The following is a 72,089-nucleotide window of genomic DNA, read 5'->3' on the forward strand; positions in this document are numbered from 1 at the left end:
CCTCTTTTTTTTTTTAAAGATTTTATTTTTTTCCTTTTTCTCCCCAAAGCCCCCGGTGCATAGTTGTATGTTCTTCATTGTGGGTCCTTCTAGTTGTGGCATGTGGGACGCTGCCTCAGTGTGGTTTGATGAGCAGTGCCATGTCCGCGCCCAGGATTTGAACCAACGAAACACTGGGCCGCCTGCAGCGGAGTGTGCGAACTTAACCACTCGGCCACGGGGCCAGCCCCCCTCCTCCTTTTTTTTGCCACAGCACAGCTGACAAGTGGTATAGGTCCATGCCCAGGATCCGAATCTGCAAACCTTGGGCCACCGAAGTGAAGTGTGCTGAACTTAACCACTATGGCATGGGACCAGCCCCCCTTTCCCAGTTTTTTGTTTTAAATTTTTCTTTCCAGTTTTCCCTCCACTGTTTAGAATATTATTTGCTTTATTTCATATCTTATAATGAATATCCTTGATACTGTACACTGCATACTTTAGTAACTTAATGTAATAATTTAATAGTGTATACTTAATGCCTGAAGTTAATCAACATCTTATAGCTTTTGTCGTGAAAAGTTCATGAATGATAAAACACTTAAATTCTGATCTCTCTATCCCAACTTACATGCTATTTCTGATCTCTATTTTAGTTATTTATCCAAAATACAATTTTATTTCAGTAGAGGGCCTTTCAGAGTATCCTGTCACAGGTAAGGAAGGAAGCAGAGATCTTCCTCCTTTGTTCTGCTGATCCAGTCTTTTGCTTTTGCATTGATGTTTCTGGACTCCAGGTTAACTCCTTGGTTGGGTGTTTTGTTCCAACTGCACCACAGCACTTCTGCCTTAGAAGTGCTTCTCTGTAGAGCTTTTGAAGAGATTCAGTAAATGAACCAAAGCATCAAACAATTGCTGTAGTCCTCTTCCTGAAATCTTCACTAGGTAAGGAGACTCCTGGATTCTTCTACAGGATAAGATGTACAACGAATGAAGGAACCACAGATGGAAGAGCCAGAGCCATCGTCTTACAGGAAATCCTGAGAATTTAGTTGCAATTATTTTCCTGTAAAATGGCCTTTTTGAAGCCTTGTCATACTCTGCCCAGAACATTACTAACATTTATACTCTATTTAAATGAAGATTTAGTTATTTTCTTCATGCCCTTTTGTATTGGATCTTGTTGCTTCAGCTACCCAACACTGCAGCTTCTGGAAGTCTTTATATAATCCTTACACTTGTTTTTTAGCTCCCAGTCTCCCCTGAAGAATCCCCATCCTCACAAATTACCATGAGTCTAGTCTGTGCTGATTGACTCCTTTTTTAGGATTTAAATTGCATTCCACCTTCCTCCTGCCTGAAACCTCCATGAGCATACACACACAAGAAAAACAACAGGAACTGCACATTATGGGATATCCTTACTTTTGCTGCCCTAACAACCATCCTTTGTTTCTTCTTATTAGGGATGATTTACAAAGGTTGGTATCTGAAGAGAGCTCAAGCCTTTTCCTTGCCTGCTCCTCAGGACTTCCCCAAGGAGGAATGAAGTTATTTCACTTCCAAGGAGACATCCTCAAGTTTAAGGACATTAGATTTTGCCAAAATACAGGTGAGTACATTGGTACAGCACCCATTTTTAGGATTTTAGTCTTTTCCTCTCCCAGAAAATAAATTAATGGGTCAGCCAGCCAACATCCCTAGAAATATAAGGTGAGAGAAAAGAATACATGTATATTTCTTTCAGGAGAGCCATTGTGGCCAGAAGAAACACTTTGGTCAGCTGAGGGAAATGTTGGAGGTAAAACAAAAAAATACTGGTGTGGAAGAGTACCAAATTATTAATCTGCGCAGCATATCATAATTTACTACTTCTCAGTACAGCTTTGGCTCTACAAAACCATCATGGGGCCCAATTAGCACTCATCTGCGTTGCCGTCATTCCTAGGAGCCTGGTGAGTCAAAATGATTTTTGGTAGGGGGCACATTACCTCACTGTCCTCACGCAAAGGAGTGATCTAGAGGCTCCTGCCCTTAACTGAGAAGACTGGAGCAAATGTTCCCTGCTGACTGTGCAGGATTCAGTGGGGCATTTTCACGTTCACTATTCTGTTGCTCAAAGGGAAGAACGCACCCTCTATTAGATCCATTACTTGAGTTGGGCTGTGGAGAAAAAGGCAGTAGTTTTTAGCCGGCTTTGGTTCTAGTACTTTGATGGTAACCCAATAAACAAAATTCTCCATGTGGTTCATCTGGTTCACTAGATTCCACTCAAGAGTCTGAGGCCTAAGTTCCACATAATAAAAATATATTTTGATTTATCTCTTTCCACTTATTTCTCTTGGAACTTTGGGGTAAAGAAGAGGCTGAATATTCCTTGGTTATTCCTAAACTAATGGTCAAATAATATTTTAATTTCATAATTTTATTAGCACACAATTTCATTTCCAACAATCTAGCAATTCTCCAAGTTGTTGATTTAGACTACCTTATAGCTTCCTCCAAATAATAGCTTTAAAATCCTATCTTTTTCTTCCTCAGAAACTTTTTAGTGTGGTATTCAAGACCACCAGGATTCAACAGTTCACGAAATTTGACAGGGGAGCCCTCCTGAATGGTAAGGACATCCTGAGCTCTAGCATCTCCCTATCTTCAGCTCCACTGCTTCTCGTTCATTCCAGGTTCTTGTTCTGGCCCTGCCGCTGAAAACTGTAGTTCTGTTTTTGTTCCGATTTAGGAGACAGCATGTCTCCGCAAGAACCTCAGAAAATACACTAATTTGCAAGAGACCAGAGATTTAGTGTCAGCATATGAAAATGTGCGAGGGGATCATCAATAAAATAACTATTTGATTTTCCAACAAACTGGATCTCTCTCTCAAACTTTCCCTTAGGTAGAACTCTATTGACAGATTTTCACTTATTGCAATAATGCAGACCAATCAGAGATTTAAAAGTCAATTTGTTCTGTTACCTCCAGAATTTCATGAACTTTGATAAATGGTATGAGCTAGGGGAAATTATCTTTTGAGGCTGACATTTCACCCAAGACAAACTGTGCTTAGACTTTACTCTCTGGTTGAGAAATGTCTGCGTATTTGGATAGTCTTCTGTAAACTCCAGGTTCAGATCTTACCTCAGCGTGCATATATCCCACCTGTGGCTCTAACCATGCCAAGCCTTCTCCAGTCTCATGGAAAACCACTCTCTACTCCCAGATCTTTTCGTGACTATGAATGCTCTTCAGAAGAATCAGGAACCTGAAGTCCTGGGAAGTGAATGGGTAAAACGGAAAGTCCCAGAAACCAGGGAACTTGGCTGCCAGTGTTACTTTTATTTATTTCATATGTGTGTATTTCCAGAAGGACAATGGTTGACTGGTATTAAAACCAAACCAGTCAATCAGAATATCATTACTGACCAAAATGAGAATTTCCTTGTTGAGCTATTAGGGCTGAGGCCTTGTCATCCCACCCAAATTCCCCTGGTGTACACTGCCACATAATGGATGGAGAAATAGAGAAGAAACCAGGCGCAGAAGATAGTTTCCCTTCTCATGCTTTAATCCCATACCCTGTGCTCCACTTATGCAGGACGGTTTCCCCAGTCCTTGCCACTCCCACGATCAGAGCAGGTGAGGTTCATAATTATTCAGCCTCATCTCCATGGAACCCTTATCAGGCAACAGAGATCCTTGGGCCATGAGATACTACTATTTAGTTCTTAATTACATGAAATCACGTAAGAAAAAGCAAACAACGCAAAAACATGAAAGCCATTTACTCCTGGTAAATTCTTGAGTGTCCCAGGTACTGGGGTTCATAATTTTCCCTGGTATCAGAGAACCGAGGCAGGGATGATGGGGCTTGGGTGTCAGGAGAATAGTCTTGATGGCCTTAGCCAGCAGCAACAGCTTTTCTTAATTTTTCCACAATTTGATCTCAGATCTTCTCCAGTTTTCTTCATAGAAATGAAGGGACCTGGTCAATCATGATTCTGTAATTATTATAGTGCCTTTGTAAGCTGACGGTGTTCCAAAATCCCCTCACAAACCCATGCAGAAGGTGCGGTAGGTGGGCTTGTACATACGTGAGGATGTAAATGATTTCAATATGCTTCACGGAATCCCTCGGCACCTAAATGCTCCAGCTCACTTGTAGAAGTGCTAGGGACAAAACCAAGAGACTGGCAGGACAGCAGAAGGGGAGGCATGAGTGTTCTAACAGGAAAAACCCACAGGGAACAGGCTTCTGACTAGGTCCTCCTTTCTAGCCGTGTCTGGCACCCGGTGTCATGTTGAGACTGGGGAGGGGAGCAGCCTGACAAGGTCCACAGGAAGCAGCCGTGAGGTTTTCACCCATCAAACACTTCTCCCCTCTCTCCCCAGTATCAAAGGAAAGTGCATGGTGAAGAAGTGAATCAGTGAGAGATTTGTACACTTATCCTGTGAATGTGCCGCAAAGCCATCAGGATGCAAATCTCCTGCCTTGAGTTCAGGGCTGTGTGCTTTAAGATTTGAGCCCAGTAAGGACAGAATCCTAAAGGCTGGTCCCTTGCCAAACCTAAGGTTTGTCCTGGGCCCCTTTAAACTTGGCTGTTAAGGAGTCTTTAGGATATGTAACAGGCTATTTTGGGGAAAATATAACAACCACAAGCTCTTAAGTCTTCTAATTCTCCTACTTCATACCCATGAGGTAGAGGCAGGAGCACTCCCATTAAGGAGAAGCCTCAATTCAGGTTGTACTTTGGGCAAAAAATCCCCTCAAGGAGCAGAAGAAGATTGAGAGGTTCTACCTGGGGGTTTGATTTAGTTGTGGGAAGAGGTTATGCAGATTGGGGCAAGTCAGGGAGACTCCCTAGAAAAGGTCTTCCCAGGCTGACGAGAGCGCTTCTCCTGGCCCGTCCACGGGTAAAGGCTGAATGCAGATCTCCTCACTTGGGGACCTAGCTAGGAGGTCTTTTCTGAGTGGGTCCTCTGATGCCTGATTAAGTGATAGCCTCTGCTGAAGCTTTTCCCACAGGTAGGGCACGTGAATGGCTTCTCGCCAGTGTGCGTTCTTTGATGCCTGACGAGGTGGTCCCTCCGACTGAAGCTTTTCCCACATTCATTGCATCGGCAGGGCCTCACCGAGGCATGTCCTCTCAGGTGCTTTGCAAATGCCGCGCTATGGTTGAAGCACCGCCCACACTCGCTGCAGAGATAGAGCTCCTCAGCGGCGTGTGTTTTCCGGTGTGCCAAGTATCGCCTGTGGTCACTGAAGTCCTCTCCACACTCTCCACACAAGTAGGGTTTGCCTCCAAGGTGGATTCTTTGGTGTGTTGTTAGCACAGATTTCTGGCTGAAGCTTTTGCCACAAATAGTACAGAAGAAGGGTTTTTCTCCTGTATGTGTCCTCTGATGCCTGACAAGGTCTGAAGTCCAACGGAAGTGTTTCCCACAATCCTCACATCTATAGGGTTTTTCAACAGGTGGAGTTCTCTCAGCCTGGACCCGAGGAGAGGTCTCATCCAAATTCTTCCGGTTTAGGGGAAATTTATAAGGAGTGCCCATTTTGTGCACCTTTTGGTGCCTGGCAAGATGTGAGCTCCGTGTGTAACTTTTCCCACACTCCATACATTTATAGGGTTTCTCTCCTGTGTGAGTTCTCAGGTGTCTAACAAGGTGCGAGTTACAAGTGAAACTTTTTCCACATACAGGACAGTCATGATGTCTCCCTAACAGGGGATGGATAGGCATTGTTTCCCGAAGATTTGTTAAACTATTAACTTGAGAAATATTTGTACCAAATCTTCTTTCATTAAGTCTACCTGGATCATCCTCAAAGACGATTTCCCAATCTGGAGTCTGATGAATTTCTGGATCTCCCAAAACAGACCTGTGCAGATCCTCCAAACTCAGCTCTTCTTGCTCAAGATAGTCTTCCTCATCTTCACTCCTGTCTCCTGTAGAGAGGGTGAGAGGAGAAAGGGGAAATTACAGAGATAACGGTGCCTTCTACACAAGGAGGGGATTTTTAAACAGTTTTGGGGGAGCAAGATCATATAGAGAAGCTCCTATTTCATAACTCTAGAGGTTGGGAAAGAAGGAAATAACCAGACAACTGAATGCATACCATGTGCCAGGCACTTTCTCATGTGATATCTCATGTCAACAAACCTCAGTATGGACAAGTATCCTCATTTCACAAATGTGGAGACTGAGGAGCAAGAGTTTAAGTGACCTGCTTAGTAAATGGTAGAGCTGCAATTCCAAAAGTTCTGTTTTTTTCCTTTCACCATTTTGCATCACATAGCCCTCAAACAAATGATGGGCGGGGTGAGAGAGAGGAAAAGCATAGAAGAATTTGGCATTCAGCGGAAGATAGCAGCACTGACTAGAGGAACTGGCAAGTAGGGGGGAAGATTCCTTGTGTCATTCCTCACCTGTGTAGGTAAAACTCAGGATTTCTGGCTCTTGAGACTCTTGAGGCTCTGGGATATCTGGGACCAAAGGCTCTTCTTCTCTAACATGGGAGATCTCATCTAGTCTGGGGATTGGAAATGCTGCTCAAGAGAAGGAAAACAGGACATTTCGATTGGCAATCAAGTAATAATTCCCTGCGTTAAGAGCAGATCTTTTCTGTTTGGTAGATTGTAGAACAAATATATAGCCAGGTCAGTTGATCAGATCTTGTCTCTTTAGCTTGAGCAGCTCTAACCAAGTACTGCATCTCTCTCACCTTTCATCTACAACTCAGTCATTATACAACTGTAAATGCTACCGTCTTTCCCCATATTCAAGTAAGTAGATTATCTCCAACTTTTATTGCTTATTTCAAAACTCATATGCTCACTTCAAATATACTAAAGCTGTAATATTACAACTTTATTTTCTTATTAGAAGTTTCCAACTACTTTCCAAGCATTTTATCTTCTCTTTAACTTGGAAGGATAACATCTTCCTTAGCTAATCCTTCGACCTCATTGGCAAAGTCAACATAAGAAAAGTGTACTGCATACAGTCTGAGGTCTAAGATCCCCATAATTTCCAACAGGAAAATGATGTCTGTGCTCAGAACACTCTGGAAACAGTTGAAATTCCTTACACAAGGAGACCACAATTCCACAGTCTTCCTCCAAGACATATTCTCCATAGAACTCTTTCTGTGTTGGATCCAGATCACTCCACTGGTCCTGAGAGAAGCACACAGCCACATCCTTGAAGGTTACCAACCCCTGAAACAACACAAAGATTCAATTAAAGTGTGATGCTTCACGGAGCCTCATCTTTTGTTCCTGCAATGAAAGTCACTGGTATAGGGAGAATCCACCCAGGAGACAAAAGGAACTCAAATGGGACACCTGGCTCCCTTTCAGGAAATCTGTGTTTCGCCCTCTGTCCCTGCTCCTCGACCTGCTACTTTTGCACTGGCCTCCTGCTGCTCCCTCCAGTCCCAATGCCTTCCCTCAGGACCAGCCTATGTTCTTCTCCTCCTTGAAGATATTGTTTAAAATATAAGACAAGTCTTCCAAGTCATCATTCAACTTCCTAGTTGATGCTTTAATATTACCTACATTTCTGTAAAAACTTCTCTTTTCTAGGAAGCTTTCCCTAACTGACCTTATCTAATCACCTATATCACTTACATAGTCTACAGAGCAGAAACAGGATTTTTTTCTTCAGCTAGACTACAATCTAAAAACACAGATGAAATCTCCAGCCACACAGCTCAGTTTCGGGGCTCTGACCATGATGAATGCATCATAAATGTCATGGCCAGACCCTGGAAGAGTACGCCACACAATTTCAGAAATTGTTTCTAAAGCACAGTCAGTCATTCTTACAAATGTCTATCAAGGTTATTCCTAAAAACAAAAACAAACTCTCATTCAAACATTCGAAATTGTAGTGCACTGTTACAAAGTAGCCCCATTTCATTAGTCCCTCTGGTCATTGGCACATAAGGAAGCTTTGGAGCCTGCAGATCCAACTGAGGCTGTTATAGTGCTCTCATTAGAGGCAACTCCTCCCCTCCAGACACATGCAGAACTGAGAACTGGACTGGCAAAAGGACAGTGGAAATCTGTGTCCTGTCTGACTCATTTCGTATATGGCTAATGCCCACTAGTTCTTCAGATTCTCTGTGGTACAGAGGGAAACTAGGGCGCACCTGTGACAGAGCAGTAAGAAGGGCAACCATCTCTTGGTTTCCATTGTTCCTCTCTTCAGGAAGGTCTGGGTCCTGCGGCAATGGAACTTCTAAGAAGAAAAGAAGGCAGAGATCAGTGATATGTAGTGCACCCCTGTAACTGGCAAAGAGCTGAGCATTCCCCATCATCTTTGGTGGGAAGGTAGGAATCAAGAAACCGGCCTAAGAACAGCTCAAGTCATCCCAATGCTACCACCTATAACACTACTGAAATGCCAAAAGAATAACCAAGAATATTACCACCTGAGCTTAGCCCTATTTGTGGGGGACTCTAGCTGGTACTGTTTCCTCTCAACTCCCTGGGTTCTGTAATTTATTCCCATTACAATCTACCCAGCCTTCTTGGTATAGGAGAAATATCCCCCTCCCCATACTCTGCCACCATCCCCCTTCCTGCTGAGGTTTCTCACCACTCTCCTGCAGGGGCTGGAACTCCAATTCATGGCATGGGCTCTGCTCTTCTGGTGGCTCCAGATCTGGGCTCTGTGTCATCTCTTCATGGGACTCCTCAGGGGTCGAGGTCTGCACAGGATCCTGCAGCTCCGTAGGTGACTCAGGCTCTACTCCCGGATGCACTGTTTCCTCTGAAAGGACTTCCTGGCCATGAACATGGACAGTCACCTGGGAATAATTCCAACTTCCAGTCACCATGGAGTCAGGAGGAAAATCTTGGTTGTCGTCAGGGCTTATTTTAGGAGACGTTGCCAAGAGAAAAACTCCCAAGGGGACTCAGATGAGGAGGGGAAACTTGAGTTCCAGTGAGGCATGCAAGGTGGAGTTGAAGGTTATCCTCACCAGGACAAGGCAGGGGACACTCAGATACCGCACTGCTTTCTCACTTCCCTCAACCATGCCCCTGGCACCCAGGGCTCTGAGGTACCCATCCTTCCCATCTCTACCTATCCCACCCGCAGCTCTCCCTGCTGTTTGCTTCCCTGTCTTGTTGTCCTGGGAGGGGGCTCTGTGACTGAGGGTCTATAAGAACCTTTGAGGAAGTTACCAAATTGTCCTTCCCAGGAAGAGGAGGTTCAACATCCAAAGGGAAAGCCAGAACCATATGACCCTTGGGTGCTGAGGCCCTTAAGACAGACTGCAGGCAGGTGTTTCAGAAACCAGGAAGTCACACTCACCACACACAAACGCGCACATACACACCTCTGCCCCGTGGAGCTTACGGATCTAGGGGCAATCTAAGGGCAGAGCCAGTTAAATTTAAATGGCAATTTATGGGGGCCCTGTAAGCCCTACCCCCAAATTCATCCTTCCAGCAAAAAGTCCCCCTCCACATCACACAGATCAGGACTCCCCCTCCTCACCCACCGCCTTGGTCTCCTGGGTTGTTTCTGCAAACCCTCCACCAGCGTCACTGCCTCCTCGCCACTCTCTGGTCGCTGGCCCCGCACCCAGCTCTGCAGTTCTCCAGGCAGGACGGTAAGGAACTGTTCTAGCACAAGCAGCTCTAGGATCTGCTCCTTGGTCCGCCTCTCTGGCCTCAGCCACTGATGACAAAGTTCTCGGAGTCGAATGAGAGCTTCTCGAGGGCTTGCTGCTTCCTGGTAGCGAAAGCATCGGAAGTTCTGGTGCGAGGTCTCCAGCACAGGGTCATCCCTCTGTAAGACAGACTCTGGCCTACAGGTGAAATCATCTTCCAATTTCACCATAAGTATTCCCTCTTCTTCCCAAAGATCCTGGTCCTCTGGTTCCAAGGCTGTAGCCATTTTCTGGTTCTGGGGTGGTCTCACACCATTTAGAGCTCACACTGTCATTAACCTCCAGTCTGAGCCTGGGGACCTCGAGGAATTTCTCCCAAGGGACCTGGGGTAGAAAAGTAGAGACAAACAACAGTATAAGCATGAAATTATACACAGGGATAACAGTTCTGAGTTCAATCATAATCCTGCACACATACTACTTCCTCAAACTATTAAATCTCCTTTCCCCTAATCTGCATAACTATATGTTATAAATAGATCTAGTTGGAATAGGAAGATGTATGTCTCAAGGTATGTTTTCCCACCTCTTTTCCTAGGCAAGGTTCACATCCCATAGAAAAATACTGCTTTTCTACTTCATGAAACCAGTGAACCTAAAAGGAATAGGCTAGGAGAAAGGACAATCACCTGCGGAAAAACGTGGTATTGACTACAAAAGCACCCCCACAAGCAACCTTCCTCTTGTTGATGTTTTTAATTAGACCTACAGACCCTCAAACCCAAGGTTCAAAATTGAATTCATTACTCTAACTCCCAAACCCACTCCTCTTCCCGGAGTCCTGTCTTGGCTGAGACCATCACTTGTTAAATAAACACTCAACTCTGTAATCCTTGGATTCAACTTTGATTCTTCCCCATGGCCTACAGCTCGTTAAGCCAATTCTACCTCTTAGGCCTCTAAATCCATCTCCTCATCGTCTTTCCCATAAACTGCTTTAGCTTGGGTCGTCATCTCTTGCCTGGACCACTGCCATACTCCCTAACTGCGATCCCTGCAGAACGCAACTATGAACACAGTCTAACGGAAGTACCTGTGGAGCTTTTGCAGAACACAGTATCACATATCATTCTGCATATTCTGATTGTCAACCTAGGCAACTGTGTCTTTAGAAAATCTGTGTGTTGTTCTGATGTGCATCCTGGTTGAAAAATACCTAGGGTGTGTAAGGTTGAAAGAGAGTCCTGAAGTCAGACTGCTAGGGTTTGAATCCTGGCTCTATTGTTCACTAGGTCTGGGGCCACGGGCAGTTCCTATTCTCCTTACACCTGTTTCTCCATTTACAGAATGGAGGTAATAATGGTATCCACCTAATGGGGTTACTATGAGGATCACATGCATCATTATCTGTGAAGTACTCAGAAGAGCGATAGCATCCCAATGTTAACTATTAACTTCCTAAATTATAGTTCCAACTGTTCCCTCAACATTTAAAAATAACTTTTTACTGTTGGAAATATATTCTCAAGCCTCATATCCTGCTTTTTCCTCTGTACTACCTGGCTATAAGGAACGCACTGCTGATCTCCCTACAATAGGGTGTCTTCAGGCCTCCTTGCCTGTATGAAGGCTTGCTCCTCTGCACGGAATACTCACTCCCCCACCCCCAATGCCGCATGGTATGTTCTCATTTCTTCTTAACAAGTCCCCTCTTCTTCATTCCCATGATTTACAATGTAGGCCCTTATCAGTTCTTGTCTGGATTTCTGCAACTGCCTCCAGATATGAGCCACTTGCCTCTAGATTTGTTACCTTCAAGCTACCATTCATAGTATCACAAGAGTGAGCGCTCTTGAGAAATCTGGTCATGTCCCTTTCCTGTTTAAGATCATCACTCCTCCCTGTCTTCTAAGTGAAAGACAAACTTCTAAGTACTATACAGTGGGTTGACCTTCACCTTGTTATTGCTTTTGCCCTCCTCCCCAATCCTTTCACACACACACACACAGTGTATGCATGTGAAGCACACAAAAGCCCTACGCTCTCTGGCTTTGGGACATGCTCTTCCTTCTGACTTGTCACCCTTCATTAGGTTAAACTTATCTTTCAAGATATAGCTCAGGCTTCGCGTCTTCTGAGATGTTTTCTTTGATCTCATTATGCCTACCCTTAGACATGGTTAGAAATCACTTTGCTTCCATAGCAACCTGGGCATATCTCCATCACCCATCTGTCATATCACATAGCTATTGTTTATCTTCCCTCTGAAACTCCTTGAAGTTAAGGACTGTGCTTTCCATCAATCTCCAATACCTATTAAAGTGCACAAAAAATGCATTTAAATGAATAAACCTCCACTTGGAAGTTTTCTTCCAACTATAATAGGAAGAAACAATCTTTTCCTCTATTATGTTTCTGCTCTTTTTTATTCACCAAATCTTACTCATTCTACCTTCTAAATGTTTTCCAAATTCATTTATCTCATCTCCACTGCCATTCCCCTAGTGGAGCCACTATGACCCACTAGAAGGTGTTAAAATAACCTTTAAAAAAAAAATGACGATATCCTCAGCCCCTACACTGCAACTGGCACATAACAGGCACGTACGCATTCAATGAAGGACACGGTTCAAGTTTCACCACTGGTATTCCTGGTCCTGCCTGCTCCAGACCACTCTTCACATGGAACCTGAGGGATTCTTCATTTTTCAATCTTTTGGTGCTTCACTGCAACTCTTCAGATCCACAGTCAAGGTTATCAATCCACTCCTAACAGCTGTGTCTAATATGCTGTTGCCCATCAAACGAGTTTAATTTCAATGACCATATTATTCGCTTTTATTATCCATATCTCAAATCACTTCATTCATGCTTATTTCATTTTTCCATTAACCTCAAGCATTTACTACATACTTTCAGTCTGTTTTAGATAGTTCCATAATTTCTACATTTTCATGTGCTAATTTTCCTATTTATTAAATCTGCTGACTCTACCCCACGGTGGTTTGTAATTTTTTTAATTTTATGCCCATCTTGACTGGGATTGTTTTTTCTTTGGGAGTCCCGAGAACGCTGTTATAAAAGAGAGGCCTTTGAAAAGAATTTCCTTTGCTTCTACCTAAGTACTAATGGTTTCAATGATGTTGGATCAGTTTTTATGTTAATTTCTCACGGTATTCCAGAATCATGCCGATAGCGTATTATTTGGGCCTATGCCTGTGAGTGATTTTTGTGTTACCCAAGGCTACTTCCTTGCCCATTTGCTTGACTGGCAGACAGATTTTCACAAAGGGGATAGCTCTTCAAGGCTCCAGGCTGGCAGATGGTTTAATTCCATATCCCTCCTCCATCCTCACCAGTTCCCCAATTCATATCTCCTTGTTGGAGCATAGGTATTAGAACCCCAAACTCCAGAAGTGTTATTCGGTTTGAAATCTCCTTGGGCTGTGGTGGACTCAGCTTGTACTTACTCCTTTAGCTTTTATTCCTGGAATCTATACATTTACCTTTAGTTTTGGAGGGGGCAGGCATTTAATAATGGGCAGGAGCCCCATCCACATGAGTTCCACCTGCAATATTGCAAGAAGGTCTGTGTGGTGAACTTTCTAACATACAAAATCAGCCACTGTCTTCACATTGTCCATAGTATAAAATTGAAACTCCTTATAATTTGATACTCAAGGCCCTTCAAGACCTGGCCCCTGCCTACTTCCTTTTCTCCTATGACTGCCACTCCCACTGAAAGTCACTGCTTGAATGGACTGTTCTCTCTTTTCTATGCTCTCATTGGGCTTTCCTGATGCTGTTCACTCTGCCTGAAATGCTCTTTTCTACCCTCTTTACTTAGTTCACTCTACTCACCCTTCAGATCTGTTTTCCAGGATGCTTTTCCTGATCCTCCAAGATTGTTTCCACAGGAATTTGTACCCCTCTCCCCATATCATACCACACACATATATCTATCTATTTTTTATGTGGCAAAAAGTGTTCATCTTGCTGTTTAACTTGCCAGACTAAGGCTCTGAGGGCAGCACATGCAGCACCCAGCACGCCGCCTGTCAGGCAACAGGTGCTCAAGCACAGAACACTTATTAAGTTTTTTAAAGTCTTTTTTTGGAAGGATAAATACCCTGTCTTATTCTTATTCATACAATTGTCCAGCAAACTGTGCCCTAGACAAATGAATAAATAAGGAAGAAACATTTACTTTTTGGCCTGTGAGTAAAACAGAATATGCTTAGTGGTTCCTAACATGATGAAACCACAACTCATCACAAACCATCTTCAGGTTGCCAATGTAAGCCACACAAAGCTGTGTGTTTGGAAAAAAATCATTTTCCTTTGAGGATCTGAATCAACTTTAATAAGCACAAAACCAGACAGCACATAATTTAATGCAACTACAATGATTACTTATCCAAAGCTTCCCAATCCCTCACCTTTCTATCCCTGGAAGAGAAGATGGAATTGGTACATAGCATCTTTAGGTTTAACGAAAGGATTTCCATTATCTTAAAAGTCTAAGAAGCCATGCCTAGTGAAGCAGACTAGGAACTCTCATCATTTTCATGTAGCACTAGCTCAAGAGACTCCCTACCATAGATTCATGACAGAGGATTCCTGTTCTCACAGAGCTTTGCACTCCAAAAAAAATATAACAGCACCACATAAAACCTGCCATTTTTCATAGCCCTTCAGCAATCATGAATTGCAATTTCCATTGCTTGTTTTGTATTTACTTTGGCAGCCTAGGAAGATGAGATGAAGGCAAACAGAGCAGCAACAGCGGAATGAAGGGAGGAAAAGGAGTCCTTGGTGGGGCAAGATGGGAAGGAACAGAAGGCAGATGGTGCTGTGGAAAAGCCCACAATTAGGTATCCAAAGATGTGCGTTCCAGCCCCAGATCCCCCAGTAACTGGAGTTGTTGAGGGTCTCATGAGATACGTACACAAGAGCCCTGGGAAACGGTAAAGCCCTCTGCAGATAACCATTCTCTTAACTCAGAGAATTAGCTGAGATCCATGAGAGCTTATGAACTAAAATGTGCTGTGCAAATGTCAGTTTATCAACATTAGACACAGAAAATGGACCTTGTGTTTTATCCTAAAATTCAGGGGATGCGCTGCACCGCAAGTCTGCTTTGCAATTTGTTGCCCTTGCTATTCTAATACCTTCCTTCGAGGTCTGTCCTTGGAAGGGTTCCAGTGAGAGAGAAAAACCGAACACCAGGATACTGTAGGGAGACTGTGAAGCCAGGCCAGGAAGAGTGAAAGACCTGGTTCCAGAAAGCTCTCAAACAATGTGTGCAGAGACACTTCCCAAGCCTAGGCCTGGACAAGCCCCATGACCTAGTCTCTTCAGTGTATGTTTCTAACATATGGGGCAGGACTGGGGAGATGTGGGAAAGGTAAGACTTTTCTCCAATCTTTGGTCCAGCTGTCTCTGGCCCTTATCTGAATGTGTCACATGCCAGTGAAGGCCCTAACTCAATTCTACTGACAAGAACAGAAAACTGCAGGCAATGAAAGGATATCTGGTTCTCTACCTTAAAATGTTACTACTTGGGGTGATCTTTCTGAACCCTAAATGACACGTTTTGTACTCATAATTTAATCTACCTATAGGAGAGACAGGGATCTGACTTCTGGCAAACAATCTTCAGAAGAAAATAGTGATCAGAGAGGTTCAAATGATTATATTTAGCAGATTATCTATATCCCTTCCAGTCTCCATTCTTATCTTTTACCCTATTGCAGGCTCCTAATCTGGAAATTTGAATATGACCGCTCACTGGGGCTAACCAGACATTGCAACAGCTCTTCTCATCGTTCTAGAATAGAAATCAACTAATAAAACCTGTTCATTATCCTTTTCCAATGCTGTATTGTTCTTTAAAACTAAAGATTATCCAGCATGATCCTTCTACTGGAAAGACTGTCTTTCATCATTAACTGTTCTCCATACAGATACATGTCTATGCTTCCCACATAATGCTTAGGAGCTTTGGGGCCTTGGGTTTGGAACCCTCTCCTCACTTATTAGCCATGTGACGCTCCCTAAGCCTCAGTCTCATCTTCAAACTGTGGCCAATACTACCTACCTCACGTGGCTGTTTTAAGGAGTAAATGAAGTAACGTATAGAATCATTCAACCGAGTGCCTAGGCAGATACTCAATATATTTTGTTCTCTTTCCTTCAAATTGCTTTAAATCCTTTTGGGAAGAACGCGAGATTTCAATGATAAACAAAGCAAACAGTCCTTTATTTCATCATAATTCCAAAAAAAGAAAATTAAAATACACAGAAAAAAATCTTGATTTACTGTTATATTACAAATAAAGTGTTAAACCAAAAGAAGAGCCCTTGCTTTGAAGGCTCTTATAAGCTAAGATTAAATAAGATCCTTGGAACATAGACGGGACAAAATCTTAAAGGTGGGTTCTCTGCCAAAGACCTTATTAGCAATCCTTCTATGTACAATGTCATAGCCGTGTCCCCTCTCTAACTGGGAGGAGGGAATTTGAGGCAGCTTAGTATACCCAAGATGGCCCTTAAAACTTAACCCAGAAGGCAAAAGTAAGGCAAGGGCCGCATTCACTGACTTTGGGCCTTTTAACAAATCATAATCAGCATGCTTCAAACCACGTTTAAAAACTATTTCTTTAAAATATTTTTGCATTTAAAGTTTTTATTCCTTCATTAGATTCAACATAAAATACTTAAGTAGAAAGGGTAGAAGTGGCTTAAAGCTTACTATGATAGGTTTCAAAGAAACAGAATACAGTGTAGAGAAGGGGAAGACAGAAGAAATAAAAAGAGAGGCCAGATAAGTAGAGGGTGGTAGAGGGAAGAGTGTGGAGACTAAGACATAAATATCTTCTGCCATGAAATGTTGTACTTTGTGGTTACGATCAAGGTATAAAGCGGGTATAAAAATGTCGAGAGTAAATATGAAAAATGCAAAATAAAGCTATAAAAATCATAAGATTTCAATTTACTTTAAATTAAAATGTTTTCTATAGTATGTACCACAGGCCAAGGAGGCAGCGTTGGACAGTCGATAGTTCTGCCTTTGGAGGGAGATGAGCTGTGTTCTAGCTCCTAAAGATGTGTCATCTTGAAAATGGGGGTGATTCTCTATTTAAAGGCAAAGAGCTAGATGATCTTTTGAGAAACTATCAAGGTTTTTGATGGTGATAAAAGGGGGGCTTTGAGAGGAACAAGGATATACGGCTTCTTCATTGAGTACTTGGGCCATAATCTATTAGCCTAGGATGGTGAGAGGGATCTAGGCAAGAGTCAAGAAGCACTAGAAGCCAAATACAGATTTTAAGAGTCCAGAATTAAATATCTGGCCATCATGATCATATTGGTTAATCTCCAACATGAAGCTAGGCTTTTTAACCATAAAAGTTATCACCCAGAGGTGGTTAATGGCCTAAATAATGCAGGCCAATCTATATGCTTCACTTAAAATAGAACATCACAAACTAACCTGAAGCAGGAAAAAGGCAGTCATCAAACCTACCACCCACCCTGATGAGGACAGCAGTTTTCATTTGGCAGCTAGAATAAAACTAGCTGGATCCAATTAATTACTACAATGAAGATGGACAATGCCAATCACACAGTTAGAGGAACCATTATTTAATGAAAAATAACAGAATATAGCTTATAAACATAGCTGACCGAGGTGTAATATGGATAATTCAGAAGAGTCAATTCAAAAGTCATTACTATGTTCTTAGTTTTGTAATTAATATTCTCTGTCAGGATACTCCCTGTTCTGTATCTACATGACTTCCTTCTGGTTTGCCCAAGGCTCCCTTGCATATGATGAGATGATAAAGGATGGGATCCATGCCTGCTGGATCAGAGGAATCTGAGGAGTATGAGGTTTCCACTGCAGACTAAATCATGCTCCAAGGTAGAAGCAAGCCCAGGATGCCATTCTGTGGGCAGTGGTTAGTGTCTATCTCCCACTGTGAGCCCTGCCCTGAGGGTAAGACCCTCCTTATTCATTTTTGTATTCCCAGTGCCTAACACTTTGTCAAACATTTGGTAGGAAAGGTACTCAATAAATGTGTGTTCAATTTAATTAAGCTGTCTATTTCTCTTCCCCCAATCCGGATACAGAAGCACTGAAATTCAGAACATCAGTGGGTGCCAGGGCTTCTGGGTAATACACCACTCACAGGGACATTATTGCAATTTGGCATTAGCATTTATTCCAATCTCCTGGGGAGAATCAGGTGGCACAGCCATATGCTGCTTTACTGTGTGGCATAGGATTAGCGGAGAAAAATTTCTTCAAGGGGGGAGGAGGGCAGGGGATGGAGTTCATTCATTCCACAAATATCTACTGAACCTCAATTGCATGTTTCAGACAACTCAACGTGCTGGGCAAAGAAAGGTGAAAAAAGCACAGGCTCTGTCCACAAAGAATTTAACATGTAGTCAATAAAAAGCAGGGACTTTATCATACTAGAGATTCACAGCAAAAACCTCGAATATGGGTATAAGCTATATGATCAAAATGGAAGGTCCTATCAAGAGAATTGAGAAAATCAAGGTAGAAACTCATCAATATTCACCTTCAATTTAGCATAACTTAGCACTTCGAGTTTTAAGTACACTTTCTTAATTTTACAAGCAAAAGAACTTCGACCTAAGTGGTTAAATTATCCACACAAGATCGTATTACTGGTTTCAGCACAGAAGTACTCACCCCGATCTTGTGATCCCCAAACCACTGCAATGTTTATGAGTTGTTTGGCCAAAGGCAGTGGTTTTCAAGGTGAGAAACCCAGACCAGCGGCACCAGCACCTGAGAACTTGTCAGAAATGCAAATTCTCAAGCGCCTGCCCAGACCTATCATGGGAAACTCTGGGGGTGGCCCAGCAATCCGTATTTAATAAGCCCCTCAAATGCTTAAGAGGCAGGATAAGTTTGAGAACCTGTAACTAAGACAAAGGAAGTAAATCTGAGGTTCAAGCAGAAAGGATTCAACTTTTCCAGTGCTGGTTAAACCTAAAGGAGAGTTCGCAAAAGGAGACGAGTCTAGGACTGTTACATGTTTTATGCCTGTGCCAAACTGGGGAAAAAAATGTTGTAAACCTGTAACTTACCTCATCTGTACAGTTCGTAAAGCCCAAGAGTGCCTCACATCGTAGTAAACCTGGCTGTTCCCTTGAACTGTCTACTGTAATATGGTTTATGGAAAGAGTTCAAAAGAAGTACAGCTGGAGAAAAAAGGGGGAAAGATTATGTATCCCAGGTGTTCGGTCCTAGGAGGAAAAATGCCCTTCCTCTCTCCAACCCTGCTCACCCACTTATGCTAGACAGTAAGAGCATAAAGTTACCCCAGACAAATGGCCACAAACCCTAACTGCTCCACTGTCACACACTTCCCACCAGCAAGCCTCCCGTGGCTACCGCACAACCTTTCTGAAGTGGCTTTCTGGATCAAGGCCCATGGGGCAGCTTGGAAGAGAAGTTGGGAGGAGGGATGAGGGACTCCACTAGCATTCCTTGTGGCTTCTGAGTGAGGATGCCCTGGGTGTCACCTGCAGAGTGTGGACAGAGAAAAAGCAACAGTTCTAAGCCCAGCCTCTACGCGAGAGCCTGGAGGTGGTACTGCTCCCCAGAACCAAGGTGGCTGAACAAGAGGGAGGCCTAAGAGCCCCCCTTTGGGGAGGTCAGTGCAGGGACCAAGGCTGACAGGGTTATCAAAGCACCTAGGAGAACAAGAACATCCGATGCCCAGAAAAATAAAAACTGGGCTGACACCTTTCCAAGAGAACATAGCACGTCCATGGCATACAGACTAACAAACTTTTGGTCGAACCAGACAAGCAGCAGGGGCCCGTTCACTCTTGCTGAGGGTAACGGTAGTGCTGAGTAGTAGTGCCAAAACTGGCTACGAGGGGTGAGGGGTCGGGGAGACAGTGGAGACAGCAGCCACAGGCTTGAGAAGCTCGGGGTCGGTCACAGAGGCAGCTGAAGGGCCACAGGCCAGATGGTCTCCAAGGCCTAGTATGACCACGGGTGATAAGATCACGGGTTAGCGCTAGCTGCGTGTGTGTTGCAGGGGTGGTCAGCGGTGGAAAGAGTAGGGGTCAGCTAGGCAGGGAGCCTGCGGGGGGATTCTTGAGCAATCTGAGAAGCGGAGTGAGAAGGAGCTGCGGGAAATAAAGGGGCCTAGACGACTACTGCCTCGGTTCCGGGGGGCAGCTGGCGCGGAAGCAATGGGAGGTACGGACTAACTACGTTTCTGCAGGCCTCAGGAGGGGGCGGAGGGCGGTGGCTGGAAAGAAAGAAGCCTGGAGTGCCATCGCGTCTCCGGGGGTCCTAGCTCCGGCCATCAGGAGACACGGGGAGCACAATGCCGTGGCCCCCTCACTACACTGCTGCCGCCTCCTCCCCAGGACTGTACGATTTCCCCAGGCTCCGGGGGGGCGGGGTCTTCGACCCCTCCCCCTCTTCCCCGCCCTGCCCTGCCCGGCTCAGCCCGATCCGACCCGGCCCGGCCCGGCCCCCAGCACTCACGGCTCCGACAGCTCCGGCGGCTCCTCCCCTGCCCCGGCTTCTCCCCCACCCACTCCCGGCCGAAGCAGCGCCGCCGGATCCGAGCCGCGCGGGGCCTGGCGGGTCGGAACACGTGGGGCCTTTTCGCCCGGAAGCGGAAGCTGCCCTTCGCCCCGCCTCCTCATCGCGCTGGAGCCTTTCTAGGCTTTGGGAGGTTTGGTCCTCTCTATGTGCCCAGCGGGGGTTGAGGCTCCGTGCCCTAGGATGACTCGGTGCGAAAAGCCGGGTGCCAGACCGCTTCCGTCTGCACAGCCCCTCCTGTCTGAGCGAGGAGGCCCTGCCGTTTACACACACACATCTGCAGGGGGTTTCTTTTCGTTTTTCTGTTCTTGATCTTTTGTTTGTTTGTTTTGATTTAAGTGGCTATACCTCTACGTGTTTCTCTTGATGTTTTTCTTTTACATTTTCCGCGAAGCAAGGCAAAAAAGAGAGCAGTTTTGGGTTTGAATACTGGCTCTTGCATTCGCCATCAGTTGCAGGATCTTGTACAAATCCTTCCACCTCTCTGAATCTCAGTGCCCATCTAAAATGGGGGTGATGATACCATTGCTCTTAGGGCGAGATGACACATTGCATGTGAACATAGTAAGCTCAGTAAGAGGAAAGTTATGGTATCATTCTCCTCTATTTTTCTTTGAGTATTTCTTTCTGTTTCTTCATTTTGAGACGTTCTTGCCTGATCTCATTTGCTCATTTTTGTCTGAGTCAGTGACATTTCTGCCTGTACCTGCTGGTTTCCTTCTTACTCTCTCTATCCGTAGCACCCCTTCAGTCACCGCTTTCCACATGCCTGTGAAGCCTGCCTTTTCCCCAACTATATCTTACGCATTTCATTTTCATGGGACATATTGCTGGGGTCTGTTGATTGTGTTTGCACCCAGGGTATTCATCACTTTTGGTGGAGGGAGAGGAATATGCAGGGGAGGAAGATATTTCCTCTACCTGCTCTGGGTCCTTCTGCCTGGACAAGGAATTAAACTCGTGTGAGACAGAATAACAGGAGAAAATTAAATAAAGCTTTATAACATGTGTACATGGGAGAGGCTCAGCTAAACTGAACAACTTGCCAAAATAGCAGAAGTTCTCACCTTAAATACAGTCCTCAAGTAAAGACAAAGGAGGATGTTGGGGGTGGGGGGAGTCAGTTGTGGGTGATTACCAAAAAAGCACAGTAAACAAGAGTAGGGTTATTGTGCAGATTTAAGTCCTTGCCTTCCGTATTAAGAGTTTCTAGAGACAAGGTCATCCCTACTTCTTCCTGGTACAGAGAGGGAGACATCCTCACAGATGGAGATTTCCTTTACAAATGTAAATGTCTGTTAACAAAGGGTAAGTAAATTCTACTTTTCAGAGTTTCTTCCTGTCTGCAGTTTTTCAAAAGTAACCAGCCCCAAATAATTCTCATGCCAAAGAGACGTGTCTTGGGGTGGCCAAGTCCAGTCTCCCACAAATCTATAGTTTATGAAAGGATACTGTGTGCCAGCTCTTTTCTCTATCTATCTCATTTAATATTTTAAAATAGTAAGTTTATAAATAATACATAAATATGTTCTTTTAAATATTTAAAACATTATAAGTAAAGCTAATGACCTTATACTACTCCTGGCTTCATCTCTCTCACCAGAAGTTTCTTCTAATGAGTCTGGTATGTTTATCTTCCATAACTTTTTCTATGCTTATACATACAATACACATGTATTCATAGAAAATACATAGTATAGTTTTGTGTGTATATGTATGTGTTGTGGGTATGTTATTTTTTTTTAATGTATGGGTTTTGTTTTGGTGAGGAAGATTAGTCCTGAGCTAACATCTGTTGCCAATCTTCCTCTTTTTTTTTCCCCTCCCTAAAGCCCCCGTGCATAGTTGTATATCCTAGTTGTAGGTCGTTCCAGTTCTTCTATGTGGGATGCCACCACAGCATGGCTTGATGAGCAGTGCATAGGTCCACACCCAGCATCCGAACCAGTGAACCTCTGGCTGCTGAAGCCAAGTGCATGAACTTAACCACTGGGCGACAGGGCCACCCCTGTATGTGCGTGTTAAATTCCTCAATTTGCTATTTTCTCCTAGCAGTGGGCCTTGGAGATCTGTCCATAGTAGTGCGTGCAGATCTCTCTTATTCCTTTTACTTTCTGGGTAACATTTCATAGCCTGAATAGCCATTTGCCTATTGATATTATATGTTGTTTACAATTGTTGCTGTCACAAACAATGATACAATAAGTATCATCTTTGTGCATACATGTGTTACTCTGAGACAGTATTGCTGGGTCTTAGGTTGTACACATTTAATAGATAATGCCAAATTATTTTCCCAAATGAATGCATCATTTACACTCTTTTTGTTTTTGTTTTTGAGGAAGATTAGCCCTGAGCCAACTGCTGCCAATCCTCCTCTTTTTTCTGCAGAAGACTGGCCCTGAGCTAACATCTGTGCCCATCTTCCTCCCCTTTAACGCCTACCACAGCATGGCTTGCTAAGTGGTGCCATGTCCGCACCTGGGACCCGAACTGGTGAACCCCGGGCCACCAAAGGAGAATGTGCACACTTAACCGCTGAGCCACCTGCTGGCCCCAACATTTACACTCTTAACAGCAGTGCATGAGAACATTTTTCCCCACATCCATGACATTCCTTCATGCTGCCAAACTTGTAAATTTTGACCAATCTGATTGGTAAAAAGTGATGTCTCAGTGTTTTACTTTGCCTTTCCGTGATTAATAGTAAGACTGAATGTTCTTGTGTATGTTTATTGGTAATTTGTAGGTTTCCTATAAATTTGCCCATTTTTCTATTGGATTTTTTTGTCTTTTTCTTGTTGATTGTTAGATGTTCTTTATGTATTCTAGATACTAATCGTTTGTCATATATGTTGCAAATGTTTTATTCAACTTTATAGCTTATATTCTAACTATGTTTAGAGTATTAAAATTTCAAATTTGATACACTGTTTTTCTCAGTGGCTTTGAATTTCATGTCTTACTTAAAAACTTCTTCTGCACACCAGAGTGATCAGGGCTTCCTCCTGTATTTTCTTCTGCTTCTTTTTTGTTCTCTTTTTTTGTGGTTAGATTTTGATTTTATTTTTGTGAATGATATAAGTTGGATATTCTAATCTAATATTGTCTCTGGTAGTTAATTTCCACTTTGAAAACATGGAGTATAAGATATTTACATAATAGAACTGCAGAGAATATAATCCATGTGTGATGTGACTTGTGTTCTATGAATTATTTGGTCCTTCGTTTATCAGTAATTTATTTATTGAGCAACTGCTATTGCAGGACACTGTGGTAGGTAGGTGGAATACAGTGGAGAACAAGAGTGATTTAATATCTGTCCTCATGGAGTGGACTTCCGTGTGGTGTGTGTGTATGACATGAAGGAGCTTGGGAGGAAAGAATCAGTTTTAAAAAATTTGCACAATAACTAATTATGATTGTGGAAGTTTCTACAAGGAGAAGTACAGATTGCTATGAGGGCTTATGGTTAGAGATCCCAATCCTGGTGGTGGTGCTGGTAGAGAGGCAGTTAGGAAAAGCTTTCTTGAGTAGTAACCTTTCAGATGAATGGTGTTGGATGACTTGGCAGGCTGAGATTGGAGTTGGGTGTGGGCAGTAGGATGAATAAGAAAGAATATTTGAAGTAATGGGAAATAATGAGTATGCAAAAGCCCTGAGATGGGCAGAAGCTTGGGGTATTGGTGAAACTGAGAGACATCTAGTGCATCTGGGGCCAGAGAGCAACAAAGTAATGTGTGAGTTGGGCCTGGTATTGTGGACAGGGATCAGATCTGATAGACCAAGGGTCTAATAGAGCAAATTAGGCCTTATCTGTTAAAGTTATTGGGAAGTCTTGAAAGAGTTTTCATTAATTAAGTGACATGATTAGATGTACATTTTTTGGCTTCTCTGGCCACTGAGGAGAATGAAAGGGTCCAAAAGTGGATGTGGAGAGGTGATTGAGGGAGCTATTATTGTAGGTCAAGTGCTTGGACTAAAGCCATAGTAGTGGATATGGGAGGCATTGGGTTGTTCTTTCTTTTTCTTTTAGAAAAACAGCTGTCTGTGTGTGTGTGTGTGTGAGGAAGATTGGTCCTGACCTAACATCTGTTGCCAATTTTCTTCTTTCATGTTCCTCCACAAAGCCCAAGTACGTAGTTGTGTATCCTAGTTGTAGGTCATTCTAGTTCTTCTATGTGGGATGCCATCACAGCATGGCTTGATGAGCAGTGTATAGGTCCATGCCCAGGATCCAAACTGGCTAACCCCGGACCGCTGAAGTTGAGCATGTGAACTTAACCACTGGGCCACAGGGCCAGCCCTGGGTTGTTATTTTTTTTAACAATATTTCATGAAGAGCAAAGAACTAATTATTATGACAATAGTTGCTTCTGTACGTAGGATAAAGAGAGATTATTTTCCAAAAATCAAAGAAATGGCAGGGATAATAGTGGAGTGAGCTCAGCTGAAAGTGTGTGTAGGAGTTCTACTCTCCTAGTGGTTCAGTCCAAGTCTAGCTGAACACCAGGTATAGGAAGTGGTTGGTTCTGGAAGAGCTATGTGTAAATGGCATTTTTATAATTGGAGTCATTTAAACTTTCCAGGAGAATTTGTAATTCAAAGTGGTGGTAAGCCACTTGGTCAGGCACTAGATACTTTGGTAAATATATAATTACTCCAAATTTTTCTGTATTGTACTTCAGATTTTCTTGTATTGGATTTTAAAAATTTTATCTCCAAGTTAGTTGGGCATTTGTGAATGTCATTGAGTTATAAGATCTGGACAAAAACAGAGATGAGTTTAGAGATATGCCTCAAAGAAGACAGCAGGAAATCTTTAGTCTATGGCACATTGAAAAAATGGTCTGTAGCTAGATAAGCTTGAGAAAGGCATGTACCGTATCCTCCTCTTGGGGTTTATAGTGCATAGGAAGATCATTAAACTGAAAAAGTAAAGCTGAATTTATTACTTGTCAGGTAAGGGAGAGCTGTGTCACTCTAACATGACTTCAGTGAGTCTTTCTAAGTTGTAAGAGAAGGGCTAGATCTAAGATAAAGTGAGGAAGTTTTGCCCAAATAAGGCAGGATCTTGAAGGCCATCACTTGATAGGTTAAGGAGAGAATTGTAAAGTCTCCTTTAGGGATGATCATTGCACTGATTTACATCAGTAATTATAGGCACATTTCTCAATAATATCCAAGATCATATAAGCAGGATCTTTCATATGCAAAAGTTTTGAGATTTGGAAATTTTTTTCAAGATGGCATTAAAGATTCTGAGAAGTTCAGTAGTGAAGGAACCTGCTTGACCTTGTCTAACTCTGCATCTCCTCCACTTTGCATATTGAGCTCTGCTTTTAATAACTAATATTTTGTGAAACACATCATGGAAACACTGCTTTATTTAAATGTGTCTTGTAAGGGAGGAGGAATATTCCTCTATCCTCTAGGTTCTTCTAGCTGGTCTAGGAATTAGCTTGACATGAGACAGAATAACAGGAGAAAATCAAATGAATGTAATGACACATGTATATGGGAGGAACCCAGGAAAAATGAGTAACTTGCAAAAATGGCCAAAGCCCCACCTGAAATACCATCTTCAGCTAAAGACAAAGGACGATGTTGGGGGTAGTGGTTCGGGACTCCAAAGGGGAAGGAGGCAATTCACCTGGAGATGGAAAAGCAAATGTTTATAAACAAATGTTTAAAAAGGATTAAAAAGCAAAAAAAAAAAAAAAAAAAGAAAACAAAAAAATAATTAAAAGGGAACCCTAGAGGGAACTTTGATAAAATGGGCCTTGCTAGGTGCTTTCCTGCCTACCACACCTAGAGTTGTCTATGGTGAAAGCTCCTTCCTGGAAGAGGCCTTCTATCTTAAATTCTTTTAGGCAGTAGAGGAAAGGTCAAAGTCTCTTTCTGAGTCTTTTGTTCTTAAAAATAAGCCAAGGACCATCCTGGTGGTATAGTGGTTAAGTTCACATGTTCCACCTCAGTGGTGTGGGTTCAGATCCTGGGTGCAGACCTACACCACACATCAAGCCATGCTGTAGCAGTGACCCACATACAAAATAGAGGAATATTGGCACAGATGTTAGTCTAGGGCCAATCTTCCTCAAGCAAAAAGAGGAAGATTGGCAACAGATGTTAGCTTAGGGCCAATCTAAAAAAAATAATCAAGCCAAAGAGATACATTTTGGGGTGGCAAATTCTGATGCCCCACAGTATATTCTCAGGAACAAATTAACTCAAGAGCTCATTGCCAAGGATTTGGCTCAGATTATCCATGAGTTCAACCTCTTCATTAGAATTATCAGTAGTAGAAAAATAATTAATATCCAGGGATCTGAGTAGGAGGTTGTTTGTGATATTGTTAGGATGGGTCTCTGTGTAATTTCTTACTCTCTTGGAGAAAGGTGGGATATGTACACTTTGGAAAGACATTTGGGCTCTAGAACCCCAAGAAACAGTAGGGTGCAATGTGAAGTCTCAAATTCTGACATATTGTCTCTGTGGCCAGAGCTTCTTTTCCTCAAAACGGCATTCCAGCTCCTGGAGACACTGGAGGTAAACAACACTCTCCTTGGTGACCTTGGTGGCTCCTGTGTTGGTGAAGGACAGTTGGATCTAAGGCAGGGCTGCCTAGAAGTCTTCCTGTAACTCATTTCATTCTTGGTGTTCAGGTGTTGAAGCTTCACTGTTGGACGGGCTTTTCTAACCCTGGTATTTCTACCTCCTAGAACTGATTCAGTGGCAGACTACAAAAATATGTTTTTTTCAGCAGAATCAATATCAGGCATGTTGCTTGGTATATGATACCAATGCATCAATAAAACAGGAAAAATGCATGAATAAATGGTGTCTGTTTTGAGTTCCATGAATTGAAACCTGGCAGTACTCTCACACTTGTTCTTCTCTTCTTTCTAGGATCTGTCAAGGTGTTTTATGTTACCCTCTGTCTTCCATCAAACAGGAAACTCTTAAGGCAATAGGCTAGACTCAGGAAAACTAATGTTTATAAAACTTGAAGGCAGATTTTAAAAATATTTTTAAATAATAATATAAACCAGGTGTCCCAAGTCCTCTAGATTTGGGTTACCTGAGACACACCCAAGTGAATGAAAGTCTGAAGTTCTTCCTAAAATTTCTGCATATTCTGTGGCCATTGCTGTGAGATTTTTATGGGCTGTCTCTAAGTCAAACCACATCATTCCAGATGTAAAACTCAATTCTTCCTTGACTTATACATACAACACACACACACACGCATGAATACATGTGACATCATACATGCATTTGGTAATGTTGGAGACTTTACTGAAGGTGTGAGGGGAGGACAGGTTAACATTGTGGAACTGTGGCCCCAACTTTGGAGAATTTCCACTGGCTTCCTCCCACAGACTTTTCTTCTGCATTCCATCTTTTTGGCTCTTTCTCTTCTCTTTTCTTTCTCTGGCATTTTCTTCTCCGAGGAGCACTAGGTATTATCCTTATTTTCTCATTCGGGACAATTTAAACTATTATTTTGATGGTAAGGCTCTTGATAATATTCATGTCCTTAGGGTCTCTCTCTTTGCCTTCAAATGACCAAATTCCCCTGTCCAGCCCCCAAACAGCTCTATCTCTAAGATAAAATCAGGTACACTGTTTTGCATTTGCAATTTTCCATTTAATACTAAAAGGAATGTGCAATAACCCTTTTTTTAAAGTCGTAGTTTTAATGGGCTTTTAATGGTAGTCTTTCTTTGCTGATGGAGGAGAGACATATATAATAGTCATTATCACAAACTGTGAATCACCTGCGTCATCATTCTATTAAAAGCTATTTCTACCAGATGTTGTGCCTGAGAACACGGTTAAACCAATAGGTTTGTCACCTGTCTTGAGGGACCTTAAATACTAACCCTACATGCAAGCCCTGAACGTAATGTAACCTTGGGCCTGAGTTTTCCAGCAAGAAAGCCTTCATATTTATATTGGCTGTAAGATTGCTATTGGTTTCCTAGGCACACTGCCTACCTAGATTGAAAAATAGAAACTGGTATAATCAAATTGGAAATTTTCATATGATGTCCTCAAATTTTGGTATTATCTGGGAATAAACACCTTGAGGTTTATCTAAAAATTTGTATTATATCAAGATGGAAGTCCCCTTATTGAGACATTCTCAAACAAAAACCTGGTTCATTTCAAGAATTTTTGGGGCCAGCCCAGTGGCGCAGCAGTTAAGTTTGCATGTTCCGCTTCGCTGGCCCAGGATTCACCAGTTCAGATACCCAGTGTGGACCTATGCCCCACTTGTCAAGCCATACAATGGCAGGTGTCCCACATATAAACTAGATGAAGATGGGCATGGATGTTAGCTTAGGGCCAGTCTTCCTCAGCAAAAAGAGGAGGATTGGCGGTAGATGTTAGCTCAGGGCTAATCTCCACCCCCCCATACCCCCCACCCCCCAAAATTTTTGAAAGACCATTAGAATTGACTAGGAAACTTCAGGGGACTTCAACTATGAAGAAAATAAGTCCTGAGGAAATGAGGTGTGGGATGCCTTATACCTTTGACAAGGAGATGAGGCAAAGGAGGTTATTATAAACAAAGAGGGAGCAGGATTTCTTACATTTTTTTGAAAAGTTACTGAGAGTTGTCTCTGACTGTAGTGGTTTACTACTTTCCATTTAATACTACATTTTTCAGTTTAGAATTGAGAAAGTGCAGAGTTCTACCTCATGCCTCTGAAGGGATTCTGGGGTTTCCTTATTGGAGAATTAGGTCATTTCTCCTCTTCAAGAAGGCCTCCTGTTCCATTTATATGTAACAAATTCTTATAAGGGACCCCGACCATCACAGTTTACTTTCACATCTTTATCTCCTCCACAATCCTCTCTCACATTTAATTTTTGTACCTGCATTAAGTGCATTTTGATGTGTTGTGTGTTTTACTCTGGATGACGAGTGTTTGGACAAGTCATTGCCTTCCTTAGGGCTCCCTTCACCTCCTTGTTTCTAATTGTATAAATGAAGGGATTCAGAAGGGGTGTGAAGATAGTATTTAGCACTGATACCACCTTATTAATCTTAAAGGAGGAGTGCGCTGTGGGTCTCAGGTACATGAACAAAACAGCTCCATAGAGCAGGGAGACAACTGTCAGGTGAGAGGCGCAGGTAGAGAACGCCTTCTGCCGGCCAGTGGCTGAAGGAATCCGTAGGATGGTGGACAGGATATAGATATAAGAAATCATAGTGAAGATGAGTGACCCTGGGATCACCAGGATGGTTACTATGAGACCCAAGAGCTCCAAAATTCTTGTGTCTGCACAGGCTGCTTTCAAAATGGGACCAACATCACAGTAGAAATGATTGATGATATTGTCGCCACAGAACGGCAGCTGGATGAGCAGCAGCATCTGACAAAAGACAATGCTGAAGCCCACCGTCCAGGAGCTGAGGGCCAGCTGCAGGCAGAGATTGCTGGTCATGATGGTGGAGTAGCGAAGGGGCTTGCAGATGGCCAGGTAACGGTCAAAAGACATGACAGTGAGGATGAAGAACTCAGTGGTGCCCAAGAAGAAGTGAAAGAAGGCCTGCAGCAGGCAGCAGGGGGTGCAGATAGCTGTTCTTGCCACCACAAAAGTTTCCAGCAGTTTGGGGATGACAGTAGTGGTGTACCAGATCTCTAGGAAGGACAAGTTGCAAAGAAAGAAGTACATTGGAATTTGTAGGCTGGGCTCAGCCCAGACAATGGCAATAATAAGCCCATTGCCTGCAAGAGTTAATATGTAGATGAAAAAGATGACAATAAAGAGAGGGATTTGTAGTCCTTGGATACCAGGAAAGCCTAGGAGGATGAACTCTGTGATTGCCGTGCCATTTCTCATGTCCCTGATACTCTAGAAAAACAGGCAAGAAAGTAGCTTCTTAGAATCCCACATTCAAATATAGTTTGATTAAAAAAAAAGCTGGAGGATTCTGATTCTATTCTTAAGGCCCTTCAGGGTACTCCCTCTCCGTCACAGATACACACACACTGTCAAACTTGACTTCAGTGGAGCCATTTTAAAATGGAGTCAGAGCTACCCTTCCATAGAAACTGCCTTGCTATCCTGAACCTTGGACCAGGTCAAACCTGTGGACTGGGATAAAACCACCATTGTTGTACAACTAATTGTTTGAGAAGTTAGCAGAGAAATGGACATCTTCATCACAAGACTGAAGATGATGGACTTTTCATTTTAAGATAGGATCAGTAATCAGTTATGTATAGCCAGGGACAACTTAGCTTATTAATACTCATAGAAATTTTTTTCTTTTTTCCTCCTCTTTTCACGTAATTATCCCCTTCCTTTTCTCATAAAAACCCTTTGCTTTTAACCTGTAAGTGGGACACCATTTGAGTTTCTACCTGAATCTGTGCTCCCTGAATTGCAATTCTTTGATCCCAAATAAATGCTCTGCCTGTTAAACTGGTTTCTCTTTTTAAAGGTTGACAACATCCAGGTCTCCTTCCTTACTCATGATTTGGCTTGTTCCTTTGTCAGCTAAACTAGCTTAATTTTTTTTTTGCTGAGGAAGATTTGCCCTGAGCTAACATCTGTGCCAATCTTCCTCTCTTTTGTATGTGGGTTGCCACCACAGCACGGCCACTGATGAGTGGTGTAGGTCCATGCCTGGGAACTGGGCCTGGACGCTGAAGTAGAGTGCGCTGAACTTAACCACTAAGCCATGGGACCAGCCCCTAAATCAGCTTTTAAGTGGACTTTGAAAGTACTGAGTCACCTGATGAGTAAAAAAGTATTTTTTCATCCTTATACAACTATGAGAATAATCATCATAATATAATGGTTTATCTGTCAATAATCCATATGATTATTTAAAATGAACAATGTGTCCAGTGGTATATCTACATAAGTCCAGCTGTGGGCTCATAAGAAGTTAATCCACACTCTCATGTTGTATTCTGAAAGAAAATTCTTGACTTATATTACAGATATATTTAAGAAAGCTGATTTTATACACACATATGTATGTGTGTATTTATATAACTAAAAATCTTTGTTACTCATTAGTGGTGAGATACAATTTAGATAGTAAAACATGTTTTTTTGAAGAATCCACTTCCAAAATCTAATTCAGACATTTTTTTAAAGTAGACTAGAGAAACATTGAAAACTAAATGGATAAAATTGCTCAGCAAGTAGGGAAATATGCTAACTTTTAATTCAAAATTACAAGACCAGCTGAATCAGGGCATAATCTATAGAAGTGCTTCATAAAAGTATATTGGATAAAGATCTGTAGACGCTAACCTAAAAAGGGGAAAAGCCTAGCAAATGCTAAGAATAATGAAGTTGTAAATCCTGGAAAGCACATTCCTATCAAAACCTTCCTTTGTGACTAAGTATCTTTCCATACAAGTAAAGCATTCCCATTTGTGTGTGCAAATTCATAGGCTGAGAACTTTCTCTTCTACTAAAATTCACTAGAAAATAGTAAAACTACTTCCTATCTTATTGAGGATATTCTTCTATATGGTTCTTCTTTGCAATGGGTAAGATAAATTCCTGTGAAATTAATTGCACCATTTTCAAAGTATATAGGACACTTAGCACGAGAGAGGCAGCTCACAGTTCACTGATATGTTGCTTAATTCTATCCCCATAGGAGAGAACACTAATTCTCTGGAAGCTTAGGCGAGAAAAATACTTCCATTCCTTTCCATCTCTTTTCTAGACCCAGAAAGGATTATTATTTTTTTTGTCTATAATGTCACAAGCACCACTTCTTTTCCATGAAACTATAAGACTCAGAGAAGTATTTGAATTTTGTACTAATGGCCAATATAACTGGCCATGAGCTTGGTCTCTCTAAATAGGGTAGAAATAGACATATCTTCAGTCCCCATGCAGAGGAGAGTGGCAGTCTTTCCTGGCCAATTCAAAAATTCTAAGGGCTACACGTTCCACAATTTGGAGAATTAGACCTATTTATTCCATAAGCATTTGCTGAGATCTTACTGTGTTCCAAGTCCTGCTAGGGGATTAAGGACCTTATCATTCAGGTAGGAAGAGAGGCCATATAGAATAATTACAGTATAACCCAGAGAGTGGAAGTATAGAGTTATGCACAGATTATTTTGGGAACACCCAGAAGGGACCCCTTACCCAGCCTATGTAGGGGTTAAAGAAGGTTTTCCAGAGAAGGAGATGCCTAAGCTGAGTCCTAGCGGAGTTCAAGAGGAAAAGAGAGCCAGGTAGGGAGTGGAAATGCATTCCAGACAAGAACCTAATGTTTGTGAAACAGAACTAGATCCGAGAGTTCTACTTGAGCTGAAGCTGGGAGTCACGCTTGTCCAGGCTCTTCTGATAAGCTAACAGGTGGGGCAGGCCTCCTGTGAGTCAGTTTACAAGACGGATTCATGAGATTTTTGGAGGGGAGAATCTTGGATCAGGAAGTTTGCCAACATGGGGCAAATGTGTATGTATGTACGCACATGTGAGGAAAATATGCCGTCAGCCTGCCTCCCTGACACATGTACACACTTATCTTTCTGGAGGAAGGGGCTGCCAGTGGCGACTGAGTGAGCTGTTTTGAGACCCTGGTCACAGACAGCATTGCTCCAGGCGACAAAGTGAGGCTCATATAGCGAGAGACAGATTCTCTCTACTTTTGCAAGGAACATGGCTTGGATTTGGCACCGTGAGGACCCAGGAGTAGCAGCAATGGTGTCAGCAGAAATAATGCCAGCAGAAGTGGCAGCAGTGCCCAGTGGAGGGGATGCAGAGCAAGAGAAAAGTGGCAGGACCCAGCGGTAGCTGTCTGGACAGCTGACTGGACTGGGTTGTGAGCACAAGTGAAGTTTTGTGGGGTTTTGAGGGAGGTTAGATGTCTTGAGTTAGCAGGTAAAAGCAATATTCCGAGGAACACAGGAAAGTAACCTTAGGAAGCTAAGGTTATAGAGTTAAAGTATTGAATTAAATACTGCAGTCTATATACTCAACCAATTTAATTGTATACTCTAGGCATTTTTTTCTTTATAAAAGTCATAATGCATACAGTCATATGGTGTTCCTCCTTATTTCCCCATATCAATCATATACCTAGCCCTGTTAATTTCGCCTCCTTGCTCACTTTTCAGTCTGTTCTCTTCTTTCCATCTCATCTAAGCTGCTTTTGTTCATTTGTTCATGCCATTATCTTTCACCAGGATCGGGGTACAGCCTCCTGACTGGACTCCCTGTCTCCTGACCTGCCATACTCTTTCCTATCCATTTCAAACTGTAGCAAGGATGGTCATTCTAAAACACAATTCTGATCACGTCTCTCCTCCGAACCTTGAGTGTCACATTCAAACTCCTCACCATGGCACTCAGGGTCATTGATGATCTGGTCTTACCTACCTGATCTTCCAGTCTGATCTTCTGCCACTCTTCCTTCTTTCTTCCCTATTCTATGCTCCATACTTATTGAATTACCCACGTTCAGAGTTTGGCAAACTATGATCCTGTTTTTGTAAATCAAATTTTACTGGAACCACACTAATTCATTTACATATTGTCTGTGGCTGCTTTTGTGCTACAATGGCAGAGTTGAGTAGTTGCAACAGAGACTATGTGGCCCCCACAGCCTAAAATATTTACTGTCAGGCCCCACAAAAACAGTTTGCTGACCCCTGCTCTAGTTCCCTGAAGGTGCCACCCTCTCTCTTATCTCCTGATCGTTATGCATGCTGTTCCCTTTGCCTAGAATACCTTTCCCCAATCTCTCCATTGTTTGGCTAAATCCTATCTGATTTCTAGATCTCAGCTGAGGAGCCACCTCATAGGAAGCCTTCCCTGACTTCCTCTCTCTAGTTAGTTAAGGTGTTACTCCTCTATGCTTCCCTAACAGCCTATGCATATCTATATCTGAACACTTACAGCATTGTATTTACTGTTTGCTTCGTTTCCTCTATATATGCCAAGGCCCTTGAAGGCAGCAATAGTGTCTGCAGGGCTAAGCATAGGCTCTCGCAAAATAAGCCCTTGAAAGATATTTTCTGACTGATTATATAAATGGATGACTTGTTAACACTGTGTCCCCAGTTACCTCTAAGTTTATGTAGTCTGACCCATGCATATGTTTATAAAACGCTACTGTTAGGTTTCAAATGCTGGCGACATGTAATAATCGGGACTGTTTGCTGAATCATGTGTCTCCAAGTCTGCTGCTGCTCCCAGCTTTTCTTTATGTAAGTTCTCCTGCGTGCAAACCTTTCTGCTCCATCTTTCTCTAATCAGGGATATGTGTTTCTCCTGTGTTCTGGTTATTCTTCCAGCTTCTCCAGACTACCCTGAGTACAGATAGCTTTCTTAATCCATTTAATGCTCAATGGTTTGAGATGGAGTTGAATAATTTTTTCTGAGCTATGTTGTTGCAATAAAGGATCTTTCATTTTTCTTAAACTTTTCATAGTCTTAAAAGAAGAAAAAAAGAGAAAAGTATTAATTTTTTTTCTGGATTTGGGCCAAGGGTTGTATGTCCCTTTTTTTAAAAAAAAGTTTTATTCTGTTCATTTATATGTTTTGTTTTTTAATTGTTGATAGGGGCCAATTTCAATTTTTAAAGGCTTTGATCATGTAGTAAATTGGAAGGTGCCCAATGGTGTAGAACCTTAAAGCAGTGAGACCCAGAATACATACTATAGGCTCCACAAAGGGAAGTGCGTCAAGAATCACTAACTGGGGGACTGTGCTAACCTGGAATGCAAATAAAGACAAGCAGTTTGAAAATCATCCCCTGGACTGATGGTGCTGGGTAGGATGCAGTGAATAAAGACCGCTTTGATTTAGGAAGGTCCAAGTCTAAGTCACTGTTATTGCTTGTCTACATGAGACTGAAATTCATTTATTGGAATTTATTTTGAGGCTTCAAGACATCAAGGCTAGCTGTATCTATTCATTTTAGAGACGAGCAAAACTGTATCCAAAATAGTACCCTTTCCCTCTCTGTGGCAAAGCAATACTCACAGCACTAATGAATCCCAGGGAAACACTTCCGGTCCTGTGATGTGACCTTGTCTGCTAGTGGACTAAAGAGAAGGAGAGACTGGTTATAAAGACAGTCTCATTGAACCAGGAAATTTTCCTTCTTTTTGCACAAGGAAAATGAATCTCTCTAGAGTTTTAGGCAAGTGCTCTTAGACATTGCTGAATTCTACTCGCAACGCCTTCAAGAAATGGCAGGATTTCTTCAGTGTTTAGGAGAATTGTATTGAAAGTGATTAGTTTGTCAGTTCACACTAGGTCAAGATTTCTTCTCTCAAAATAACGATTTGTTAGTGGGGCACTTTCATAGCTTCCTCTGGGACATCAGTCTCCATGGATGTGCTCCAGAGACTCCCAGGAGACAAGGAAGGTCTCACTAAAAGTTTATTCGTAAGTCAAGCTGAGGAATTTGCAGTTTTCTAAATTCTAATTGGTACCAATCATCCCTGCACTCCTGAGATAATTAATCAAAGTCTGAGAAGCCGTGCTTTTATGAGTTTTAGGTCTTGAATTTCTCAGTTCCTCCTAGAGGGGAAATCAGTGTCTCAATAATTAAGTGCAATTCTCTAACGAATTGAATTGAATCAAGGGTAGGAAATTTAATTAATAATATGAAAAATGATCGAGTATGCAGGAATACAAGCACGAACAAAATATAATTGTGTTTCTTTTTCTTGTGAACTATCCTATGGTGATAAATGAAAAGATAGGGCTAAAATGTTGAGGATTGTCTGGAGAGTTGGTGGAGACTCTGCAAAACAGAAAAATAGAGTTGGAATTGTAACTTTAAAAGAACAACCTTCAATGAGGTATAATTTACATTGAATAAAATGTAGTCATTTTAAGTATACAGTTCAATGAGTTTTGACAGATGAATACACTCATATAGCCACCATTCCAATTAAGATTTAGAATGTTTCTCAGTACTCCAAAAAGTTACTTTGTGCCCATTTTACATTAGTCTACCTCAATACCCCTTCTCCTACCCCAAAAACCACTGATCTGATTTCTATGTCTATAGATTAGTCTTGACTGTTGTAAGATTTTAAATGAATGAAATCATACAGCATATATACTCTTTGGTGTCTGGATGCTTTCACTTAGAAAAATATTTTTGAGATTCCTCCATATCATTGACTATAAAAAGTTCATTCCTTCTAATTGCTGAGTAGTATCCCATTGAATGAATGTACCACACCTTACTTATTCATTTACTAGTTGAGCTTTCAGGTTGTTTCAGTTTGAGTGTTAAAAATAGAGCTGTTGTGAACACTCATGTAGGAACATTTTTGTGGGCATATGTTTTTATTTATTTTGGGTAAACGTCTAAGAGGGAGTTTCCTGAGTATGAGATAAGTGTACATTTAATTTTTTAAGAAAGAGTCAAACTGTTCTCCAATGAGGTTGCACCATTTTACAGTCCCAGCAACAAATGCATGGGAGTTCTAGTTGCTCCACATTTCACCAGCATCTGTTATTGTCAATTAAAAAAATTAGTTAAAGTAGGGGTAGGATTTTATCATTGTTAATTTGATTTGCATTTCTGTGATGACTAGTTATATTGAGCAAATTTTCATATGTTTATGATGTTCATATATCATTTCTTATGAAGAAGTAGTTTAAATCTTTTGTCCATTTAAAAAATTAGATTTTCATTTTATTATTGTCATAAAAATTTTTTATTCTAGATGTGAGTTCTTTGTCAGATAAAAAAGTTGAGAATGTTTTTTCCCAGTCTGTGGCTTACTATTGATTTTTCTTTCAATATAATTTGATATACAGAAGTTTTTAATTTTTGAAATCTGATTTATCATTTTTTTCTTCTTCTTATAGTTCATTTTTTTTTCATCCTAAGAAATCTTCACCTACTCTAAGAGTGTGAAGATTTTCTCTATGTTTTCTTTTAGATGTTAAGGTCTGTGATCCATTCCGAGTTAATTTTTAATATTACTTGCAGTGAACGTCTGATAGCAAAAATTTTTCTCCGGTTTTTCTTTCTTTGAAATCTATTTATATGCCCTTCATTTTGGAAGGATGTTTCTACTGAGATCATTCTTAAATTTTCTGCTAATCTTGCAAATCCAATGGGATTTTCCTAGTGCTTTTTAAAAAGTGAATCTGTAGTAGTCGATACCACTGACTACTTCCTTTTTGGAACTGTCTTCTCTTCTGCCTTTTATGACATTATATCCTCTTGTCTTCTCTGTCTCCTTTCTCTTTCCTCTTGTCTTTTACTCTTGAGGGGAGAATCTCATTAACTTATCCTTTTTGTGTGTGTAAAGTTAGCCAGTCCTAGTAATAACCAAAATATATTCAATTAGATATCTTGTTTAAATGAGAATTCTTTAGGTCCATGTGTGGAATAAGATAATAACATCCTACTGAACTATATGTTTTGGTTACACCATCCTTTTGTTATATAATATTCAGCAAACTTCTCATCAATCTTGTAATATTTGAGCATTTAAATCAGATTGCTATATCATATATCTTGATGTAATTCAGGTCTGGGAGCTCCAATGGGAAACAACTTAAAACCCATTCATAATTGAAATACTTACAAATATATTTGGAAGTTGAGGTGGTCCCTGAATCGAGTGAATTTCAGGAAAGCACTTTGGAAATTCTGAGAGAAAAATCACCATGTGTAAGGTGGGATTGGCTTAGCAGTGGGACAATTTTAGAGCAGACAGGGATGTTCCAGGTACAGGGTAGAGCTATGCTTATCCACTCTCCTGGCCCTGTGATCTTTTCCCCATCTCCCTGATGTTTTCCCCTGGAGTGCTCTGGGAATGAGAGGCCCAGGGTTAAATGGAAGAACTTTGTCATCAGGGAACCAAATAGCCCTAGGAATTGTTTCTAGAAATATTCACCAGACTGACTCACCTGGATGTTATGACCTGAAAGAACAGGACTAGAGATTTTCCTGGAGAGACTCCAGAAAGCACTGAAGTATGTGGTGTAAAGACAAATAAAAGTAAAAAATAAGAGTCTTAATTCTCCTTGTTGAAAATAAGGGAAGAGACTTCTTTCTCCACTTTCTTAGAGTGCTTACATTTGAACGCTTGTAAGTTCTTTCTTTTGAAATGAGTGTAAATTTTTTGAGAAGCTAAATAAGCCTCTTGCCAGCTTTATGGCCCAGAAATGTCTTTCTCAAGGACCTGGGAGCCGTCTCTTTGAAATGTAAACGTCAAGGGAGGTAGCACCCTATCTCAGTCTCTGTGGGAGAGTGGGGGCCTCCATGGGCACCTTGCTCCAAGCTGCAAAACCACCTCCTGTCATCAAGATATGAGCAATTTGTTTTTCTTCAGGATAAAGCCAATCAGCTAGCACAGACGGTCACTCCAATTACCAAATGAATCTAGGATGCACCATGTGTCACAAATGGTGTTATCTAGTCCTGTTACTTGAGGACTAGCTATTACTTATCTTGAAAACATGTTTGTAACAGGCTGTGTCTGCTTGGCTCTATAAAAGGTGAGATTTCTTTCTGTCTTTGCACTCTCTTAGCAGATTACCTCTGATGCTCATCACGTTTTGGTATAATGTTTATCTAATAATAAAGGTATTTTCTTCTCTTAGTACCTTTGTGGAGAGGTTTTCTGTGTTGGAAGATTTTTTTTTAAATTACATTTCTTCAATGGTGGGTCATGGAAGAGAAGCAAGATTTAAAATGTTCAGAGCCAGAAATATACAAAGCCAGAAGTGCGTCTGTGAACATTTTTCCCATCGTCGGTCATGTGAAACTGAAACTGTGAGCGGACATTTTCATTGCTGCCTATTCAAAGCAGGAATTCTCTATTGTCAGGTGCATACTCTGTAACGCAGCATATACTATTAAAAATGCACTCTAGAGGTGTATCTTAAATTTGATAAAACACTATATGTTTATATATTACAAATAATATGTTGTGAAGCTAAAAGTGACTTCTATAAAACATAAATTAAAAACACATTTCAATCAACCATGACAGAAGAAATCAAATTAACATTCCATTCTTTCTACAGAAAATTATATTATAAAACCATTGTTTTATGATCAAAGAATATGCAACTAAAAACACAGGAACATCAGCTAATAAGAGAAGCATCAGCTAATAAAATATTGTGTTATTTTTCTGGATTGTGTAGTATTTATAGTATTTTGTTACTTTTTAAAATTGCAATTTATTGTGATTTTTTCCCTCTTGTTTAAAATACATATTCGTTTTTGTACCTAATCTGTATTTGTACTTTAGTATTTTTTTTTTTCCTCCCCAAAGCCCCACTGCGTGGTTGTATATCCTAGTTGTAAGTTCTACTAGTTCTTCTTTCTGAGCCACCACCACAGCACAGCAACTGACAGACTGGTGGCATGGTTCTGAGACCGGGAAACGAACCTGGGCTACCAAAGTGGTGAGAGAGCCGAACTTTAACTACTAGGCAATCAGGGCTGGCTCTAGTATTATTTTTCTTAAAGATGGCCTCCCCAAGTATATGCTTTACCACCAAATTCTGAATCCATCGTACAAACATTAAAAAGATTTAGCCATGGGCTACCAGGAAAATGATTCGGTAGATTTTCCTTCCAGTGGGCAGCCATCACTAAGAAAAAAATCTTGGTTCTTCCTTGCTTTCAAAACGTGAAATGCCATCTCTGTTTCAGAACTCAGGTGCCTAAAAATGGCTGGTGAAATTTCTCAGTTTTGAAAAACTTAGAAGGTACAGAGAAGAGAAATGTGTACAAACTCTGAAGGGAGTTAGGAAATTTCCCAAAGCCCTTTTAAAAGTCACATCAGGTTATTACCACAGTACAGATTCAGAGCATTACTCTGATGTGTCAGTTTTTTGTTCTGCAATGCTTCAGCTGAGATGACAAATTCAAGTATAAAATTGTAGTTGACCCAAGTCAGAAGAAACTATGAATTTCTCAAGGTATAAAATAAAGAATATTTTTTAACTATAAAAAGATAAAAATTAAAATTAAAGAAAATAAAGGTAATGACAACCAAAGCAAACATAGCACTTACTGTGTGCCAGGTACTATTCCAAGTGCTCTTACGAGTATTAAGTCTTTGTAATCTTCACAACAACCCTTGAGGTAATGTCACGATTATTATTTCTATTTTATAGATGAGGAAAGTGACACAGAATGGTGAAGTAACTTGATCAAGGCCATATAGCTACTAAATGACAAATTTCCACCCAGAAAACATGGTTTCAGAGTTTGGTTTTGAAAAAATAGCATTCCTGGAAGAAAAGAAAGCATTTCTAGAACAAGAAGTACACAAGGAACCTCAAAGTGGCGCTGTCATGTAGAAGGAAATGTTAGGCCCAGGTATATTCCAGGCTTGGGCATGCCTCTGCCATAGCTGGATAATCCTCTTCAGTTGACGTTCTTCATCTCGTTCCCTTGAGCAAAATTGACCTGCAGCAGGGGACAGTAAGCACCTAAGATCAGATGGTGGGGTTTCTAGTCTGTCGGTTCTGAAGAGTGAGCTTTTGCCTGGATCTTGTGGCTTGGATTTTTCCTTCATTCCTCAACCTTCCACCAACTCAAAGTTACTTCTGTAATAACTGGCCTTCTCCTAGATCCCCTGCTGGAGTTGGAGTCTTGCTCCAACACCATCCCAGCAACTGGAAATCTTACCACTGGTTGATTATCTGTCTGGATGCTGAGTGCTTACCTGCTTGGTTCCTGAGAATCACCTGCCTCCAATTCTCTGTTACGGTCTATTCTCATCTCTGGGGGTCCTCTGAAATGTTATTTTGTTCCATCTATCATTCCTTCAAAGGACATGTTAATTGACAACTCCAGCCTGTCCTTTCTCCTATAAATAACCACAAATCACTTTTATTTCCTGGGATCTGGTAGAAAAAATAAATAAGATAAATATGAGCTAACACACTATCTATATAGTAAAATAGCTTGGAACCACAGTAATCTACATAAATCAAAGTATTCATAACATTTGTACTGTGCTTTTAATTTCCAATTTTCCAAGTTACATAACTAGTTAATTTCACAACAACATTGTGTGGTAAACCAGGCCCTAAGTGAATATTTTTATAGGATAGAAATCTAGTGTAATTCTAGGATATGTAAACAGTAGGCAAAAATGATCTGTTTGCATTTTTGTACTGAATCATCACTTCTTGTTGTTTTGAATTTGCTTTAAGTTTTAATTTTGGTTTGAATGTGCTTTAAGTTGGGCATAGGTAGAGTAGTCTTCGTCAAAATCATTGTAAATAGTGGGAATCAGATCCATAGCTTAAAATGGTCTAAGATACTGTTTTCTCCTATAGAAAGGTACCTAGGGATACCTTAAGTCATACTATAAAATGTTGTATAGGATAAAAGTTTAGCAGGAACAAGGAGGTCATCTGTCCAAAATCATCTACCTCTGTTATCTCCCTAAAAATCAGCATTGGAGAGCAGTTATTTTTGGTCTTGGATTATTCTGAGTCTTCTATAGTTCCCCTTTAAACTCAAACAGCCAAATGGGTAGGGCAACCTTTACTCTTTGCAAGCATATTAATGAAGATGTTATCAGTTAGCTAAAGAAAATAGGAAGCGGAGTTGATGACAGTGGAGGGTGAATGAAGAGCAGAGAGAGGGATCCAAAGGTAACAAGGCCATGAACTTGAAATAGTTTAAAAAATTTGGAGGACATTTTTGAGGAACCACTCCTGGCTATACTATTTTTCATGCTTTATTGCTATCAGATTAGTAACTAAATTAAACTTCAGCCCTAACTTCTTAGCGAACCAAGACTCAAGCAGGTAAAGTTTTTTTCCTTTTATTGGCCTCAAAGCCAATGTTTAACCATTATTAACATCAATGTTTGCATACGTATAAAGTTTATTTTTGCTTCATCATTTAGCTTTGATACATGCTATACACCCTGCTTGAAAAGTTCTTCTTCCTCTTCAAGCCATATCTCACCAGTGTGAAGAGTCTACAATCTTGAAGACTCTACTCAGTATTCATTTTCTTCACAAGAACTCCCCAGTGACACTGTTTGTACGTTGGTCTTCACGGCTTAGTAAACAGACATAAAGTGCCAAGTGTTCCAGGTGATTTCAATCCTGGACAAACACAGGGCCATGGTAATGGTCACTAAAAACAACCATTCTTTGGTTTGATGAACATCTCTACAACAACTCAAGCTTCTCTCAAATTTCTTCCAAATAGTTTTCAGGCAAATAAATCTCTGACTTCATCATCCCTTCCAGGCCTCAAGGTAGGACAGAACAAGCCTGATTTCTAGAGAACACACTGAGTTAGTTTAGGCTAAGTTTTCAGAGTTGTCTCAAAAAAAAAATAAGTAAAATAAAATAAGATTTGAAAAAAGCCAGATCCTGAGGAATGTGTGGAGGTGGAAACGTAGGTGAGTACAAGGAAAAATTATTTCTACTGAAGTGACAACTGCTCTTCATCTCCCTTTACCCCCAGTTCTTCTCATGCCCTTCCAAGTGGGACAGCCTTTTACATTAGTCCACAGAATACTTAACATTATAATCCTTTTTTTTTTTTTTTTTTTTTTTTGCTGAGAAAGATTTGCCCTGAGCTAGTATGTGTGCCAATCTTCCTCTGTTTTGAATTTGGGTTGCTGCCACAGCGTGGCCACTGATGAGTGGTGTAGGTCCACACCCGGGAACTGGACCTGGGCCACCAAAGCAGAGCACACCAAACTTAACCACTAGGCCATGGAGCCAGCCTCCTTAACATTATAATCTTGACAATTAATTTGTAATTTTCAAACAGATGAATTTGAGAATAAAGTGACTTACATGACAGAAGGATTCTCTTTCAGCCTCATATTTTCAACTGTTTTCAAACAAAGAAAAAGGAAATTAGAATGACCTGGGAAATCTATCTTTACTGAAAGGCTTCCTTGTTTTATCTTTATAGGAAAAATCTGCTTTGTACACTTGTTCTGGCTCATTTAACCCTTTTTGATTTTATTCTATTTGAGAGCTGTGGGACTGAAAGTGTCGCCTTCATTGTTAAATTATGGGTAAATGTACACATCACCTCTATGGTCAAGAGTAAAGGCAGTAATAGCAGCAACAGCAGTGTGAGAGACTGGAATTGGCTTCCCGAAGATATATCTCTTTGGCATGAGGATTATTTTGGGCTGGTTACTTTTGAAAACTGCAGACATGAGAGAAACTCTGAAAAGTAGAAATTACCCTTTGTTAAGAGACATTTACATTGTAAAGGGAATCTCCATCTGTAAAGGTGTCTCCCTCTCTGTACCAGGAAGAAGGGGGATGACCTTATCTCTAAAAACTCTTATCAATGCAGAAAGCAAGGACTTAAATCTGCATAATAACCTGACTCTTATTTACTGTGCTTTTCTGATAATCTCCCATAACTGACTCTTCCATCCCCAATATCCTCCTTTGTCTTTAGCTGAGGATAGTATTTAAGGTGAGAGCTCTTCCATTTTGGTGAGTTACTCAGTTTTTCTGGGTCTCTCCCATGTATACATGTTGTAAAGCTTTGTTTGATTTTCTCCTGTTATTCTGTCTCATGTGAATTTAATTCGCTGTCTGACCAGAAGGACCTAGAGTGGGTAGAGGAAATGTCTTCCTCTCTTACAGCAGCAAGAACAAAGACAACACCACCAATACCCTGTGCCCTGAGATAAATAAACAATCCTCTCTCCCTGCCCCCCAGAGAACAAACAAGGTCATCCTGTTTGGTGCTAGTCCCTAAAATAAATAAATAAATGAAACCTTGAGCAGTTCCTATAAATTACTGACTCCCTAAGAAAGCAACTTTGTTCCTAGCCTTTGCAACACTGATGTGTGAAGATATATGATGATGAAACTGGTAAACAGCCATTGATGATTAGTTAGTGAGCAATTAAAATTTTTTTGCAATTACTAACTATAGCTTTTAGTTGTTCACCTACCTGTTGTTGGCTGTGCTGCTTAGGCAATATACCATCTGATTCCCCCTGGGTTCCTATCAATAGCATCTCCCTGGCATCTGGATCACTGTGGTACCAGATGTTTGAGCTGTTTTTCAGGATTTAGGACACTTGTCCAGTTAAGTCTGGTTGAGATCATCAACCCTTCAACTGGGCTTGCACAAATGCTTGACAAGTGACCTTTTTGATGTCAAGGAGATAAAACTCCACCCTCAGATCATGAGGCTGCCACCATTTTGTGAACATGTGTTTTAAGAAGAAGCATGAAATTTGACTAGGCTTTCAGGGATCATCAGTTACCTCACCTCTCCTCACCTCCAATCAACTGTCTCCACATTTCAGACCACCTTGCCCTCCTACCCCGTAAATATCCCCAAGTCACCATTTTCAAGGAGGTGGATTTGAGACTCATTCTCCCACTTCCTCACTTGGCTGCCCTGTGATTAAAACCATCTCTCTGCTGTAATCTTTTTTTTTTTAATTCTATAAAATGTATTTTATTGCAATTTCCTATGGGAGGAATATCCCTTCCTGACCTTTCTCCACTAACGGTCAGCACTCATAACAACTTTCTGGTCAAAATGTAACACTTGGTTCATTCTGCCCCGGAGGTTAGGAGAAATTCACCAGGAAGAAGTTTCAATCACCTCATTGTTGTTTTCTGCAACTTTCATTCTTCTATAGCCGATAATCTTCAGGTGGAGACCACACTCTTGGGAAAGCCTCTATTTCTTCTTGTGTGCACTCATCTAGACGTCTGGGTACTTTCCGAGGTTGAGGAAGCTCTTCCACTAAATTCTTAAGAATATCTTCTGGTATGTCTTCATCTGGGAAAAGATGCAACCTCTGCATCATAGTTCTTCTGTGAAGGTTTTTTGGCAGCATGCCATAAATAGCCAGTTTTACAATTGCCACTGGATCCTTCTGGTGAAGTTGAGCAGCTGTTACTTGTTTCAATCCACCTGGGTAGCCAGTATGTGAGGAATACACTTTTTGTTCCCATTTGTTTCCAGAAAATGCAATGTGCCTTGTGTTCATTATGACAACATGATCCCCACAGTCACCTGGGGCGCCCTGGAGAAACTCGACATGTTTCCCCACTAGCGCGACAGTCTTTGGTCCAAGATCTGTGCTGTAATCTTGTTGTCTCCATGTTTGGCTTTCTGGGAGACAGGCAAAAATGAACCTGATTCAGTAGCAATGACTTCCATGGATTTAAAATTTTTTTTAGAAAATTCTCATTTTCCACTATGACCAGATTAACTATAAACTTGGTAACTTCAGTAAATTTTTTTTCTTTAAATACCTGTCCCATTTTTTATTTGAGGAGCTAATTCTTTGAAAGTCTAGACTTTCTAGTAAAATTTATAAGTAAATTTGTTTTGTTTTTTAAAGGCTCTTGTCTAAGTGTTTCTTTGACAGGGTAAAAACTGTTTTCAATATTCTTAAGAATTCCTTTCCTTCCATCCTTCCTTCCTTTATTGAGTACCTATCAGATGCTATATACCATATTTGGGCAGATACAAAGAATAAGAAGAATAATTTACTAACTTAACAGAACATAGATACAAAAAATAGTCAGAAAATACAAAATGTAGAGAAAATTCAAATACAAATTGGAACGGGACAAAGAAAATAAACAACGTATGTCAGAAAGAAGTAAACCTAAAGTTATTCAAGTCTAGCCCCTTCATTATACATATAAGGAAACTGATTGCAGGGGGATAAAGTGATTTTAGTCCATGTTGTACAGTGATTTAGTGGATGGACCTGAAGAGGACTCTGGTTTCCTGGCGCCTTCCAGAACTCTGTCTAAAATATGTCCCTCATTCGTTTTATTTTAGTGCCTTCCTATAGGGCTCTACATGCAGGATACAAAACTGTTGCCTGTCTAATCTCTCACACACTTATTGAGATTATACTTTCCAATGAATTTGAACCCAAAAGGAACCACTCAGTAAAAAATTTAAATCAGTTGTCTCTGGGCAATAGAGGTTAAGTGCTTTTCCATGCCTTTTTAATTTTAGAATTATTTTTATGATGACCACACAGTAATTTATACCTCTAAAAAAAGTTGAAAAAAGTCTTATTTTAAAAATTGGCTAAAGCATTAAAAGAAAGGAATGATGAAATTACAGGGAGGGGAAGAGTGGCTGGTTTGGGGGAAAGTGGAGAGGAGTGAAAACTGGTAGGAGGATGTTTCCAGTGGGTTTGTGTTCTGGCAGGAGAAGAGTCACATCCTGAGAACTTGGCAGGAAAAGGCTTCAACCCTAGAAACTCTTGGGAATGGCTCTCCAACAGCTGCAGGCAGGCTTGCCTTAGCCAAGCTTATCCCAGCTTATCCTGAAGCTGTAGACTTTGAGGGTGCTGGAGTTCTGGAGGGCTGTTTTTTACTCAGAGCATAAACATTTCCTCAAAAGTACACAATAGGCAACTATTGGGAGAAAAGGAGAGGGCCCTAGGGCTCTTGTCATGAAGGTGATGAACTCAAGAAGGTTATGGAAGGTAAAATATGAGGCTGTGGGCAGAATAAATATTTTAATGACCACATAGCTTTACCAAGGGTCCCTTATATTTATCTTCAACTGTGTATGTGTGTATAGAAGTATTTTAGGCTGTGGTAAAGTTCTGAGGAAATATATAGGAGGAGGAGGGAAAAAAAATGGAGGGGACTGCAATGGAGGGAAAGGGTGCGATCAAAGATGTTAATTGGTTTTTAGGTAGAAACTACTTTAAACTCCTCTATCCTCTACCTCCCCCCACCAAAGACATTTAATCATTCTAAACTAGACAAATCTCACATTAACTTTTATAATCACTGAACAAGTCATGCAACGATTTAATGGCCAAAAATTATAGAAAAAGGAAGGACTGGGAAAGGGAAACTGGGTCTATGGTCAAGTGTCTCGTTACTTTAAAACGCTTCTTTTTGCTTCCTCATTATTTACCGAGAGACTGAAATTCTCTTTGAAAATATTTTTGATGCCTCAGATCCTGTGGAATAAGAGTGTCATATTTAGCAATGGAGTCATTTAAACAAAATTTTGTGACTAGAGGCCAACCTGGCAGTGCAGTGGTTAAGTTCACACATTCTGCTTCAGCAGCCTGAGGTTTGCCGGTTCAGATCCTGGGTGCAGATGTATGCACCGCTTGTCAAGCCATCCTGCGGCAGGTGTCTCACATATAAAGTAGAGGAAGATGGGCACGGATGTTAGCTCAGGGCCAGTCTTCCTCAAAAAAATGAGGAGGATTGGCAACAGATATTAGCTTAGGGCTAATCTTCCTCAAAAAAAAGAAAAAAATTTATGACTAAAAATTGTTTGGCATTTTTATAGTGAATGTCCATCTATATTGGAATTCAAATGGAATTGGGATAATTATTACACATTTGCCTGATATTATTCCAGAGGTCACCAAAGTTCTGTATTTTTAAACGTGAAAACAAAATCTATTTCACAAAATAGAATAATTTCTATTGATGTCTTCAGGGTCATTGATCCTCTATTCTACCATTCCATTCTACTGTTAAACCCAATGACTTTTTCATTTCAGACGTTTTCCTTTTTAGTTCTAGAGTTTCCATTTTGTTCTTTTGAATATTTCCATTTCTTTGCAGAAATTTCCCCATCTGTTTGTTCATTATGTCCATATTTTTCTTTAAGTTAAAATATAATTATAGAATCTGTTTTAAAGCTGTTGCTAACGTCAGTGTTTGCTCATGTATAGTCAGTTTCTATGACTACTTTTTCTTTTGATCATGGTTCACATTTTTCACAGATTTAGTGAGTTTTGCATGTATTGTTATCATATATACAGTGTACCACAGAATAAGTTATAGAGACCCTGGATTCTATAATCTTTCTCTGGAAAGGCTTCTTTTTTTGTTCCTTCAGGAAGACAAATTATTGATTAATAACTTTGAACCATGGGAGATTTGTTTTTATATTCTTTCTTTCCTTTTTTTTTTTTTGAGGAAGATTAGCTATGAGCTAACATCTGCTGCCAATCCTCCTCTTTTTTGCTGAGGAAGACTGGCCCTGAGCCAGCACTTATGCCCATCTTCCTCTACTTTATATGTGGGATGCCTGCCACAGCATGACTTGTCAAGTGGTGCGTAGGTCTGCACCTGGGATCCGAACTGGCGAACCCTGGGCTACTGAAGTGGAATGTGCGAACTTAACGGCTGTGCCACCGGGCTGGCACCTGTTTTTATATGTTTTAAGGGCTAGTCTGTGTTGGTTTTACCCTTATTCTTAGGGCAACTCCTTAGCCTTTAGCCATAGTGTTTAATCCTCTGTTATGGATCTTTGCTAGTTTCAATGGAAACTCCAAGTTGTTTACCAACCTTTCTAGCATCAAGTTAGAATTCAAGCTCCAAACTTTTTTTCATTTGTCAGGAGCAGCAGCTGAAATTTGTTTCTCAGTCTTCCAGATGTTGCTTTTCACTGGGTTTCTTGGAGTATGCCGTGTACACACACACTTTAGGAGTCAGAAAATGATTTGAGGGAAATTTATGTGCATACTTTGAGGCTCCACCATCTGCTGCTGTCACATTTTTGTGAACTGTTTGTAAATGTGTCAGTTTCCCTGTACCAGTGCCAATCCTGGGTAGTATCCATTTTTTGAAAATCTTGCCAATTAGATATGCAGAGAAGTTATTGTTTCAATTGATATCTCCCTAATTAATAATTAAGATGACTATCTTTTCATGTTTGTTGGCCATTTGCAATTTCTCTTCTGTGACTTGCTAATTCATATATCTAGAACACTTTTTTCTATTAGATTGTCTTTCATTTCTAATTAATTTGTAGGTGCCTTTAAAATATTAGCAATATTAACTTTTTTCCTGTTATGGATGGTGTAAATATTTTCCCTACTCTGTCATTTGTATTTTGGCTTTGATTGTACTTTCTTTTACCATGCAGGAGTTTTACATTTTTATGGTGCTAGGTATATCAAATATTTCCTTTAACTCTTCTAGTTTCCCTGAATTGATTAGCAGTGTTTTCCCCCACCTGAAATTCATTACACTTCTTTCAATATTTTATTTATCCTTATTTAATGTTACCTTATTGAAAGAAGTATTTAAGTAACAATAGAAATCTAAAAACAAAGCTGCCCCAGTCCCATCTTCTAGTAAAATCAAGATTTTTCTCTGCTCTATGTTACTTTCTAATTTTTCACCATAAACAAATTCATTTCTTACAATTTTGAAGAAATATTATCCATAATTTTATATTGTATATTTTCATATTACATTGTAGCATACATATTTTTAAATTTTGGTTTAGTCTTTCTTTTTTCCTAAAACTGCTCTCATCCCTATTAACAGCTTGGTGTATCCTTCCAAAAATTTCGCCTTGCTTATTAATTTACATACCAATGTATGAGATCATGAAACATGTAATACTCTGCTATTTGCTTATCTGTTTCCAAGTGTTAAAAATGTTTATATATTTATGCTTGATTATTGATATCTTTTATTTTTATAAACAAAATATCAAGATTGGGATTCTTGTGCCCAAATTCAGTACGTACTGTCAGAATACATTGCAAAAAGACTGTAGCAGTTCTTATCTTCTCTAGCAACTTGGATTTGTTTTTTTCACTCATATCATAGCCAACATTAATCTTTATCAATGTTAAGAAATGCTTTTATACTTTTATTTTATCTTCACATCTTTATTTATGCTAGATTTTTCTTGTATATAGGGTTAGGCAAACATTATCTTTTTTCCTGTTAGATGAATATCCTACAATCTTATTTATTGAACAATTTATTTGCCATTTTTCATAGAGTTGAAATACTACATTTTATCAAAATGACATGGTTAAGGAATATTCTTTCATTCAACAAATCGTTTTTGAATACCTACTATATTCTAGGCTCTGTTTAGGTTCTGCAATTCAGAAAAACAAAACAGGTAAAAATTTCTGTTCTTATGAAATTTACAATCCAGTCAACACTTGGACCAGTTTCTGGACTATATTCTGTAACCTTGATTAACTTTATATTTTCCTGTGGCAGTAACATATATTTATCTGTTTTATATTACATATATATATATTTAAAGCCTTATGGTATTTCAAATCTCTATTCATAAGTGTTCTTGTCAAAAGATGTTTGGCAATTTTTACATTCATTCATTTTGTCCTCGTTCTTTTAGAAAATTAATTATAAAGTGGTTTAGACATTCAGAAGTGCACAGAAAATAATGCTGATATATATACATTTGGCACTCAATTTAAGAGATGTTAATATTTTACCATATTTGCTTTAGATATGTGTAATGAAAAACTGTTTCCCAACTCCTATGTCTTTCTCTCTTGTATATGGAAAAACCTAGTCCTTCCTCCTGTGTGTTGCTTTCCTCTGTTTCTCCTTTACTCCTGTAGAAGACGAAGACAATTCCTCTACTGTCTAGGTCCTTCTGACTGGTCTAAGCACCAAATTGACATGAGACAGAATAAGGAGGAGAAAATCAAACAAAGTTTAATAACATATATACATGGGAGAAACCCAGGAAAGCTGAGTAACTTGCAGAATGGCCAAAGCTGCCACCTTAAATACCATCTTTAGTTAAAGACAAAGGAGGATGTTAGGGGTGGGGAGAGTGAGTGATGGGAGATTACCAGAAAAAGCACAGTAAACAAGAGCAAAGTTATTATGATTTAAGTAGGATTTAAGTCCTGGCCTTCCATTTGTAAGAGTTTCTGGAAATAAGGTCATCCCTCTCTTCCTGGTACAGAGAGGGAGACAACTGTACAAACGGATATTTCCCTTACAAATGTAAATGTCTCTCACAAAGGGATACTTCTATTTGGTATTCAGAGCTTCTCCCATGTCTGCAGCTTCTTAAGAGCAACCAGCCCAAACTAATCCTCATGCCAAAGAAACACATTTTGAGGTGGCAAATTCTGATCCCCCACACTAGTCACACAGAACACTTCACTTCTGGTTACCAAATGAGTGCAAATTTTTCCTCACAGCAAGCAATTCTCCACGACACCAGCTGGGTGTACTATAATTTAATTCAATTCTGACTCTACCTACCCTGACATAGCATCAGATTCCACAGGCTGAGGGCTTAGTCCCACAAGACTGCGACCCCTCCCCACTTCAGATGCTAATTGTAAGCAGTAGGTGCCCAGTTAGTCACAACTTCTGTCTGATTTGACAATAAATTGGAGGTTCCCATGACCCCTCTTCAGATTTGACTAATTTGCTAGAGTGGCTCACAGAATTCAGGGAAATAGCTACTTATGTTACCAGTTTGTTAAAGGATATTATAACAGATACAGCTAAACAGTCAGATGAAGAGACACACAGGGCAAGGTTTGAGAGGGCTCCCAGAGCAGGAGCTTCTGTTCCTGTGGAGTTGAGGTGTGTCACCCTCCTCGTGTGGATGTGTTCAACCACATGGGAGCTCCCTGAAACCTGTGCTATTGGGATTTTATGGAGCATTCCTTATGTAGGCATGATAAATTATTAACTCTATTTCCATCCCCTCTCCCCTCTCTGGAAAATGGGGGTGGGGCTAGAAATTCCAAGTTTCTACTTCTGGTTTGGTCTTTCTGGTGACCAGCCCACATCCAGGAGCCATCCAGGAGCCCACCTAAAATCACCTCATTAGAACTAAAGACATTCCTGTGGCCTAGGAAATTGCAAGGGTTTTAGGAGCCTGGTGTCAGGGAGGCTGTCAGAGACCAAATATTAGAATAAGAGATACTTTTATCACTTAGGAAATTACAAAGGTTTCATAAACTCTGCCAGGAACTGGGGGCAGAGACCAATACATATATTTTCTATTATCTCGCAATAATTTTCTCTTAAAAAGAAAAGAACATTGCAGATAGTGCTAAAACTCTACTCTTTTCCTGCTTCCTTTGCTAGAGGAACTACTTTCTAACAATTAATGAATATCAATCTGATATTTATGTATAAAAATATCAATTTTTATATTTTTGTAGATATGTATGTATGTATCCATAAATAGTATACAGTGTGGTTTTGTGTGTTTAAAATTTAAATAAATAATATTTTAGTCCAATTATTATTTTACTCTTTGCCTTTTTCTATCCAGTAATTTGTTTTTTAGATTTTTCCAAATTGAGACATAAAAATATAATTCATTCATGTTAACTGCTGTATAACATTCCATGCAGGTATAAACTACAGTTACTCACTTGATTCCTGTTGAAAAGATAAATTGTTTTCAATTTTTCAGTATTACAACTCACATTGTAATAAAAGTTGTACCCATTTTCTTGTCCATATCTTGTGCAGAGTGTTTCTATAGGTAAATATCTTGAAGAGGACTTTCCTGGTCATAGTTTGCTTTGACTGAATGTTTGTGTCCTCCCATAATCCATATGTTGAAATCCTAATCCCCAGTGTAATGGTGTTAGGGGGTGGGGCCTTTGGGAGGTGATTAGGTCATGAGGATGGATCCCTCATGAATAGGATTAGTGCCCTTAAAAAAGAGATCCCAGAGAGCTCCCTTGCCCCTTCCACCATGTGAGGGCACAGCAAGAAGACAGCCATCTGTGAACCAGGAAGTCAGATCTCACTGGATGCTGAATCTGCTGGCACATTGATCTTGGACTTCCCTGCCTCCAAAACTGTAAGAAATAAATGTTTACTGTTTAAGCCACTCACTCTATGGTATTCTGTCATGGCGGCCCACATGGACTAAGACATAGATATTCATTTTTTCCTGTTTACTATTGAATGTAACATCTTGTGGGAGAGAAGAAAATAATTTTTCCTCTATACTTCTAGGTTCTTGGCTGAGACCCTAGTTAAAAAACAAAATTCAGCTGAGTAAATGTGAAGACCTAATTGGCTATATTAAATGATTCATGAATCAAGCAACATTCCATTTAGCAATTAGAAGGGCACTTTGAGGGGCTGTACAAAATGGAAGGTATTTATAGGAAGGAGGGTGGGACAAGGGAGTTGTTAATGAAAGAAAAGAGAGGATTGCTTCAGGCTAAGTCATCTTATTTTTGGCGGAAGGAAATGGCAGGGGTTTTATCATGCTCGTTCCCTCACTTGTGCAACTCAGGAAATTCCAGATTGACTGTTTAAAGGTCACATTCCTGAGAGGGATTGAAACTGTGAATAAGTCATGGTTTGCTGTTGTGGGGGCCATTTTGGACCTGTTATTATTATTTTTTTTTAACAATCTTCCTCTTTTAATCAAAACACTCGGCCTGAGAGATATGGTTAAAAATTAAGGCATTAGTGCCACTCTCAACTCCTGCTCTGTAGTTCTCCTGGCTTTTTCTTATTCTCTGTGTGATATTCACTAGCCATGGTTCCAGGTTCACACTCTTTAATGGATCATTTTCTTCACTTCTTTTCTGATATTCCAGTCATAGGGAGATCATTTGCTTGGCAGCTAGTGGCTGCAAACATGCATTTAAAGTTTTTGAGAAAATAAAATTTGCCAGGAGGATTATTATGATTATAAGAAGCAGGATAATTCCTAACACTTGGAGTGCACTTCAGAGCCATGGTCTCTAAGACCCAAACCAAGCAAAATCAAATAAGTCAAAGAAAGACCTTGTTGAAGGAGTCATCTCCTTATTTGACAATGCTTCCTATGTAATTTAGTATATCAAATAAGCCTAATTAGTTTAACAAATCTTTCAGACTGTTCCAGGGATCCTCTTGAAATCCCACAGTTTCTTCCAGGTCAAAAAGACTTCATTTAGAATCTGATTTTGGGAAGTTTGTCAAAAATGTCAAAAAAAGAAAGTTTTAAAACACTTTCCTTAATAGGATCACAGATCATTATGAAGCAATAATTATCTGCTAACAAAACATAGTTATTTTAATATTAAGAAGATTTTTTTTTCTGAGTAATCAAAGACCAGAAGAAGCACGGAAAATTATTTTGATAAAAGATAAAATCTTTGCTTTATTTTCATTATCATTTATCACGAGCAGACCTGTCCAAGAAAAACTTTGTCCTTTTAACAGGTGAAAGAAAATTTAATCTTAGTTTTTTTTTAAGTTTGGAATAATCTAGATATTCAATAAAGTTCCCATTATTTAATTTAACTTAGCAAAACTTTAAAGTTGCAGGTTACCCAAAAGATTTGGCAAACTATTTGAAAAGTTCACCTAAAACATTATTTATCCTACTTTTATTTATTTACTTTCCTTGCTCTTAACAGCTGTGTTTGGATTACCTATGAAAGTTTCATCTTACTGAGTTATTTTTCTTGCTGACAAATTTTGCAACAGAGATAACATGAATTTAACTAGTAAACCCAGGTGGAATAAATGTTTTTTATCTGCTTTATGTTGAATTCCAATAACTTTAAACACATGTCTTTTTAAATTAAACTAGCTTATATTTACCAAAGATTATCCAAGATCACATAAACTTGAAAAGCATTTGAGTTAGTTTCTGTATTTCTGAGAACTATAGAATGCCCAATTCTTACAAGTGCTTGACCTTTAACCTAATTAAATAGAGCTCTTTTACAAATTAATTTTAGTAATATCACCCAAAGGTAGAAACATATCACATAACCATAACATACACATGCAGACATGCAAACAGAAACCTCATAGTCACTAATATTTGTGGAGAAGATTTATAAGATTTCTCACTAGCCCAATTTCCAAATATTTCTTCTCTTTTTTTCCTTCTGATGAAAAACATTTGCATTTCAAGGAATGGCTCTTAGTTCCTAGAGAAGATGGGGGTAGAAAATCTACATTACAAAAGTACAGAGAAGGTATCCAAGTTTCCTCCAAGATGGAGTTTTGGGGACATATTTCCAGGACAGTTCTGTTTCTAACATCCTGATGTTTTCAAGCATTTTGAGAGGAATGGGTGAGGTTTGGGGGACTAGCAAAAAGGGCAGGTGAACTTTAAACTTCTAGAGCCATGCCTTTGGTCCTGTAAAGACTACATTTGTAAAACAAAGACAGCCATTTTTAAATCCTTAAATAATTGGACTGACATGTGCATTCAATTACATTTTCTCCAATTTGCTTCTTTACCTCCGGGTACATAGTTTTATTTTAGCTTAAAGGAGAGGGCTTTAAAAAAGTTTCTATCAGTCTCTGAATACCAGCTTTCAATTTGGCCAAATTTCTGATCATAAAGTTATTAAATCTTTTAAAATATCTTGTCAGGTTTCAGCCAGGACTAACTAATATTTCTGGCAGTATTGGACAATTCCATTAATTTTAATTTTAGTTCCCCCTTGACTGTTTAAGGGAATAATGTAGCAGTTTATCAGGAAATCCCTCAGGGGCCCATCAACTTTAGGAAGGGCCCATATGGGGCACTCCTTCAAAGGTAGATGTGAGGGTGTCTGTAATGTCCCTAACTTGGCAAGCTTTTGTTTATGGTCATGTAGTCTTTTTAGAGTGGGAAAACAATTCATACAGAGGATTTCTAGAATGAGTACTCAGAGGAGGATAGAGGAAGCAGTAGGAGTTATGTCAGCACTACACCAGTCTTACTGTCTTTTGCTTTAAGTATCCCTTATCTCTTTAACTTTTCACTAGCCTTTTGCAATGAATCTTTCAATTCTGAATCTTGAAGCCTTTTGTAAGCTTCTGTATCAATTTTATCTAATTGGACCATTCCACATAATGATCATAATTCTAGGTTGTTTTTAGTTAAACGTTGCCATTTTTGCAGATATCTACAACACTCAGGACCACAGTTCTTAAACATAAAATGAACAGTTGTGCTGGAAGGTGGAGTGCTCAATTTTTTGAAACTTGAGGATCCCATTTCTTTTGTCTAAAGCCTTTGGGTTCCTTGGAGCCAAACTAATACCTAAGGGACTTGCCATAGGTTTGAGAGGTGGCAAGTGCTTTAACAGCATTTGAATGCTTGACCCGTGCCCAGCAATTTTGAGGCCTTTTTATTTATTCTGAGATTCCCAATAGCAATTAGCTTTTATTTAAAATTCACCTGAGGCCTCCAGCTGGACCCAGTCCAGTTTAAATTGGATCCAGTCCAATCCCAGAATCAGCTCAATTTTCAAGTTAAACTGGTCCACCACTCTGGCCAGTAACTACAACACTACCTGTGGAACTTTGGGCTGGGGAAAAGGACTGAACCAGCAAACCCTAAGAAATAGGCACTGCAGACTGATTCCAAACTTAATGGAGAACTGCAGCTATTGCCAACGCTTCCCAGCATGGAATCTGGGGGCTAATTCCAAACAAATGTAGAATTGCATACGAAACCATCAGCAGTTCCCAATGCAGAATCCAGAGACAGATCTAGGGGTTGAGGTTTTCCACCCGGGGAATTGTGGTCTGAAAGACTAGAGGCTTGGCTCTGTGTAGGACTATCTACCAGCTCCACTGGCTCCAAGCAGAATTCTCTGCCAGCTCAGCTGGGCTCTTGGTAGAATCTTTTGCCAGCTCAAGCTGACCTGTCCTGCAAAGGAAAGCTAATTAGATTGAGAGCTCAAAAGCAAAAGGAGAGTTGAGCTCAAACTGAGCGGAACTTAGCAATGGCCCTCAGAACCAGTGAGAGAGACACTGAACTCAAAATGGGGTTTGAGAGTGCCCTGCCTATGTTTTTCCCCCAAATGCCGTCAAAAGTTTACCTAGTTCCCACAGCTGCCACTAAATCTGTTAAAAAACAAAATTTAAGTAAATTTGAAGATCTAATTGGCTTTTAAAAGTGATTCTTGAATTGAATAGCATCCCATCTGAAAACTAGAAGGGTGTTTTGAGGGGCTGTACAAAATGGAAGATTTTCATAGGAAGGAGTATGGGGCAAAGGAGTTATTAGCAAAAGAAAAGAAAGGAAAGGATTATTTCAGGTCAGTATTCTTATTTTGGGGAGAAGGAAATGGCAGGGGTTTTATCAAGCAGATTACCTCTCTAATGCAACTCAGGAAATTTCAGATTGACTGTTTAAAGGTCACATTCCTGGGAGGGGCTGAAACTGTAAATAAGTTGTGGTTTGCTGTTGTGGGGGCCATTTGGGGCCTATTTTTTTAACTCTTCCTTTAGATAAAAGACAGATTAACATGAGAAAAACAGAAGTTTAGTAATATGTGTACCTCCTGTGTACATGAGAGATTTCCAGGAAAATAGGATGACTCCTTGAAATGGCCCAACCCATCACAGCAAATCGCATCTCCAGCTAAAGAAAAAGAAGACACGGGGGGGGGGGGGGGGGGGGGGAGAGGCCAAGTTATTGGAGGTTACAAGGAAAAGCACATTTAACAAGGGTAAAGTTGTTATGAGATTTAAGTCATTGTCTTCTCCATTGATAAGTTTCTAGAGATTGAGTCATCTTTCTCTTCTTGGTACAGAGAGGGAGAGGGAGACACCCTTACAAATGGAAATTTCTCTTATAAATGTTAATGTTTCATACAGAAGGATAACTTCTACTCATATTTTAGAGCTTTTCCTATGTCTGCTGTCTCTTGAAAATAACCAGCGTAAAGTAATCCTTACGCCAAAGAGGGGTATTTTGAGGTGGAATATTCTGCTCTCCTTCAATCTTTTCACACAATTTTTTTGCCCCTGTTTTGTTCTCTAAGATTTTCCTATTTTTCTATGAGATTGTTCAACCATTAAAAAAAAGTTACTTCTTTGTATAATCTATACACTGTCGGGGTGGGGGGCGGGAATTTCCCCCTAGCCTTCTTTGTTCTTTTGGCTGATCTAAGTGTTAAATTGGTATGAGACAGATTAACAGGAGGAAGTGGTATTTAATTTTGTATGTGCAAGAGCTCCATAAGAATGTGAGACCCATAGAAATGACCCAAACAGGCAGCTTTTTATACTTTTGTCAATGCCAATATCCAATAGCCATTCTATAGACAAAAGAGATAAGGCTAATTTTCCTTGAGCCAGGATGAAAACCAGACTCCACAAAAGAAGAAAGCATTCTGGAGAAGCATGGCTTTCAGTACAGTTTTATACCTTTCTAGAACAGAGAACGTACATCAAACCCTTCTGGGATGCATATTCATCAAAGTGTCAAAGAGACATTCATTTGCAGAGTAGTAGGTCAACATGACCCTCATGTCTGGGAAAGGGAAACTTGCCTTCAGGAGTATTGATCCTGGCATTACTGATACTCTTTGATTCTTATCTTCAAAGAGTGCATTCTTTTACCTTGAGATAATGTTTAATGCATTCTCTACTTTGATGGTTAAAGCAGGTGTACAACGTATATTTGATAGGACATAAGTCAGGTTTCTTTTAGTTCAGGCTGAATCAGATTTAAACCGGAATAGGTACCCCATATACCTCAATATATGAAAATTTCTTATCCCTTTTTAGACAAATAAACAATAAGTTTGTAAAGAATTGACAAGACAAAGAAGGGCTTGGGTAGTAAATCAGTAAATAAGTAACAGATTTTGTTTATATAGCCTTCTCAGCCCTACATTTCCTAACTCTGGTGATAAGGATGTCTCTCTACCTCCTCTACAGGGAGGGCACCTTTCACATGGTAAACTTATTTCCTGCTTTCAGGGGGATAGAGAAGGTCACAGTGTTCTCTTGCACTGGCTGTTTCTCAAGTAACTTTAATTCAAAATAATCAATATACCAAAGTAGCATATTTTGGGGTAGCAAATTTTGCTTCCCTACAATACAAATTCTTTGTTGTTTATTTGTGTTACAAAAATTATCTCATGGTCAATACTTCCCCCTCATCCCACATTTACTTAATGGAGTCTTCTGTCATAAAGAAGTTTTAATTTTAAAATAATTAAATATGATCAAACTTGATGTAATCTTTCTGGCAATAATACAGACTAGATATTTTGAAAGTCTTCTGCTACACAACTTCTGAAAAACTGGATAAAATATTGAAATAAAAACCCACTCTTTGAATACGTGAACTTGTCAGGAAGAGGGAAACTCTTTGAGTCCAGAACAAAGTTGGGGCACCAGACCTTCTGTACCTGTGGTATCTCTGACACCAGGTTGCCTCGAGCTTTGGTTTGATGGAAGTATCCTCAGGTACAGGAGACAAAGCCTTACACCTGCGTAGGGCAAGAAGGCAGGATTAAGACTCCTATGTAAAACTGAGATCGAGGAAGAGCTACATTCTCAGGAAAAGAGTAAAGTAGAAAAGAAATTCATCCCACTTTTCTATTTTTATCTTGGTTACAGATTGAGGGAGAACAGTATATTCTTGTGAATTAATGATCTTTATGTCATTTTTCTTCTTTGAAAAACTATAATCAGGAAATTTAAGTTAAAGTATACCTAGGTGGGTAGTGTAATGCTCTCCAGGCAGCTGGAAGGAGTAAATGCAAATCCCTACTAGAGGAAGGCATTTTTTCTTTTTTATTAATGTTATGATGGATTACAAGCTTGTGAGATTTCAGTTGTACATTTTTGTTAGTCATGTTGTGGGTACACCACTTCCCCCTCCGTACCCTCCCCCCACCCCCCCTTTTCCCTGGTAACCACCGATCAGATCTAGAGGAAGGCATTCTTAAAGCAGGTCTGAATAAAAATCCCCATAGGAATATAAGACATATAACTTTATAGTAAAAAAAGCACAAAACTCATTCTCGGTACAAGGCACCATTAGCAAGATCGAGCAGAAACAATAATCAGCAGAATCAGGCCCATGAGGATGTCAATATTAAAATATCAGAATTATTGAATCCAAAAAAGGGCATGCTTAATGTGTTTTAAAAAATGAGAAGGAATAAAAAACATAAGTAAAGACCTACAGACAATGAAAAAATGATCAAGTAGCTTTGAGAAATACATAGATGAGTCTTGTGGAAAAACAGTTAAATTTAGCAAATTAGTGATTGGGACAAATAAGAGATTAATATTGCTGAAGAGATTAGTGAATGGGAAGATAGATAGGAAGAAATTACTCAGAATGCAGAGACAACGAAATGGAAAATGTGAAAGAGTAAATAAAAGATATAAGGGCCAAAAGCAGAGATCTACTGTTTCTTAATGGGCCAGATAATAAATATTTTAGACTTTGCAGACCTTCTGGTTTCTGTCACAACTACTCAAGTCTGCTGTTGTAGCCTGAAAGATTCATAACAATTATAAATTCATGTGGCTTTGTTCCAATAGTAACTTTTATAAAACCAGGTGGCTCCCAATAGGCTGCAGGATGTGATAACACTTGGGCTAGAGTGTTCTAACAACCATTTAATTGCAGATATAAAAGGAAAGAATCAAGAGAATAGGGGAAAAGGAAGATTCAAAAGAATAATCACTTAATCACTGAAATATGAAAGACCCAATTCTCAGAGTCAGGAATCCCAAGTAGATTCAATAAAAGGAAATCAACACACAGACATAGCAGAGTGAAACTTCAAAACCCCAAAGACAACAAGCCACAAAATGAGCCAGGGAAAACATCATCCATGAAGGAACAAAAAATAGACTGCTGGCTATTCCATAGCACAATGGTAGCCAAAGTACGAGGAGAAATTGCTGCCATCCAAGAATTTTACACTCAGAAAACTCTTTAAAAAATGGAAACAGTTTCAGATGAACAAAAACTTAGAGCATTTGCTACCAAGAAACTCACTAGAGGAAATTCTAATCAAACATCTTTTGAAGGCTTAAAAAAGACAAAGCTCTCTAGATGGCAAAGTACATGAGCCAGGAGAGAAATAGTAGAGACAAAGCATTCTAAGGTCTTTATATTATTAAGAAGGGGAGGGATATTGGCTACTTTAGACATTTTAAATGTGCATTTTAAAATTTTGGGTATTCCCACTGAAAGAATAAAAATCAAGCGTAACAACTTTCAAATCAGTTGATGGGAAAAGTGAAGAACAAAAACAAAACCAAAACCCAACCTTAACTCAGAACAAGGAGAAGAAAGAAGAATAAAAAGAAGAACTGAAACAGTGAGACAAGTGAAAACCAAAAGATATAAGTAAAAATAGATCTAAATACGTCAATAATAAAAAGAAATGTAAATGAATTAAGCTCTTCAGTTAAGAGATATGGAATATTAGACTAGATTTGAAAAAAAATACTATATGCCATTTCCAAGAAACACACCTAAAAATAAACAAGCAGGACTATGTCAAATTAAAAAGCTTCTGCATGGCAAAGGAAATCATCAACAAAATAAAAAAGACAACCTACCAAGTGGGAGAAAATATTTGCAAATCATACATCTGATAAAGAGTTAATATCCAAAATATATAAAGAACTCACATAACTTAACATCAAAAAACAAACAACCTGGACAAAAAATGGGCAGAGGATACGAAAAGACATTTTTCCAAAGAAGATGTACAGATGGCCCACAGGCACATGAAGAGATGTTCAGCATCACTAACTATTAGGGAAATGCAAATCAAAACTACAGTGAGATGTCACCTCACACCTGTCAGAATGGCTATTACTAAGAAGACAAGAAATAATAAGAGTTGGAGAGGATGTGGAGAAAAAGGAGCACTCATACACTGCTGGTGGGAATGTAAATTGGTGCAGCCACTATGGAAAACAGTAAGGAGATTCCTCAAAAAGTTAAAAATAGAACTACTTTATGATCCAGCTATTCCACTGCTGGGTATTTATCCAAAGAACATGAAAACATGAATGCATAAAGAAACATGCACCCCTACGTTCGTTGCAGCATTGTTCACAATAGCCAAGACTTGGAAGCAATCTAAGGCCCATCAATGGACGAATGGATAAAGAAAATGTTGTGTGTATATATATATTTATATATACATAATGGAATACTACTCAATTATAAAAAAGATGAAATCTCGCCATTTGTTACAACATGAATGGACCTTGAGGATATGACACTAAAAGAAATGTCAGAGAAAGACAACTACTGTGTGACTTCACTCATATGTGGAAGATAAGCAATCAAACACATAGATACAGAGAACAGATTGGTGGTTATCAGAGGGAAAGGGGGTGAGAGGAAGATAAAATGGGTAAAGGGGCAGATGTTTAGGGTGAGAGATGGCAACTAGACTTTTTGTGGTAAACACAATGTAGTCTATACAGAAGTTGAAATATAACGATGTACACCTGAAATCTATATAATGTTATAAACCAACATGATCTTAATTAAAAAAAATGAATAAAAAAAGTAAATATTTTCTACAAATAAATAATACTGTACTGTATATTTAAAAGTTGCTTGGGACTGGCCCTGTGGTGTAGTGATTAAGTCTGGCGTGCTCTGATTTGGCAGTTTGGGTTCATGGATTTGGTTCTCTGACACAGCCCTATACCACTCGTCAAGTCATGCTGTGGTAGCGACCCACATACAAAATAGTGGAAGATTGGCACAGGTGTTAGCTCAGGGCTAATCTTCCTCAAGCAAAAAAAGAGGAAGATTGGAAACAGATGTTAGCTCAGAGCGGCTCTTCCTCACCAAAAAAAAAAAAAAAAAAAAAGAAAGTTACTAAAAGAGTAAATCTTAAAAATTCTCATCTCTAGAAATAAAATTTTTAACTATGTGTGGTGATGGATGTTAACTAGACTTATTGTGGTGATCATTTCAAAATCTACATAAATATTGAAACATTATGTTGTAGACCTGAAACCAATATATTATATGTTCATTATATCCAAATAAAAAAGTCTTGTTCAAAGAAAAAAAGCCAGCTAGCTCTGTAAGTAAACAAGCAAACAAAAAAGAAACACACCTAAAATATAAGGACAAGGAAAAGTCATAAGCAAAAGCATCAAAAGTCATATACCAGGCATATACAAAACAAAGGAAAGCAAGTGTAACCTTATGTATATCAGATAAAATAAAATTTAAGACAAATGTTTATTACTAAAAAGAATGGTACCATATAATGATATAATATTTAATTCACCAGAAGACAGATTCAACAGGCATCTAAACTTTCATGCACCAGATAAAATAGCTCCACCCTATGCAAAATATAAATAAACCTTGAGAGAGTACAAAAAGTAATTGACAAATTGATCATTACGGTGGGAGATTTTAACACAACTCTTTCAATAATTTATAGGTCAAGAAGACAAAAATTGTAAGATTATAGAATGGTGGAATAATATAATGTGCTTCATCTTACGGACGTACATAAAATCCTTTACCCCAAAATTAAAGAATATATTTTTTTCAAACACTTACAGGACAGTTACATAGAACATATATCAAGCCATAAAAAATATTTTCAAATCAGGGTCAAACCAGATAACACCTTCTCAGACTACAAAGTAATTAAATTAGAAGCAAATAGATAATAAAAAGCAGATAATGAAAAACATCCCCTTATCTTGGAAATGTTAAGATCATACTTCTAAAAAACACTGGGGTGAAAAAAGAAATCATAATGTATATTAGAAAATGCTTGAAACTGAATGATAATGAAAATATTACATATCAAAACACATGCCATAAGCTAAAGTAGTGAGTAAAAGGAATTTTATAGATTTAAAGGCTTAGAAATGCTCCTTAGAAAAGGCGAAAGACTGAAAATTAACGTGTCAAGCATCCAATTCAAGAATTTACGGGAAAAAAGAAAAGAACAAAGATTGTCTGGAGGTGTTATCTTGTGGAAAGACTTTACCACCTTCACATCCTCACCCAAAGGAGGAGAACTGATTTATCTAACCAGCAAGTCTGGGAGAAAGAGTTGAGCGAATTTGAACCGGCCCTTCTGGAATTCTTTTTCAGATCTTGCTGCCTTCTAAGAGGGTGTGCTGTGTCTTAGTCTGTTCTCTCACCACATGTGAGCTTAGTTGAGCAAGGTCTACCTCTGATGATGTGGCCATCTCTGTATATAGCACTGCCTGTGACCAGAGCGTGTGACCTCTAATTCTTGGATGAAGTGTAAACAAGCCAAAGATATGTTCTCCTATCAACTCTATCAGCAATAAAGGAGATATTTTCGCTTTCATTGGTTTCCTGTGTCTCATGCCACAATTGGTTTTATTTACTTTTTTTGATACACAAATTATATGCAGGGAATTGTTTTAGGTATGGTGGGGAATACATTTAGGCAAGGGCTACTCCTTTCCCTGGCATTTGCTTTGCTTTGCTGATTAGCCTTATCCTGCATAGGGGAGCAAAGAGACCCAAAATGTGTCTCTTTGGCTTGATTATTTTTATGAACAAAAGACTCAGGAAGAAATTTTGTTTTGAGGGAGATTAGCCCTGAGCTAACATCTGCTGCCAATCCTCTTCTTTTTGCTGAGGAAGACTGGCCATGAGCCAATATCCATGCCCATCTTCTTCTACTTTATATGTGGGATGCCTACCACAGTATGGCTTGCCAAGCAGTGCCATGTTCACACCCGGGATCTGAACCAGCGAACTCCAGGCCGCCGAAGTGGAACGTGTGAACTTAACTGCTGCACCACCAGGCCAGCCCCTTCTTCAGGAAGAAACTTTGATCTTCCCCCTAATTGCCTAAAAGAATTTAAGTTAGAAGATTTCTTCCAGGAAGGAGCTATCACCATAGATAACTATAGTGTGATATGAACCAGGTGGGGTAGACAGGGAGGAACCTATCAAGGCCCATTTGATCAAGGTCTTCTGCATGTCCCATTTCCTTTGCAAGGCATGGCAAACGTTTGTTATCAGACATTGGCTTTTCCATCTCCATGTGAATTGCTTTCCTCCTCTTTGAAGTCCCAAACCACCCTCCTCAACATTCTCTTTTGTCTTTAGCTGAAGGTGATATTTAAGGTGGTGACTTTGGCCATTTTGGGGAGTTACTCAGTTTTCCTGGGTTTCTCCCACGTATACATGTTATTAAACTTCGTTTGATTTTCTCCTATTACTCTGTCTCATGTCAACTTAATTCTTAGAGCAGCCAGAAGAACCTAAAAGGGTAAAGGAAAATTTCTTCCTTCCCTACACCTGAAAGGGGGAATCATGGCAGGGGGAGGTAGCCATTCAGCACCCCACTTTCTCTATGAGAGCAGAATTTCTGATTTCAAAGTTGCATAAACTGAGACCTGTAAAAAGAATGGGTGTAATATGATGCAAAAGAGGTAATTTGTATGCTGACTTTTACTTTCCAGGTAATAAAATTTTGTTGGACTTAATTTTAATTTTTTTCTCTTATATTGTAATCAAGTCATATATTTAAGGGGTGCATATTAATTAATATCTTCTTCATTTAAAGGATTTAAGAAAATTCAAGATGATTCATGGAATTTATCCCTTTATATGTGTTATGTTGAGAGGGCTGGAAAGGAGACATTCACATGTAAATGGAATATGTAAACCTCTATTCACTGTATTCTTTCTCTGTTTGTTCTTTCCAATCTTTTGAATGTCTTGCCTTTATTTACCTGTGATTAGCCCAAATAACTCACAAGTTCTTATGGTATTCCCAAATTGTCCTTAGATGATGGATAATCCTTTTTCTATTAACTTGCCTTCCTTATTTGTGTTTAGAACATTCCTTATCTGACAAAGTGGGGTCATAGTATGTGGGGGTAGCCATTTAGCATCCACTTACTCTACCAGAGAAATAGTTTTTTGTCTAGAATATTTTTATGTTGTTCATTTGGGATTATAGTTAGATAGTTAGAGCTGGAGTTCTTTTCTTTCTCTGCGTTTGTGATGTAGGATGTATGAAATTTGGTATGATATGTATATGCTGGATATTAGGGAAGACATATTTAAAAGCAGCATCCTTACCATCTAGATGTTATAAGCTCCCAGAGTCCTGTGGGCACTTTTTAGTGCTAATTGTCAGGTCTATTAGTCTGCTCAGGCTGCCATAACAGAACACCAGAGAATAGGTGGCTTAAATAACAGAAATTTCTCTCTCATAATTCTCGAAGCTAGAAGTCCAAGGTATTAGCAGGGTTGGTTTGGGTGAGGTCTTTTGCTGTGGCTTGTAGAGGGCCACCTTCTTCCTGTGCCTTTCCCGCATCACCTTTCCGCTGTGCACATACTCCTGGTGTCTCTTCCTCTTCTAAGGACACTTGTCATATTGGATTAGGCCCCTTATTGATGACTTCATTTAATCTTAATTAACTCTTTAAATGCCCCATCATCAAATATAGTCACATTGAAGGTTAGGGCCACAACCCATGAATTTTGAGGGGATGCAATTCAGTCCATAACAGCAGGTGGTATACGTCATAAGCTGTCTGGAGCCCATGAGAGGGAAGGATCATCAGATGGGATTCTTGAAGAAAACCACTGAAAATTTACTCTTCCTTATCTCTTGGCTCCACTCCCTTTTCTAGGGTATGGGTTTTTGTATGTTGAGAGGGATTAGGAATAAGTGGAGAAGTGCTTCGAAAAGATGTTGCCATGGAGATTGGCTTAATCTATATAAACATCAGAAACTTCTGGTTTCTATCAAGAGAGTGAAGCAACATGTGTTGCTGGCTCTCTCACAGAAAAACAATCTGGGAGAAACTAAAGAAGCAAGAGGGAAGCGTAATTTCAGGAATCTAACGACAATTACCATGAAACAATAACAACAAAGCATGAGAAACTCAAGGGAGACACAAGGTTGTCTTGTTTCCCTGGGATAAGGTGGATAGTTGCAACTTGGTCCTTAGAGCAGAAAGAAGAGGCACTGTGAATCTAGACTGGAAGAATGGTTTGTAAATTCTCTTTTGCTTTTCACCTGCAATGCTTTTAGACAATCATTGCCTGCTCTATCATGATAGAAATAAATAGTAATAGTCCAGCCATGAAATATCAGGGCAGTGCCAAAACCTGGACTGAATGAATTGTTGGAAACAGGTGTGAACTGACCAGCCACACACGTGCCTTCATCACTTCCATGCAAACTATCAAGTCTTGTGTATCACAGCCTAGAGGAGCCACCTCAAAGGTGAAATCCATATCAGAGGTGCCGCCTGATGGAGCAGCAGTGATTAGAACTGATGACAAGTGTTCATGTGGTTGTCCTTCTCTACTCTCGGTTTTAATCCTCTCCACTTCTTAAATCAAAGGTTTGTTACCAAGGCTCAAGGGACTGGTGACCAGCAAGTGGGTCCTTTTGCCTGGAGCCACCCATGCCAATAGAATGAGACTGGGTTTGGAATAGTGAGCAGAAACATTATTCATTGATCAACGAATGGAGGAAGCAGAGATCATGCTCAAAAACACCTTCTCTCTGCAGGAAACGTGAGCAGCGTTCTTATGGGATGTGAAGGGGGTGGGAGTCTCCATGTCATTGCTCTGGGCAGGGCAGTTGGGGCATGTGCAGATCTTCCCTTCCTGTACACGGCACTTTTTGCATAGGTTTCCTTTCGTGCATGGCACCCCAACACCATCTTGAACCTTTCTGGTTTGGACTGGTTCATGCCATTTGGCCACCTAGCATTATTATGCCTTGGTCCCTATAAGCAAGCACAACTTAAACACAAAGCATTAGACATGGAAAATATTTTAGGGACTTCCCTGGGTTACAAGTTGACTAACTTTTTCTGTAAACTGCCAGATAGTAAATATTTTAGGCTTTATGAGCCATATGGTCAAATCTGCAACTACTTGACTCTGCCCTTGTTGTGCTAACACAGCCATAGCCAATGTGTAAACAAATGAAGGTTTCTGTGATCCAATAAACTTTGTTTACAAAAACAGGCAATGGGGGGCTGGCCCAATGGCCGAGTGGTTAGGTTTGTGGGCAATCCACTTTGGTGACCCAGGGTTCGCTGGTTTGGATCCTGGGCGTGGACCTATGCACCACTCATCAAGCCATGCTGTGGCAGCATCTCACATAGAACTAGAAGGACTTACAACTAGGACATACAGCTCCATACTGGGGCTTTGGGGAGGAAAAAAAAGAGGAAGATTGGCCACAGATGTTAGCTCACGGCCAATCTTTCTCACCAAAACAAACAAACAAACAAACAGACAAACAAAAACAGGCAATGAGTCTTATTTGGCCCATTGACCATAGTCTGCAGACTGCTGCCTTACATTAATCAGATTGATGTAGACTAGTACATGGCCTTTGGCTTTTCACCAACATGCAGTACCAGAAAGAGCTGTTGGTGTTTCTAGGGGTACATGAGTCCACAGGCAAACAATAGATAAGGAGGAGTAAAGTTTATATTAAATAAAAAAACTAACTGAACACTATATACCAGGTGAAGTAGAATTACTGATATGAAAAAAAAATTTAAAATATGCAAAATAAGAATACTCAAGAAGAAAAGGGAAGCTACTAGAAAAATAAAAAAGAACAGGAAATCATAAACAAGCATCAAATAGGAAATATTAGTATGTAAAATATAATAATTAAAATAAAAAACACCATAAATTGTAGATGGATATATTGAGGACTCTCCAGAAGGCAACAGGAAAGGATGACAAGATAGAACATATTTAAAAGAAAGCTAAGAGATACAGGGGAGTCCCAGTGGGAGAGAAAAAAAATGAAGAGAGGTCATATTTAAGGCAATAATGGAGACACATTTCCTAGAATTAGAGTAAAATAAAAGATCTCAAATTGAAAGGGCTTATCAAGTGTCAAACAGAAAAGAAACTTGAAACTATATTCGTATTAATTGTAATGAAAGACTCCAGATAAAGTCTCAATGTGAAAAAAAATAAAATAAACAAACTGTAAAGCTAATAGAAGAAAATGTAGGAGAATGACTTTGTAATCTGGGGTGGTGCTTTTGTTTTGATGTTAAAGTTCAAAATCATAAATCATAAGGCAAAGGATTGATAAATTTGGATTACTTCAAAGTTAAGGATTTCTTTTCAATAATGTACACTGTGGAAAAGTTTAATAAACAACTAACCCATTGGGAGCAGATATTTGCAATTTTTACAAAAAACAAAGGATTAAAATCCAGAGTATTTATGAAACTTCTATAAATCAACAAGAATATGACAGGGATCCCAATAGAAAAATGAGCACAAAAATAGGAATAGGTAATTTACAAGAAACCTAAAGAACAACATACATATAAAGATAATTGTCAAACTGATCAGTAATCAGAGAAATGCAAGTGAGAATAGATAGGAAAATGGTGGTAAAGCAAACTGTAGATTATTAAGCCACAGTTTGAAGAAATAGATTAGATATACATTTAAAAACATGCTTATATCCATGACACAGAGTTCTCAGTTTACAAAAAGGTAAGAAGCACAATATGATATATAAAATAATGCCATTTATGTAAATTAAAAATATGCACACTGGGGGCCAGCCCAGTGGCACAGTGGTTAAGTTCGCATGTTCCACTTCTCTGCAGCTTGGGGTTCCCCGGTTTGGATCCCGGGTGCAGACATGGCGCCGCTTGGCAAAAGCCATGCTGTGGTAGGCGTCCCATGTATAAAGCAGAGGAAGATGGGCACGGATGTTAGCTCAGGGCCAGTCTTCCTCAGCAAAAAGACGCGGATTGGCAGTAGTTAGCTCAGGGCTAATCTCCCTTCAAAAAAAAAAAAGAGCACACTACAAAAGTAAAAATTCTACTGAACAAAGTTGAACAGGCAAGGAAGACTTTATTTAAGGCTATCGTAATAGGAGAGAGAAGCCAGTACCCAGTCTGAACTCAACTCTGCTGAAGTAAAGTGTGGAAGGGTTTTTAGCACTAGAGTGAACCAGTGGAAAAGTACTAGGGAATGTTGGGGGAGGCTGATCAATGGTTACGCCAGGCCAAGCACGTTGAGTTACTGATGAGTCTGCAAATGTTTTCTCTGTGATTAAGCCATCTTTGTTTGCTGATTGGCCCCCATTGAGGTTGGGTTTCTACTCCTCCACTGAGACTGGGAGATAGGGAAGCTACGTTCCTGGATAACTTCAAAGGGATGGCTCCCAGGTCGTTGAAAAAGACATTCTTGGGTTGTAAAACTGGCAAGAGACTTTGTATAAAGATTTACATCTTAAAGGGAGCAGAGAAAGAATTTACAATGACAAGTTTTCTAAAGTAAACTTTAAGAAAGAGTTTCCTCTAAGAAAAGAGAAGTAAGGAACCTAGAGTTAGGAGGAAGTCCATGTAAAATTTAGTCAAGCTGAGGGGAATGTTAGGGACATCTTGATCAAGACCAAACAACAATAAATGTTGTAGAAGAACCCATACAAACGATTGTTGCCTGGGAGAGAGGTAAGGAGTGGTGGTGGGGAGCAGCAATAGAAGGGAATAAGACAGGTGAGGGCCTTACCTAGATCAATGCTCATAGTGTGTCTTGGTCTGAGGCATACGATTAACTGAATTTCTCCATCTGAGGGCCTAAAAAAAAAGAAGGAAGGAAGAAAAGAAGGAAGGAAGGAAGAGGGGAAAAAAAAGAAAAAAAAAAACAACCCAGAACTTCCTGATGACCCTGGATAGTTTCACTGATGCTCTGTTATGAGGTTATCTAGGAGGCTTAGGGCCATAATGATAAATTGGTTTTCCAATTTCTTAATCATTAGCAGCATAACCCATTTTACAAATAAGATTTTCCTAGGGCTGCTGCTCCTTACTGACTCAAATGTTCTCAGCAATGCTCATGTCTTTTGGTATTTGACATAACTTTGAATTTCTACTTGCACGGTAAAACACGGTTTTAAATCTTTTTAGTTTTAGGTTCTGTTTCAGTCCTTGTCAAATTTCCTGGCCTAATCTCTGTTCAAGTCACTCGTCTCCTTCACCCCATCATTTAAAAGGGCCAATCAGACACCTCGCTGATCTCTTATTGATTGATACTGCCTAGGAATGTTGAACCAGCAAATTCTAGTGCCTCACTACACAAGGTGTGATATGCAAATAAATAGCGTTACATCTCACAGAAACTTATTGGAAATGCAAAACATTGAGCTTCACTCAAGACCTAGTAAATTAGAATCTGCGTTTTTAACAGATTCTTTAGGTAATTTGTATTCATATTAAACTTTGAGAAGCACTGTTATTGGTTTGGATGAAGCCCCAACATCACAGAAAATGCAACGCTTTATTTTATAATTGAGGCAACTGAGAAACAAAAATTTAATGACTTGCATGAAGCTGCGAATCTAGTTTGTGGCTGGACCATGATTGGAACCAGGATTTCTTTTTCTTGTTTTTCTTACTTTTTCTTTTTTGAGGAAGATTAGCCCTGAGCTAACATCTGCCAATCCTCCTCTTTTTGCTGAGAAAGACTGGCCCTGAGCTAACATCCATGCCCATCTTCCTCTAGTTTATATGTGGGACACCTGCCACAGCAGGGCTTGATGAGCGATGCATAGGTCTGCATCCAGGATCTGAACAGGTGAACCCCGGCCCGCAAAAGTGGAACATGCGAACTTAACCACTGTGCAACTAGGCCTGCCTTGGAACCCAGGATTTCTGATTCTCATTCAAGGGTTATTTCTAAACCACAGTGTAGTCTGTCATTTCCAGGTTTCCCAGAGTTAATCTCTGGTTAGGATTTTACTGCTCCAGTCTGTATCAGTTTGTCATCAGCCTCAGCTGTTCCTGTCAGCTGCCCTTGTTTCTGTCAATCACAGCTTTGGTCCACATGTAGGAGACAGCTGTGTGTTCTCCTGCCAGTGCCCTTTCTGGCACTGTGTAGTTGCAGTATGTTCTCACGTGTAGAACAGAGAGCACAATTAGACTTTCTATTAATATGCCATGTGACCCAGGCCTGAATTGAGAGTTTGCACCATCTCTGCCTTAGCAATACTCATGGAAATGAGAATACTTTTATAAGTTTACAGAATTGGTTCATGCATGACCTGTTTGTCACACTTGTTATAGGAGACTTCTGTTTCTCCCTTTCTCAAAAATCATTCTTTGTTAAATGAAATTTTAGTCACCCATTCTATGAATCTGATCCTGCTTCAAAACTGGGACCTTTCTAGTTTGGAAATTGGAAATAAATTGCTATCTGAATTATTGAAGGTTTCAAATGCCAACTATTTTAAACTTTATCTCTAAAGTCATCATCACTAAATTCTTATTATCCTGGAGACAATCTGTAGACAATAAAAACTTTAATTGCTCATCAACACACTTCTCTCAAAATTTTAAGATTTGTGTCTAAGGTGGAAATCAATAGAAAGACAGATGGCTGGGACCCATAATACCAAATTCTCAATTTGTGAC

At 39.8% G+C, this 72,089-nt stretch overlaps 3 protein-coding genes across 9 annotated transcripts; all 3 read right to left on the minus strand.

Annotated features, from left to right (window-relative positions):
• Window positions 1-3,743: 3,743 nt before the first annotated feature.
• On the minus strand, window positions 3,744-20,257 carry ZNF202 (zinc finger protein 202). Of its 7 annotated transcripts, XM_046638087.1 has the most exons (9): window positions 20,148-20,254; window positions 19,043-19,165; window positions 18,728-18,841; window positions 9,484-9,982; window positions 8,578-8,788; window positions 8,129-8,217; window positions 7,064-7,193; window positions 6,402-6,521; window positions 3,744-5,921 (listed from the first exon to the last, which is right to left on the minus strand). In XM_046638087.1, the coding sequence occupies exons 4-9, from the start codon at window positions 9,883-9,885 to the stop codon at window positions 4,927-4,929; spliced, it is 1,947 nt and encodes a 648-aa protein (XP_046494043.1). In that variant the 5' UTR covers window positions 9,886-9,982; window positions 18,728-18,841; window positions 19,043-19,165; window positions 20,148-20,254; the 3' UTR covers window positions 3,744-4,926. The 7 variants fall into 7 exon arrangements, with proteins under 7 accessions (XP_046494043.1, XP_046494045.1, XP_046494047.1 ...); XM_046638089.1 differs by lacking the exon at window positions 18,728-18,841; XM_046638091.1 differs by lacking the exon at window positions 18,728-18,841 and having other exon boundaries at window positions 18,983-19,165.
• Window positions 20,258-29,126: 8,869 nt separating this feature from the next.
• Window positions 29,127-30,106, minus strand: LOC124251953 (olfactory receptor 6X1). Its single transcript, XM_046684960.1, has one exon. It carries the CDS (start codon window positions 30,063-30,065, stop codon window positions 29,127-29,129), a length of 939 nt encoding a protein of 312 aa, XP_046540916.1. The 5' UTR covers window positions 30,066-30,106.
• Window positions 30,107-44,744: 14,638 nt separating this feature from the next.
• LOC124225734 (39S ribosomal protein L13, mitochondrial-like) lies at window positions 44,745-45,189 on the minus strand. The gene has a single exon (XM_046638367.1). The coding sequence runs from the start codon at window positions 45,167-45,169 to the stop codon at window positions 44,810-44,812; it is 360 nt and encodes a 119-aa protein (XP_046494323.1). The 5' UTR covers window positions 45,170-45,189; the 3' UTR covers window positions 44,745-44,809.
• Window positions 45,190-72,089: the final 26,900 nt, after the last annotated feature.

Source organism: Equus quagga, chromosome 14 (genome assembly GCF_021613505.1).
Source record: "Equus quagga isolate Etosha38 chromosome 14, UCLA_HA_Equagga_1.0, whole genome shotgun sequence".
NCBI classification, from domain to species: Eukaryota; Metazoa; Chordata; class Mammalia; order Perissodactyla; family Equidae; genus Equus; species Equus quagga.

What these genes read in the sequence shown, in the direction of transcription:
- ZNF202 (XM_046638090.1), bottom strand. Translation starts at nt 9,885, where the DNA reads ATGGCTACAGCCTTGGAACCAGAGGACCAGGATCTTTGGGAAGAAGAG. An exon ending in TTCTTACTGCTCTGTCACAG is followed by an intron (nt 7,194 to 8,128) that starts GTGCGCCCTAGT and finishes GTGTTGTTTCAG; the next exon opens with GGGTTGGTAACCTTCAAGGA. An exon ending in CCTGAGTTTTACCTACACAG is followed by an intron (nt 5,922 to 6,401) that starts GTGAGGAATGAC and finishes CCCTCTCTACAG; the next exon opens with GAGACAGGAGTGAAGATGAG.
- LOC124251953 (XM_046684960.1), bottom strand. Translation starts at nt 30,065, where the DNA reads ATGAGAAATGGCACGGCAATCACAGAGTTCATCCTCCTAGGCTTTCCT.
- LOC124225734 (XM_046638367.1), bottom strand. Translation starts at nt 45,169, where the DNA reads ATGAACACAAGGCACATTGCATTTTCTGGAAACAAATGGGAACAAAAA.